Source organism: Argiope bruennichi, chromosome 1 (genome assembly GCF_947563725.1).
Source record: "Argiope bruennichi chromosome 1, qqArgBrue1.1, whole genome shotgun sequence".
Taxonomy (NCBI): Eukaryota; Metazoa; Arthropoda; class Arachnida; order Araneae; family Araneidae; genus Argiope; species Argiope bruennichi.
The window spans coordinates 91194531-91266619 of NC_079151.1; the positions used below are offsets into that span (position 1 = coordinate 91194531).

The 72089-nt window shown below is 28.3% G+C and overlaps 2 protein-coding genes across 2 annotated transcripts; both read left to right on the forward strand.

The window, feature by feature from the left end:
* Window positions 1-12336: 12336 nt before the first annotated feature.
* On the forward strand, window positions 12337-20721 carry LOC129977713 (uncharacterized). Its single transcript, XM_056090580.1, has 6 exons — window positions 12337-12483; window positions 13568-13614; window positions 16605-16721; window positions 17215-17262; window positions 18890-18943; window positions 20505-20721. The coding sequence occupies exons 1-6, from the start codon at window positions 12357-12359 to the stop codon at window positions 20607-20609; spliced, it is 498 nt and encodes a 165-aa protein (XP_055946555.1). The 5' UTR covers window positions 12337-12356; the 3' UTR covers window positions 20610-20721.
* Window positions 20722-28819: 8098 nt separating this feature from the next.
* Window positions 28820-40549, forward strand: LOC129980988 (uncharacterized). The gene is made up of 6 exons (XM_056091557.1): window positions 28820-28959; window positions 30441-30487; window positions 32312-32428; window positions 34085-34132; window positions 36322-36375; window positions 40404-40549. The coding sequence occupies exons 1-6, from the start codon at window positions 28833-28835 to the stop codon at window positions 40503-40505; spliced, it is 495 nt and encodes a 164-aa protein (XP_055947532.1). The 5' UTR covers window positions 28820-28832; the 3' UTR covers window positions 40506-40549.
* Window positions 40550-72089: the final 31540 nt, after the last annotated feature.

The window sequence follows — 72089 nt, forward strand, 5'->3', positions numbered from 1 at the left end:
AAGCATTTCTCTAAGAAAAGTGCTGGTTCCTGTTTTCTAATCTTTTGTAGAAGATTCAGTTTTTATCCTCTTTGCAATAGTTTTTATCCTCCTTGTTTCAAACAATATAATAATATTCGTACCATTTATCGTTTCAGATCTTGGCTTCGGCTTCCTGTTCAATTAATCATCAGTATTTACATTATATCTTATCGTCACGTGTTTATTTCTTGAATTCCTCTAACCATCCCGAGACGTTGTGTTACTGAATGTTTCATGATACCACCTTCACAACAATGAAGCCGAAAGTTACCTCTGGAATGTTGGATCATTTGTCATTGATGAAGCTCATTTGTCCTTGACAATTGTAATCTATGACGAATATATTATTTTCTGCCATCTACTTAAGAAATATGCTTGTGAAGTTTTTCATTTCATTAGATTTATGAACATAAACCCCTTCATCAAACCAAAATTCTTTATATTCAGTCGTCTTAACAATCGCTCTAAGAATTTATCAACTCTAACGGAAAATTCTTTGACGAATATACCATTTTCATTAATGAATTCTGCTTTTGTTATTATTATCTGTAGTATATCCGATTATAATAGACATTTAGCCTGGCAATCGGAAATTTATAAATGCTGGTTTCTGAATGGTATGTTTGGATGATATGTCTATCTTTAAGGAGTGGTATTTGATATTGGATTTATTATTATTCTAAATTATTTGTTAATATCGAATGAAGCTTCTTTTATTTTTCACCAATTGAACAAAATATTTTCCAGACCTTTTTTACGTTTCTCTTAATAAGTTATTTTCTCTTCCTTTGGTATGTTTTCAAATTTATTCTTCTAATATTTTAAATCATAACTCCTCAATCTGACTTAACCCGTTCATTCTTCAGGTTCACGCCTTATAAAGTGTGCATTGAATGGCCTTAATTCATGTTTTATAGAAGACATGATTCAAATAAAATCATAAAAAATTAAATTCTAGATAATACGTTTAAAATGTCCCAATGATTTCTATGAATAACAAGCTTTTGCACTGGCTCATACTATATGTATTCAGGGAGTAACACACAAATGCAAGTATTAATATAAAAATAACAAATCAGATTGAATTGTACATGGTCCTGTATATAATTATTTATGTCTTTAGCTCTATACAGGATTATAATAACAAAATTGATTGTTCAAATTTGTAAATTTACAAGAATATTGAACTCAATTCGAATCGGAAACATTATGGTTCCGTGAATGTAATGAATAGTTTAACGGTCGATAAATTCATCGGTATATGGTTATCAAATATCAATTAAAATATTCGATCGAAAATAATTATAAATTAATTAATTATTACATTTAATAATATGAATTAAATTATTTAATAGCTGAAAAGAATTTAAATTATGAATCATTCAATTACTGCATTTGAAAGCATAGATTAAATTTACTATATAGCTTAAAAAGAATTACCGTAATTTCCAATAATATTACATAAATTTTTTTAATAAAAGGGCATAGATGAAATGAGAAACTCTCCCTCTTTATACTTACAAATGATTTAAAAACATATTTAAACATCATATGTGATACATAGCAAGTAAAATCTATTACTAAACATTAATAGAAGATACTGTAATGAAGCAAAGAATGTTTTTTTACTTTTTTGTTACAACTTGTTCCTTAAGGGTCATTTCATGATGTGATTATTTCAAATTTATATTTGACTAAAACAAATTTAATATATAATAATTAATTATTCAAAAGTTGCTGAGTTTTGCTTTCAAAGTTTGAAAGCGTTTTTCTTACTATAGTACCATATACAATATTTGTATTACTATCAGAAAAACTAAACATCCTATTTTTATCTCTGCCCTATAGTACTTTTCATTATTTTTTATGTATCAAATGTCTGTGAAAACTATCACAGATGTGTTTAATACAAAATAATTTAATGGCACCAATGCGCAAATTTTCGGATTAAAGTGAAAATCAATTCCAATGCAATTAAAAGGATTTCTAGGGAAATAAAATTGAGTCTATCCCTTCAGTTATTTTTTGTCCCATTTAGCATCCTATGATTACACAACAAAAAATTATGTAGTCTTTCTGATCGTTTCATTGCATCATATCTTTAATGTTTTACACCAGCGATTCTCAACCTGTAAGGCGCGCCCCCCTAGGAGGCTCAAGCACGCTAGAAGGGTGGCGCGAGAATATCCAAGAGAAAATATTATTAAAAAAAATTGATTAACTGGCTGAAAGGAAAGCACACATACACATAGAAAACCAAATACATTTCGACATTTTTAATAACTTATTAAAGTAAAACAACTTACTAAATCAAAACATATTAAATTAAAACAAATTTAATAATTGTTAGTGACTTCCTGGGCAAAGTTTTTGCATTATTTTATTTAACTATTATTATTATTTATTAACTATTAATCATTATTTTTTATTAACTATTTTTAGAAAATTAGATATAAACATTGATTGATATGTCTTACTATTTTTAGCCCAACATTTGACTCATTATTGCATATGACACATTATGACATATTTTTCAATATTTCATTTTATATTTAGATGACACTGAAGAAATATACCAAATTTTGGATGGCTTTTCAGACCCGGTAATATATAGTCTATCTTATGAACTTCAAATTATTTATTTATTGAATAATTAGGTTGATAAACGAGATATATGTTCACTGATTTTCACTTCTGTAGATAATTCGGTTTAGCTACATCAACGCATATAGTCTGTTTTTATGTCAAATTGGTGTAAAATTATATGAAAATCAAAGAATGACAGTAATTCACCATCTGATTTCGCATCCTTTTACCTTTGATTAAGGGGTGGGTATATATAGTCATCTCTCACTGATACAAATACAAAAATACAAAGATATAGATTAAGCATTAACCCTTTCTAGGACGTCGGGAAGTATGAGTCCTACTAAATTCATTAATCTTTGAATGAAGTTTGGTTGGTTGACATAGTTCTAACACATTTTTCAATAAGTCAGAAACTTAGATGCCTCAGTTCCTTATCTGACAAAATATGGTATGTCTTAATTTGTTATTTAAATATGAATTAACAAAATTAATTAATTAATCTAGTTAGATTAATCTTAAAGTTAAATGAATCACTTTTTTCAAGCCAATCTAAGTCTTTAAATACAGGGTGGTTATAATTAAAGTTCCACTTTAAAATAGTCATAAAAACAAAACTACTGGACCAAATGTTATTAAACTTGGTAATAGTTTAAATAAGGCCATGCAATTTTTTTCCCGCCAAAAAAAAAGTTTGAAAACTCACCACCAGGAGGGAAATGGTGCTGTATGTAATATTGTTAAGCATAATACGATATGAAGACATCGGTTTAAAATGTGCTTAATCGTGTTACAAAACTTGATCAATGTGGCATCCACCATTTTCTGAAAGCTAGTTAAATTGCATTACTGCATTCTCAACAATAGCTGTTAGCATATCAGGAGGAATGTTACACACATGTCAGTGTATCGCATCATTCAGTTCCGCCAGACTGTTTAGAGTATCAACGTCATCTGTGTAAACAGAGATAACAAACATTGAACATGGTCTGCAACACATTTCAGAAACGATAAAATACATTTTAAACCGGTGTCTTCATATCTTATTTTGTTTAACAATATCCATACAGCGCCATTTCACTCCTGGTATAGCGTTTATGAACTTTGTTTTGGCAGAAAAGAAATTCCCATGATCTTCTTTAAATTATTATCAAGTTTGATAACATTTGGTCCAGTTGGTTTCCTTTTATGACTAATTCAAATTGGAATTTTGATTATAATTACCCTGCATTTTAATTTACTATGACTAGAAAAAAATGGCCTTTTAAACAGTCAACATTTTAAAATAAACGTCGAGAAACAATCTGAGAGAAAGGTGTTATGGAAAGTATATCTTAGTGGTCGCCAAGAATCACTCTCAGGTTGGTCATTCTCTTTTCCTACGATTCGTACTGTCACTTTACCACAGCAGCCTTTATTTATTTTGTCAAATGACAGAACCTTAGAAGGATGGTCATAAATGTTAAGTACATTAAGAAATAATTTGTTGTAGAGCTTTTAAAAGTTTATCAGTAAGCTACAAATAATGAACCGTTTAAACGTTATATCAATACTTATCTTGATGAATTATTCATTATGTGCTAAATTTAGGGGAGTGGGAATTTTCAAGAAAATTCTAATCATTCTTTTTCTGAGATAGAGCTAGAGAAATAATGATTATCATAATAAATTATTCCTTGTGTGCAAAATTTAGGTACATAGAGATACTCGAAGAAATTCCAATCCATATGTTTTTGCACAACAGTAAACTCGATCCAAAGAATTGGATGTTTGGCGATAAAAGAGGATTTCTTAAAAAGAAAAGAAAATTAATTTATAATTTATTTTCCGCTGTCTGAGAAATTCGGTTTATTCTCAGACTGTATTAATCTATTCGTTTGTTTCACTGTCAATATATAAATTTCTGCTATTAATTTGCACACTCGACATTGAATAGTTGTAAAGCTTTAAGTTTTCCATTGACTCTGTAGTTCATTTTTTTTTTATGTTTCGAAACATACAAACGCCTTACTAAATAGGGATGAGCACCTGATTTACCAATAAAAATGGCATCTCTCAGATCCCCACCAACTTCGGCTCTTACTTCGAATTCGAAATTTAATTCCAAATATTCCTTGTTTGTAAAATGTCTATGCAAGTTGGTTTTCTTATTTCCTTTCTAAGTTTAGTTTAGTTATATTAACATCCCGTTTTAAAGCAACGATTGGGCTATTTTGGGACTGATCTCGTAATTTTGAACCACGGTCAGATGACGAGGGTGACACCTGAGTTGGAAACCCCTTCTGCAAACTTCCACAAGACATCAATTGGAGGACATTTAGCCCCGGCGTATTTAACGTGCTCCAGACCCGCTTATGCGACGGTTTCAAACCTAACAACCTTCGGTTCCGAAAGCGAGACCTTACTACCATGCCACAACGGCCCACTTCCTTTCTGAAAGTGATGTACAGAATTGCGGTAAAATGCCGTAATTTGGATAACTAGAATTTTAATTATTTTAAAGCTTCTAGAATTTAAATTTATTTTGAAGATGGTAATATAAATTCTTGATATATTACTGCCTCAAATATAAGCGAAAAAAATATATCAGAAATACAACCTAATTTAATTTATTAGCTTGACTTTCATATATTCCTAATTCTGTTTATGTAAAATGTGATTACTGGCATTTTCGGTCAGTGAAATTATAATTAATTTTATCTTTCAATTTTCTTACATTTTATTCAGAAAATTTACCAATTATATGCATAAAATTTAGTCAAGGAATTGATAGAAATATTAAAAATATAAAAAAAAGGTTTTTATCCATTTTAATATTTTTTTCAAGAATGCCGTAATTTTTAAATTTTTTTATGTCTAGGTAATTTAGAATAAATTTATTATTAAAGTACTTACAATAAAAGGTCAATATCTTTTACGACAATGCATTTTACTTTTACATTAGGACATCGGTAACTCCTTCATATATTAAAACAATGCAGGGTATCTTTCCCACACATATATTTCTTCTACAACCTCTATTTCCTCTTCTAGTAAACCTAGAACCACACAAATATTGTACAATATTGTGTGGCATTGATCAATATTCGCAATATTGTTTAATATTGTGAAACATTTTTAATACCATTTAGTATTGTACAATATTATGTGACATTGATCAATATTCGCAATATTGTTTAATATTGTGGAATTGTTTTTAATATCATATAATTTTGTACAATATTGCATGACATTGATCAATATTCGCAATATTTCTTAATACTGTGGAAATATTATTAGTGTCGTATATTGTACAATATTGTGCAAAAGTCTGTGCTACCTGGGAAATAGTGATATTCTTTTATCTGTTTCTTGTCTTTTAGTAGTTTATCTGAGAGTCAATGATTTATAAACTAATTTCCATTTCCATGGCGATGGATACGCACCTCTAATTGTTGCATTTGGATTGTACAACGGAAATGTCGACGTGTTGAGAGGAAACAAAAGCGGCATTTGTTTGATCTGCTAGTTTATTAAGTTAGTCATATTTCACTCATTCAAGCTTTCCTTCTTCGTAGTACCGTGCAATGCAATTTTGTGTCCTAATTTTCGTACAATATCATTAGAAGTAAAATTTTGACTGTTCAAGATTTCAGTTATTTCTTTTATATACTCTGCATGGAATTATATGCTGTCAGCAATTATATCTTCCAATGTAATCTTCAATCCAACTAAATTACTCACATGAGGGTAAAGAATCGACATTTCTGCAAGGGAGCATAACATTAGAATTCTGCTGATTTTCAAAGATGTGAAAATTGATGGAACTGTATTGGAAATTTTACCTTCTTTGAGATTGAAAGCATCTATGCCCTTAGGGGTGTTAGCAGAGAGTAAACAAGAGTTAAAAATAGTTTTATCGATGACAATTTGTTCTTATTCTTCTTACTGCAACAAGGGCGATGTTTCTATTTCAACGCGGATAATATATTCATCAGCATGTTGTATTACTGAGCATGTGTAATCATTAGGAAGCTAGCACAAGTAGCAAAATGGAACGCTCTTTGTTGAAATGATTGCATGGAAATATCCCTCGAGTCAATAATATTGAAAATTAATTAAAAATTATTTGTCTTGAATTACGTTTCATATCTCCTGCAGTTTTGAAACTTTTATAATTTATTCGTTATATTAACCAAAACCAATTGTTGCATTATCATCTTATTGATTCTTGACATAAGATGTACAAATATTAACTGGCGGTTCATTGCTTTTGATGTATTACTGGATGAATGGTACACATTGCTTTAGAGAAAAATATATGTCATCAATATTACCAAATAGCAGTTATGTTGATAGTTGACACATTTCCATTGCACTAAAAAAGTATAAAATGCTTCTTTCTTTGTCTATTTAAAGCACTACTACTTTTTAATAAAGCATCAATTTAAAGCAATCTTGTGAATTGTAAGATAGTAAATAAAAAATGGACATTATTCTACGGAAAAATTGCTCTGTATCAACTTCAATGGCATCTTTTCCAAATATTAAAGATATGATAAGAGAGATAAAGATAGTGTCTATACTATAGAGTTTGAGCTTGAGAAAGACACATTTTACAGTAATAGTTTCGTTTCTTTCCTTTCTTTCTTTATTTTTGAAAAGACTTCTACATTCATTCACTGTAGTCGGCATTCATGTAGTCGGCATCATTAAAAAAAAACATCATCTACGTTACCGAAAAGTTATTCGAAACGTTGTTTCGCATTTCTTGTATATCTTATTTCTTCATTCATGCTTATCGCTTTTATATCGACCGTATGCAGTTGAAGTTTTTTCTCACAAAAAGGTGTATAAAAGAGACAGAACCCTATATTAAGAAATCTGTTATACAAACCTCTTCCTTGGTATAAGGTCACCAATTTTTTAAAGATTTTTTTTGTTATCGTTACAATATCATATAAAAGCCAAGCCATACCTGCTCTTGCTTAAACGGCTAATTTTGATGAAACCGTATTGAATAATTTACGAATACCTTGGTTATTCTTTTCAAATATATCTGTAACTTAGAAGAATAATTAGAAAGATTTGGTATAAAATAAATGTCTTGTCGCATCAAATATTTGAAGCATTTATCTTAGATAAATCAAGTAAAAGTTCCAATAACTCAAATAGCCAAATAAGACTGTTTGAATAAGTTGTAATACAAAGATTACATGTTGAAAATATTGAGGCATTGTTGAAATGTTTTTCCTTATTTGTTTTATCTACTTTTTAGAAAACTGTTTCCCTTGCTTCTTCAGTATGATTTTCTCATGCAATCGATAACTATGTATTAATATTAAAATTGTTTGATTAATACTGTAGTCATTTGCTTTTTAAATGTCCAGTTCTTTTGTCGTTATTAATAAAATAAGTCTCCGGGAAGCACAATATCCCTAGATAGCCCTTCCAAAAGCGTTTCTAAACGTACATGGCAGATTAATGTTTCAAGTTTTGTAATTTCCTATAACTCAGAAATTCTAGTATTCTGTCTTATAAATCCGCTCTTTCCGAGGCACATCATCAGCAGCTGATAAACTCAAAATCTTATGAAATCATTCGAAATGCTTTCATCTCCATAAGTACATAATCTGCGTAGCTGTATTAATTGTAATGTCTGGAAATTATTATTCCCTGTGAAATTATTATTTCTTATATAATAGCAATGTATATAATTAAGAAGATAATACAATAAAGTAAAAACAATTGCATTATTTTAATTTAATCAGAGAAAATAAATTTAAAAAATTATTGCATTTTTAAATGAAAGAACATGATCTTGAGATGCAATCTACATGTTTTTTTCACACTTCCGATATTCACAAATTCCTGATTTATGACTATGTTCCAAATCTTTCGTTTGAAAAACTTTATCTGTTACTTAGAGCATTAAAATATTTTAATTTTAAACTTTTTTGCATGTTTTCACTTCTGAAATGAAAAACACAAAATTTTTGAAAATACAAATTGCGGAGTCTCATTGGCCTTTAATAGCATCGCTCATAAAAAAAAACATAAAAAGTATGGTAGTGTTGCATTGTCTAATTTACAGATGGTATTGCAGCCTACACGCATTATCACGTTAGAAAGTGTCTGCCATATAATCGAAATAATTAAGGGAACTGAAATTTTTATCTGATTAATCGTGTTTCATATAAGTATAAGTATTTTATAGTTACAGAATCAATCTTGTTTAATAAACATAATTACATCTAAATTGTTATCCTTATTTTTCATGAGCACATTTAGATACTTTAGCCTTCTATAAGATTAATAGAACTCTATCTTCATTATACGTAACCCCTGGATTCGTTTGCCTGTATGCCATGCGTGCATCTATTTATCTTATTTTACCTCTTTTAAATAACAATTAAGCTGATTACAATTGTTATAATGCTATGCATGAATCGCATAGAATAAATAAAATCTCAAGCGTTCTATGTGAATTCACAATTGAATCAAAACGACAAAACATTCCCAAAATTGAAGACTTCATCTAATTTCCTTGTAAAGAAAATAAATCAATGAGGGGTTAAACTCTAATTTTAAATATCACAGGTATTTAATTTCAGAGGTTTATGAGCAAAAAGAAAATAAAAACAGTCAACTTTCTAAAGCCATTCTGCTTGAAAGTCTATCATAAAAATAAATTTAATATATTAATTTATGGAAGATCCATTAACAGATCTAATAGTATTAGATTGGACATATTAGATATTTGACTGAAATAACAGCTATCCAATTCTTCTATCAGATGCTAATGTTGGTATTAAGTAATTATAACATTAATTAACATGGAACAAGGAAATATATCTGTAATAATTTCGGTGAGGAAAAACCATATAAATTTATTACCAATCGAATGCAATTTTTCAAACTATTTCAAAAGATGTTGAGAATTGCACTGCTTTTATTCAGTAACAATACGCAGTGATACTCTTGAAAATGTTCTAAACATTTTAAGCTACAAACTATCTAATGTCGAGGAACATACAATGGCCTAGAGCAATCTTGATAAAGTTAGGAAAGTAAAGAAGCACTATCCGTTATTTCAAGCTGCATGGAGTCGTAAATTGAAACGTACAATCACTCGAAAAAGTAATGGGACACTTGGCGTGAATAACTGCAAAGCTATTTATAAAACTATTTACCACATTAAAAAAAATCAAAAAATATTTTAACCTTTCTTGTACAATCTGTAAGGAAAATTTTATTGGTATTTCAGAATTATAATTTGATCTAGAATTTCAAATATAATTCAAAGGCAAATTGGAGTCAAAAAAGTATTGGGACACTTTTGAAATGAGAAATTCGACCAATATATAGCACATCAATAGAATTGAATTTACTACCACATTTTTTAGACTATAATTTTAAACATAAAATTTTCGATAGATAAGATTAGTTATAGAAAAAATGGCGAGAAACAAAGAAATATCGGTTGATGTGCTAAATCGTGTAATAAGTCATTAGAAAAAGGGAAAACATGTATAGGACATATCTTGAAATTGAGGAAGTATACGATTTTTAAAGTTATTCACAAATTCTAGAAAACAAATGGTGTTCAAAACAAGCAAAAATCAGAGCGTCCAAGGACATTTAATGTACGTGAAAAGAAATGGATTGTGAAATAAGTTCACTTTAATCCAAAAATTAGAGCTGTAAAATTGACTCCGCAATGAAAAAGTAAGTTTGGAAAATTTGTAAATCCTGAAACTGCCAGAAGTGTTTTAAGAAAACATAAATATCACAGCAGAGTATTTGCTAAATGTTTGTAAAAGAACCAAAATAATTTGGAGAAAACGTTTATTATTATTATTATTATTTAAAGAATTCAAATATAACATTTTTGGATCGAATGGCAAGCAAAACGTTTGGCGAAAACCAAATATAGGTATGTCTGTCAAATATTTACGAAATATTGTTAAATATGGAGGTGACAATTAAATAATCTGGGGTTGTATGGCGAGTTCTGGTGCCTAGAACTTAGATTTTATTGGTTGGACAATGAATAAGCATGTCTATCTTAACATTCTCAAGAGAAATTTAAAATAAGTGCTAGCAATACGGGAATCTCAAGACATTTTAAATTGTACTAAGATAATCACCCGAATCATGGAGCACTCATCACTTTGCATTTGCAAGTAATTGGTCATCTAACACTGCCCTAGTGTTATTAAGATTCCTGAAGAAATTTCAGACTTTAATCCCAAACTTTAATTCTACATATGCTCAGCATGTGTAGAATTATTTGCAGAAAAACTATATGAACATCAAATTTCTAACAAGCAGGAGTTAAGAAAACATTTAGTGGAAGCGAGGGCCAAAATCTATGGATCATTTTGCAAAATATTGGTTCAACCCATGCCAAATAGGCTACAGGAGGTCATAAAAAGCAAAGGCGTCCAATAAAGATATTAACTTTTAAGTTTGCATTGTTTTTCTTTATTTATTGGGAAGTGTCCAATACTTTTTTGAGCACTTTTTTTATTTGATTTCTTTTATTTTCAATTATAACCATAATTGCATTAATATGAGACTTTTGTTTGAATTATTATGATTTGTATGTATCAAAATAATATTTGTTTCTTTGTTTTGGTTTCATTTGTATATTTAAGTGAAATATCATTGTAAAAATCTGTGAATTCGGGGGGGCGGGGTGCCCCAATACTTTTTTGACAGACTGTACATATAACATCAGTGAAATTTTTATACTTAAAAAATCAGCAGCATATCTGAATTTTGCTGACAACAAAGTAAATCAATCAACATACCTGAATGGTTCGGATCTACATATTTAGGATCTGTTTCTAAATTCAAGCTATAAAAATTTAAAAAAAAAAAACCAACCCGGGTGAGCTGATTTCAAGAAATCGGTATAGAAAACATAGAAATAGAGAATATTATATGCCTCCTTCAAAAAAAATCTTTTTTGCATATTTTTTGAAACCAGAATTAATTTTTGAAATTAGAATTCCCTGTAAACTGTAACTAACAACTGAAACAAATTACAAATAGTAAAATTTTATTTCAATAATTTTTTACATTGCATAGGGGCTTGTTAACTAATCAAACACTCATAAATTAATATTTAACTGTTAACAAAACTGATATTTTATTCTGAAGGATGTAAATGCCACGTTTTCTCATGAATATTTTTTCCATATTTTCTAATATTTATAATTCTTTTTTACCTGATATCAAGATAAAGACGAAAGCCTGGGAGCTTATACATCAAATCACTGGTATGGAATGCTATCATTCTCCAGAACAATTTGAAAAAGTCAGAGTAATCGCATGTGACTATACAGATGAAAAAAAAGTAAGATATTTTGCCTTTATTTATGTATCTAATACTAAAGGTCACCTAAAATTACAATGCTCATTTACATTACATTCCCTGAGGTTTTTAGTACTTATATTAAATAGTAATTTAATTCCTTGTAAATATTTAATTTATACGATGTGCTTTAGTTTTCCTGTTTCCGTGACTAAGAAAACTTTCCTTTGAGAGGACATAGAATTGTTCCCAAAACAATTGATAAAGAAATTATATTTTAGACAATGCTATGCGCTTTTTTACTTTCAAAGCACAATATATTTCGTTTTAGTAATGAATGACGTATGACGAACAAGGAAACCTATTGATTAAAAGTTAATTTAAAAAGCAGTGGAAAAATTGAATCTCTGCTAGAATAATATGTTGAAGAAAGAGCAAAAATTTCAAAATGAAAATAATACTTTATATCGCATCGAGTTTAAGTGTTTTTATTTTGTTTGGTGACTGCGCTGTTTTTCAAACCTTTAACGACGATGATTTGAGTAGTTGCTATATACACTTGGTCTGCGTTCTAAGTAAGTTTTTTTAGTATAAATTATATACTTTCTTTCTTATATCGCTGCTTTTTAACAGTGTATATGTATGCCTAGTTTTGGGAGTCCATGGAAAGTTGAATACACTTTTAAGGATTGCCACAAACATGTATGTAAATAGCCACTTAATATGTAGTATTAAATTTTGTATTTCTTTTTAAAATCATTAATAAACTTCAATAAAAAATAGGGCTTTGAGTTTATGTGAAATAGCTTGGGAACATCTACAAGTTACATCGCTCTGGGGCATCGCTATTTACAAGATTTTAACATTATTTGCTGTAGTAGATATTGCCATTGTAAAGGTGCAGATAAGAGAAATATCATAAGCTGGGAATCCACTTTGTGCCAATATGAAATTTCGTTACTTTCTAGCATGCAGCAGTTTCATCACAGCACTGGTAATAATTACTTTGCTCTCTAGCATAAAGGTTGCAATTTGTGAATATTTTAAATTTTCTAAACATCTGAATTGATCTGTTGCAAATTTTACTGCTAAAAATATTGATGTTAATACCTAAAATTTGGCTAACAAATATTGAGAAATAAAAGAAGTTTTAATGCAGTTTTGTTCTAGTTGTAAGAATAATTTCCTCCAACGAAATCTTAGTAGCTGGTTAATAGCAAGTGAATCCTTGAATCAGTAAATGAATAAATTAATGTTCATTCGCAGCATGAAATTACTCCCTTTGTTCATAAAACTGATGATAATATCATCTTAATTATCACTAAAGCGATGTATTCACTAAATATATTCTTTTTTTTTCACCCATATTATCAGAGGAAAATTTTGGTTTGTGAAGAACTAATTCAAATTTATCCATTTGAAGCGTAAAAATCTATTTAAATTGCTATCGAAATAATGTTTTTTTTTTTTACTCAAATCTAAATCATTTATGTGAGTACAACTGACATTCTTGGATTTTGGAACTAAAATAGAAATAATTTTCGTTGATTAATTTCGCTAAGAAAGACAATGAATTGTATTATTCAGAAAAAACAGCAATATATTATTAACATTATATTCTTTATGACTTATTTTTTCAATATTTTATTTAATATTTAGATGATACTGCCGATGTTTACCAATTTGTGGATAACTCTTCAGCCCAGGTAATACTTAGTCCACCTTTTAAACATCAAACTGTTTCATTATCTTCAGTAAGATTATTTTGAAAAATAAACCGAATCTCAATTGTAATGGATTCCAAAACTACGGACGCCATATTCTTAAGTCTCATATATATTGTTTTCATTTTGAATCGAGATAAAATGAGGATGTTGTCTGGGATCAAGAAAGAATGCCAATAATTCACCGTATGTTTTTTCACCTTTTTAATTTTTTGAGATCTCGGCATACATTTATATTACGCGTTGAAAATAAGCTGGGAAATTGGCAAGAAACACTCATACTTAAGGCTTATCTCTTTCTCTCAACTCGATCACAACAGCTTAAACAAACGGTTGTCTGTCCACGGCTACATCCTATTTTTGAAAGATATAATTTGTTGTTAGGAATCTTTTTAAGCGTTTATAACAGTATATTAGGGGTCATAGCGTTCAAGCATGGCGATTCTCATAGAGATTACAAAATAGTTTTTGTCTACACTAAAATAGAATTCTCAAAAATAAATTTCGATTAGGAATCTTTTAAAAAGTTTATAATGGTATATTAAGAGCCATAACATGTTTGTATCGCAATTCTCAAAGGTATTACAACATAGTTCTGTTCTTATCTAAAACAGAATTCCACATAGATAAATTAGGATTAGACTCGGTGCAGAAATTTGGTTATTTGATGAAAGAGGTGTTATTTTCTGAAAAGAAAATGCAATTAATTTCAAAATATTTATTGATATCAGTAAAATTTTGTGTGGTTACAGATTGTCTTAAAATATCAAAGCTTGAACATCATTCATTGTCGATTATTTTACTGTCAATTTTAAATTCAGTGGAATCGAGTTCAACACTCGCCATTAAATAGTTAAGGAGAGTCCCTAACCCATTTGCTGTTATTTCCTATAATCCCTGAACTCTCCCTGACTGGGATGCCATCTAAATCAGTAGCATAGCTGTCATCCCTTTTCTGTTCTCGATGAGTTATACTTTCACACTTAGAATGAATTTATCGTCACTTAAAACGTGAAATTTAGTTCTGAAAATCTATTGTTTGCAGAAAGACTATATGTGTTCGTTTCTTTACTTTGTTGTTACTTATGGCGCTTTACAAGGCCGCTAACGAACTGTCAAGGATTTAAGCCGAGTGTGCAGTAGCTTCTGACGGCAAAGACTCGGAACACCCGAGGGCAGAAGTCTGACTTCTAGCTCAAATGAAGCTGACACACACATTGACTTGCACAGTCCCTTTTTACAGGAGGGATCTTTCACACACCTCACAGATAGAACACAGGGAAGAGAACAACCATGCCCGAACCAGGACTCGAACCCGGGATGCCCAGATCACGGGGAAGACGCGCTATCCCTTGGTCAGGTCGTCGGCTCGTTTCTGTATTTCTTCCCTCAAAGAAATCTGTAGAACTGTAGTTCGGGCAGTTGAAGTTCCAGTTATTTTAAAATGATTCTGGATCTTGTGCCACTAAATTGCAGTAAACTAACCAACCAACTAATTATTTTAAAAGTTATTAAAAGGATTTTTAAATATTTTTCTACTTTTATAATTTTAATTTTAATAATTTTTTTTAGATTTATTCAGCTTATTTTCTGGATGGTAGCATCAATTCCAATTATTTAACTTTCACAATATAGATTTAATATATAAATAAATATTAGATCTAATAGAATTTCATTTCTATTTCACGTTTAAATAAAACTTTAAAATGATATCACTTAATAATAATATTTTAATAATATCAACTCTAGGGATGCAAAGGCAAAAAAAAAAAAAAAAAAAGTTGACAGATTTTAAAGTCATTGTGTTTGAAGAGCTATCAGAAATTTAAATTTAATTGCATTATTATACTAAAGAACTTAAAAAAACTCCAGTATTGACCAATTTGATATTGTATTGGTTACATTAATATTTGATTGAAACAAAACCTAATCAATACTCCCATTGAACAAATTAACTAAAAAAATAATACATTATTTAAAATTCTGATTAGCATGGAATCCTGAACAGAATTTTGATAATTGCAGTTATGTGAAGCAATATATGTTTAGTATCAATCTAAAATAATATTTCGGACAGTTACAAAGATATTGAGAGTTCAATGTTCTTATTAGATAACAGCATCTTCAGGAATCGTTTTATCTTAGTCGTCAGGACATTTGAGATGGTGTTGTAAATATGTAAGCCTATCAACTATGCATTGTCCAGGAATAAATGTTATGAACATTCATGTTAAATATAAGAAAGAAATTATTAATTCTTTATCTTGAATAATATTCTGTAGTAAACTGATAAATGAATGATTATTTATAAGAAAACAATTATGGCATTCAATAAATGTTTTTTTTTTCAATTTCAACTGGCAAGCATTTGCAATCACCATGAAACTTCATTGAAAACAATGATGGAATTCGATCTGCATTTTTGATACAATTATAACTGATTAGCACGTGCAATCACCATAAAGCTTTATAGAAAACAATGGTAGTATTTAATATGCATTTTTATTCAATTCTAGAGATCAGGATTCTGTCACTTCTATTCAAAATACAAAAAAAAAGTGAAATACCCGGGTGAACAGATATTAGAAAATTTGAAAATAAAAAAAAAATGCAAAAAGAGAACATTATATGCCTTATTTAAAAAAACCAAGTTTCTTTCTAGATTTTTTCAGACCAGAATTAAGGTCACGTTTCTTGTCGTTGTATGCACATGACTAATAGCAGGCACAAATTACAAATTGTAGATTTTTATATTTCAAAGACTCCTGCACATTTCCTGGAGTATATAACTTCTTTAGCTTTAATGTAAAACTGATATTTAACTGTTCACTATAGCACAGTAGGCTATTCTTGACATATTACACATAGTCTATATAACCTCGATTTTATGCTGAAAAATGCAAATGCCTAGATGTATTATGATTATATTTGATATTATTTAAAATTTATAATTATATTAATTTACTATCAAGGTAAAGACAAAAATTTGGGAATATGTATATCAAGTCCTTGGATATAAAGGACAACATTCTAGAGAACATTTCGAAAAGATGAAAGATGTTTTCTGCAACAATACAGATGAAAAAAAAGTAAGCAATTTTATCTGCATTTAAAAGTTACAAGATTTAAACAGATTTATAGACCAGCATTTACAAATTATTAGATATAAGCATGATCTGGATTCAAGTGACTAACGAAAGAAATGGTTGTAATGTGATAACTGATTTGACACCACTAATTAATTAATTTATATGAAATGAATAATTTTAGAAATAAATATGCATTATTTCTAAAATAATTTTCAAAAATTTGTAATCATAAATGATATTTTAGGCTGTAGGTTAGTAAGAAAATCTACATATCAGCTCTTAAAAATCTTATTAAAATGGTATCAATAAAATTTTCGATACCTTTCACTTAGGGGATAACTCATTTTCTATGTCTCGGATGTACGAATCTCGATGAAAATTAACATTATTTCTATTCAACAAAATACTTTCCTCTCCAGAATGTTCTGTCAGTATAAGATAATTTCTATCATTAAGGTATGATAACAATTATAACATTTTAATTTTGTTTCAGCAATTGGACTTCTACGAAATTTTCTCCTTCGGTTATGAATACGTGTTTGTAAGTATCCTTCATACCATTCATTAATTTTCATTTGAATTTATCTTAATGTATTTCAATTGATTTAAGACTAAAGGATATGTATTTCACAAAAATTCTTTCTCTTCACCCAAAGTTCTTGGTACTATCTTGAATTACTTTGATATTTTGTATTATAGAAATCCCTCGCCCCCACGCCCCACCCAAAAAAAACTCTTTGAAAAATGAACCCCACCCCCTAAAAAACAATTGTCAGGATTAACATAACTTACACCATAATTTTTGATATTTTGAACTGAAAAAATAGTAAAGTATCTTTTAATTATTTAGTAACTCAAGAGCAATCTGTATACACTTCTGAAAAAGGCCTTCCATTATATTGACTCTTGAATTATTTCGACAATCTGAATGAGATGTTAAATTATCCTGAGACGGCAGCGCCTAATATGTTTATTTTTAACCACACTATTGCGTTTGATCCTAACAAAGAGTGCAAAATATTTCTGTTCGAAGCTGGAGAATTATTTTGGTTTGAAATTAGAAATAAATTAGCATCTATTTCAATAAACTAGATATTTTAATTTTTTTTTTTTTTTTTTTTTGCTTTTGTTGCTGAAACTGGAGCATTTAATATCAAATCCTGTTTCAAAGGAAAAAATTCTAAGGACAGAAAATATACTTTCTGCACAATATGATAAAATTGTATTACTTTCTTTGTAAAACAAGTGCTTCTTTTAAAATAGGAATTTTCTTTTATAAAAAAAGGGTTTTAAGGTCTTTTTACCAACTCCAAGAAAGTTTCACAAATTCCTTAAGTCTTCACAATAATAATCTAAATAAAGACTGATATTTCTCATGTATTTATTTTCTTTATAAATTAAATGTGAATGTTTCGAATAAAAAAATGATAGAAAGATTGTATGTACGAGTCTGATGAACGTTTTGCAAATGATGACACTTAAATTCGTATTTTATTGTTACTCAAAGAAATCCGCAGGAGCTTATATTAGTAAATAAATAAACTCCCATTTCTAAATTTACTATATTTCATTATTCAGAATCAGCATAATCGTATTGAAATAAATTAAAATGAAATAAATTTATAAATGTAATTGACATGATGACAAAATATTAATAGAACTTATATAGTCGAAGCTATTTATATTTGTCCTATATGCTCACTTTTTTAAGGACCAGCTCAATATTTCCCACTTTTTCTACTAATTGTTGTGGACTCATGTTACAAACTTTTGTTTAAAAATATTGAATTATACAAGAAAATTATTGTATAATATATATACAATAATATTATATATTGTATATATTTGCTATAATTTTCATAATTCATGTACCGTTTCAAATATTTTTGTTACTGTCAATGATGGGGTCCTGATATATCCGCTAAACATTAATTTACATTTGTCTTTGCAACACAGGAAAATTAATTATTAAAAAATATTCAAATGATTTGGAGGAAGCATTCGAGATTATTTAATTAGATATAGAATTTTAAAAAATCTCTTTATTAAGATTTTAATAAATAAATTAAAACAATGTTTTTTAGACTACAAGAAACTTGTGTTCAAATTATTGTTTTGAAAGTGAATATTCATTTTTATTTAAATTTATTTCCTTTTACTCATTGTAGGAAGTTTGTCGAAACCCTTTCTCAGCATTGTGCAAGGAATTAGATGAATTAATGGTTTGTACAAATAATAAATTTTTCATTAATTTAATTCTTTTATCTATAATATTTCCCTTAAATCTAAATTAGATTTATTAAATATTTTCTCATATTCTATTCTTATTTTAATATATAATAAATATAAAAACTTTAAACATTGATGGACATTGAAATATAAGCAAAATAATAATTATTTTTTCACAACAACAACGTTTTAAAATATAAAGAGCTAGCTTTACAACTGTTTTCAAATTCAGACAATAATGAAAAAAGAATATAAAACTGCAAATTTTATTTGACTTGCTTGAATCACTGCCTGGAATTGGTAATAGATTAAGTTTTTAGCCAGATTACATATTATTTGTTTTTGGGTTTTTCAGACATAGAATTATGTTTATAATGCAGCTTGTGAGATAACTTTGGCAATATAAATGCTGCTGAAATTATCACTGGGAACAATTTTTCCACTCATATCATTGGAATGAATAAATTTTTTACTGATACCTATTCAGATGTTTTATCCTCTTTGGAAGTGTTATCTTGAAATTCAAAGCAAGAAGTTATTCGAAACCGAGCATTTACGATCGAATTCAAGATTTTTTTCAAATTTTTCGACAAAAAAAGAAGAAATCCAATAAATAGAAAATCTAAAAAAAAAGAAAGAATTCCAAAAATTATATAAAGAAGAAATATAATTTCTTTCTCCTCAATACGATCCAATTTAAAAATCACATTTATCGGTTTTCTGGAAGTAGCGCCTCTAATTCCTATAATATCATCATTCACGATAAGTTGTAGATGAGTTTGATGCTAATTTCGCATTTTGTTAAAGACTCGTAACATTATTTTATAAAATATATATATATATTTGTCAAGGCAATAAATTTTATTTCCATCGCATTTCGTTTCTTTCTGAATTAACAAAGAATGAATTAACATCATAAAATGTCCATAGTATCAATTTCATATCACTCTCAAACAATAAAATATAATGGCAATAAAGATCTTTTCTTGCCTGCCAAGCTTTCAGCATCAGGTGTTATATATACAAAGACTAAAGGGAAGAAATAAATCACCGCTGTTTCTTCACATTTATATGCACTTATAAATATCTTTCTAATATAGATTTTCTTTATAACTATTATCCAAATTATTTTATATTAGCTTTTTTTAAGTACAACTTCATCTATTATGTTATGATAATAAATGCAATAATCACAGGACTCATGTGTTCTTCTTTTAAATACATATCTCCCCGGATAATTTTTTCTATAATATTTCAAAGTAGAAAACCGTGTTAAACAGTTTCCTATTATTACCTTTTTTTATATGTTTGTAAATTCTGTAAATATTTATTTTTGTTTTATCTCCTATAAATACTCTGATATTTAATAAAAGTCCAGGAACATGCCCATCAAACGTTTCAATGACCAGAATAGTTAAAGATACGATATGAAACGGCGTTCTGTTCGATAAACTGTAGTTTACAAAATATTATTCTTATGAAAAATAATTATATTGCAAACAGCGTAATAAAAGTAGTTTTTGAATATTTAATCATTCATAATTCATATTTCAGATGAAGATAAGTGTTTGGATTAAAAAAGTTAAGGAGAGTGGAAAATGTGATGGAGCAAAACCATTAACGAAACCCAAAAGTAAACCAAAGGACCTTTTTGGCTGATGAGTATCTGGAAAACTTCAATTTATGAAGAATACAGACACAATCTTTGTCTGCTCTTATAAATGTCGTTCAAAATCTAGTAAGATGAACGAAAATAAATGTTTAAAAATGACTGACTATGTTTTTATCGACTAATCTTGTATGGTTTTATAATATTCTACAACTAAAGTAAATGACTACTAGAGAATCAATTTTCTAAACTGGAATATTTAATTATCTCCTATATTTACCTTGTTTTTCAATGAAAAAATCATTTATTTGGATAGATTTTTTTCTAATATCTTATTACAATTTGAATCAATCCCTTCATCTTATACAAGAATTTTTTTAATTATTAAAATGGACACGTTAATGCTACAGTTCCTTAAAAAGAAGCTGCTAATTTGTATTATATGCTTAAAGTTTTGATATTATGCAAAAACTTAAGTTTACAAAACACATTTTCCCATCAACGTTGACCGATTCTTTCGATACATTAAAACATCGAGAATAATTTTTGGATAGTAACAAAAATCATATTTAGTGCATGGCTGCCACATTTAAAGAGTTTACGCAATGGGAAAATTCGTTTTTATAAGATATATCTACTAAAATGTGTCTCTTGAGTTGTCTCATTATGGCAATCCAAGAAGGCAGAAAAAATTCTATCAGGAACCTTAGTGACGATCTATACACCCAATACTATGGCAACTTGACATTGTTAGTAACCGTGGTTATCCATTGTTAATATGAAAGGGCACTTTAAAGTGTATTTTAAACGGTTGCTAATAACTTAGAAGGTGAAGCCATTATTTAGTACATGTATATCTTATATTCTATAACCACTCTCTGGTACATTTTCAATGATAGGATAAAATAAACCAATTTAGTTTTTACGATTATAAATTAGACGATATTAGAAAACATTTTTTTCCACGAACCAGGAATTACAAAATTATTATATATGTTCACTAAACTCACACATAGCTAAAACTATATATATCTGAAACGATTAGAAATTGCTTATTTTTAAATCAGAATGCCTTTTCTAACTCCCTTAAAATACTAATTTGTATACTAGATTATCAAAAAAAAATCGTTTTTTATTCCATGGAATATTTCAAATATTTTATAATTAATTCATCCCTGCAATCTGGAACAATCCACTATAATCTATGGAATCTTCTAAGATGAAAATGAAATGACTGAAGAGATTATCACGGATTTAAATACGCAACATAAAAATAATCAAATGCTAGTAGTTCCATACAGGATTAAAACGTAGAGATTCCTCCTTCAATTAGAATATGCAGTTTCCAATTTAATTCATTTTTCTCTGATATTAACTATAACTGAAAAGTATAGACAACATGACCTGGTAGTATAACTTTTATCTGACGGTCGGGAATCGTAAATTATTAATAACCATCAAAACAAATTTTCATTCAATGAAATTGGTACTTATCAAACTTGTCGTATTCACCTGCCCAAAGTCAACTCCATCAATATATCAGAAGTACGAATAATGGATTTCACTCTGGTTCATTCAACAAAATTGATTTAAATTTACATATTCAATGAAAAATCATCCACTTATTATTCAAAATTATTCCATTCGAAACTCCAAACCCATCGTTTTTTATTGAAAAGAGTTAAAAGCCTCTTTTTCAAATTTCTTTCTCTGCGCTATGCCTTTTTCCCTTCATCGGCATCAGTTGTCTTTAAGTGTTTAAAAATCAAAAAGCACAAAATGAATATTAATAATTAATTTTAACTAATAACTTGAATAACTTTTTAGTAACTTTAGACATTGTAAACCAGTCAGTTATATTTGACATTAAAGGAAGAATATAAACTGGAAAGCTAGGTCTACGTTCCTAGTTTTTTTAATATTTCTTCTTTTTAATTAAAAAATATTTCAAATAAATGAAAAATGAAACATTGAATATACATTGAAAGTCTGCTTCTAGTTAAGGTGCAGTAAAATTGTCCAAAGCAATAAGAAAACTTTCCTATTTCGCTGGAAAAAAAATCCAAAAATGAAAACTGAATCGTAATCGCAATCGATATATTTCAGAGGCAAGTACTATATATAACATAGCAAATCACCTTATAAATAGCTGATAAAAGGAATGGATAATGAAATTATACAGGTTTTAGTTTCAAATTATATTTTAATGAGATTGTAACTAAAGTAAGCATACGCCTGAAAATAGCACTGAAAAAAGTTCGAAAAGTATTTTTTTGTCTTCTCTAAAAGTGTCTTATAAAAGCTCATTATGGCTTTGCCGATGCGCAGTGTATGCGCAAGTTCTCATTTACTGTCTGCCCTCAAATACTTATCGTGACCTAACGTGTAATCTTTCTGCCGTGTTAAATTTGAAGGGAAAATTGTACCAGTTAAATTTGTGTCACAAATAACCGCAAAATTTTACAATATTGGTTTTTGTTCCTCGAAAATGTAAGGAAAAATCAAATTAAAATTAAATTCTTGGAAAAAATATCACCTATTTTATAAAACGTTAATTTTCATTTTGATTTCAAGTTTAGCTCCCCCAAATTTTCCTAAAGCTTTGGACACATAAATGAGCAATTTTATTTCATCAACACCTCATATATTATATATGTAACGATGTCTCTAAATCTTAATAAAATCCTAAATAATTTCTTAATTTTCATCTTAATTTAACCCTGTTAACTTAATTCTAAAATATTCTCTCATTTCTTGATCCGATTCCAATTTTCTATTTAATTAATGCTACAGAAACTCTGTAAAAATGCTTAATTAAGCGGTTCTCATGCTCCTAGTAAAGGAATAAAAATCTGTTGATCTAAACATTCTTTTAAGAGATCTCTATAAATCCCTTACCTAAATCGACACGTGTAAAGAGTATCAGAATCTCACACCATCACACTGTATCCACCATCAAACCATCACACTGAATCAGAATCTCACACCATATAATCATGGTAATAAATATTCCGTTTGCCCTTTTCTCTTTTGTGCTGTAATGTAAATTGAAGTACATCGTCGCTTCTTGCTTGACATAAATTATGCCGTCCGGGAGGAAATAAAGCGAAAATTAAAATTAAAAATACCTTCTATCTCTGCATTGACGACTCTACTTCAAAAACGTGTTTTATATTTTATATTATATTTATATATATATTGTAAATGCCAAAATTAAGAAATAGAATTTTTGATAATTAATGTATATTAATATGACATTATGCAATATTTTGCTACAAAAAGCCAATAATTAAGATGATTACGAGTTAAAACACAATTGAAGGATTCAAAATTTTCTGTTTTTGGAATAAGAAATATTTAGATAAGATCGGGACTTATAACAATTTTTCAAAACATGCTTATAACTTTTTAAGTACTTTCGCTACCTTGATTATCATTTTTGATAGTTTAACTATTTATTCGTAATATGCATAAGAAGTATTGAATAACATTTTTCTTTTTATTTTAGCACCAGAAATATTTTTCAAGAAACTTGATGACTGTAACAAATTGTCCAGGTTATATCCCAAATTATCATAGATATCTGACAGTTTGTTACAATTCAAATAAAAGTATTTAAAATTATTTTTTCATTGTTGTTTTTTTACGTAAAATGTACAAAAACTTGTATTAATTATTAACACATAGGATAGTGATAATATTTGTTATCAAGGGATTTACAATAAATCATTTAAAAATTAACTAACAAAAATGTCAGACTTCAGCAGAAATTCATTTAACATAAGAAAATGATGATAGATTGATGCCTGTTGCACACATTATTTACTATATTATAATGTATCGTCAATGTTGTTGAACATATCTCCGTAAGCGTGGGCAAAATCACTTTTTCAGAATTTCCACTTTAGTTGAAAATCCACTTTTCCACATTTTTTTTTTTTTTTTCAATTTCGGACTTTCTCTTAAACCATTCTTTTTCGTAATCGTTTTTTTTTTCAATGGTTTACCATATCATCCTTATTTCCCATGTCTTCTTTTTTCAGGTATATCAGTTACGAAGAGATTTATTATTATTATTATTAATTGAACCTTTGTTAGATTCTTTGAGAAATGAATATTCGAAACAGATCTGATCTTTCAAGATCATATGCAAATCAAAATAAAATCTCGAAGTTTATAATTTGTTACTAGTTTCTCCGAGATTTTGTTATGAATTGCCCTTCCCATATTTTCGAAGACTTTTGTTGATTAATTAGAAAAATATCTTATTGCCACATGTTTATTTCTTGACTTCCTTTGCTTCTTTAACCATCCCAAGACGTTGTGTTATTGAATGTTTCATGATACCACCTTCACAACAATGAAACCGAAAGTTACCTCTGGATTGTTTTATCCTTTGTCATTGATAAAGCTCATTTATCCTTGACGATTGTCGTCTATGACGAATATATTATTTTCTGTCAACTACTTACGAAATACGCCTTTGAAGTTTTTCATTTCATTAAATTCATGAACATCAAACCAAATCCTTTATATTCAGTCGTCTTCACAATCGTTCTAAGAATGTATCAAGTCTAATGAAAAATTCTTTGATGAATATACCATTTTCATTAATGAATTCTGCTTAGTCATTATTATTTGTAATATATCCGATTATAATAGACATTTATCCTGGCAATCGGAAATTTATAAATGCTGGTTTCTGAATGGTATGTTTGGATGATATGTCTAGCTTTAAGGAGTTTTATTTGATATTGGGTTTATTATTATTCTAAATTATTTGTTAATATAAAATGAAGCTTGTTTTATTTTTCACTAATTGAACGAAATATTTTTCCAGATTATCTTTACGTTTCTCTTAATAAGTTACTTTCTCTTCCTTTTGTATGTTTTCAAATGTATTCTTCTAATATTCTAAATCATAACTCATCAATCTGACTAAACCCGTTCATTCTTCAGGTTCACGCCTTATAAAGTTTGCTATGAATGGCCTTAATTCATGTTTTATAGAAGAAATAATTAAAATAAAATCATGAAAAATTAAATTCTAGATAATACATTTAAAATGTCCCAATGATTTATATAAATAACAAGCTTTTGCACGGGCACATGCAATATGCATTCAGTGAATAACACACAAATGCAAGGATATATATAAAATAACTAATCAGATTGAATTGTACATGGTCCTGTAGATATTTATTTAGGTCTTTAGCTCTATACAGGATTATAATAACAAAATTGATTGTTAAATTTTGTAAATTTATAAGAATATTTAATTCAATTCGAATAGGAAACATTACGGTTCCGTGAATGTAATGAATAGCTAAACGGCCAAGAAATTTGTCGCCTTATGGTTATCAATTATCAATTAAAATATTTGATCAAAAATTATTATAAATTAATTAATTATTACATTTAATAATATAAATTAAATTTTTTAATAGCTGAAAAGAATTTAAACTATGAATCATTCAATTAATGCATTTGAAAGCAGAGATTAAATTTACAATATAGATTAAAAAGAATTACGGTAAATTCCAATAATATTCTTTTTCCATAAAATATTTTTTTTGAAATGCATAGTTGAAATGTAAAAATCTCTTTGATAAATGATTTAAAAACATATTTAATGTGATACATAGCAAATAAAATTTATTACTAAACATTAATAGCAGATACTGTAATGAAGCAAAGAATGCTTTTTTTTAGTTTTTTTGTGACAACTTGTTCTTTAAGGGTAATTTTATGATGTGATTATTTCAAATTTATATTTGATAAACACTAATTTAATATATAATAATTAATAATGCAAAGGTTGCTGAGTTTTGCTTTCAAATATTAAAAGGGTTTTTCTTACTATAGTACCAGATACAATATTTTTATTACTATCAGATAAACTAAATATCCTATTTTTATCTCTGCCTTATAGTACTTTTCATTATTTTTTATGCATCAAATGTCTGTGAAAACCATCACATATATGTTTAATACAAAATAATTTAACGGCATCAATTCGCAAATTTTCGGATTAAAGTGAAAATCAATTCCAATGCAATTAAAAGGGTATTTAGGGAAAATAAAATTGAGCCTATCCCTCCAGTTATTTGCTGTCCTATTTAGCATCGTATGATTATACAACAAAGAATTATGTTGTCTTTCTGATCGTTTCATTGCTTCATATCTTTAATGTTTTATGCTAATCCACTTTCTTTTTGGTTAAATTTAGCTATTTTGTTTTATTTTCTTATATACATAGTTTAGATAAAGTATAAAAAAATCTGAATTCGAGATTTTGACGAATCTCCAAATTTTAGACTTCCTTGAGTTTGAAAAAAAAGTTTTTAAAAAATGCCCTCTTTCTGTGACAAAAATAGATAAAACATGTTTTGAGTTAGAAATGTTGAACTTTGGTATATAGGAGTCACATCAAATTTACAAATTGCTGCCAAATTTTAAGTAAAATCCGTTCAGAGAAAATATGTGTGTTTGGCTGTTCGAATATAACTTAACTTGATAAATACAAATCAAACAGAGCTAAATCAACAAAATTTGAAATTCAGATTTTATATGTATAGTGTAGGCACTTGTCAAATTTTGAGTTAGACCAAACGAATATTCTACCATCAGTCGATCTCTATTTTCAGAAGAAAATACAAAATTGACGAGAAAATACAAACATTGCAATTTTGCATATTTTCAATACAAAATTGCTATTTTTTTTGTAATGCAAAATTTGCAATACAAAAAGGACAGTTTTGTGCCACATTTTTGTTTCAAATTGTTAACAGAACAGAACGCCGTCTCATTCCCCCGTATCCGTGACCATTCTGGTGACTAAACGGTTTGGTGGACATTTTATTTAATTAACAAAATATTTATAGTAGGAAAACGAAACAAAAATAACTATTTACAGAATTTATAATTATACAAAAAATTATATTAAGATGAGACCGTTTACATAATTTTTCAGCTTAGAAACATAATTTGTAGTAATAAATTTAGAAATATAATGCTGACAGATAAAATGTGTAAAAATATACATATAATCTGTGCCCACTTATTTTTTTATGATATAGTAGATCATAATGCAGTTTAAAAAAATCAGATGGAAAATAATTTGAGAAATGGAAATGAAGAGAATCTCTTTGATTGAAATGTGTGACAGGAGACTGCGGTGCTTGTTTTTTCCCTTGGTCTTTTTTGTCTAAAACATAAATTCGGTTTTTGGATACTATTAACGCATGCCAAGGAATAACCACTCGGAATATGACTCGACAAGTGATGACTAGATAGATTCAGTATAAATTCTAAATTCACGCAAAAAGTTTATATTTCGTAATCATTGTACTCCAGTGCCATGTAAAGCTTCATCTGGCGTCATAAGTCTTTCAGACAGTACGCGGACAAATTTTAGGGAAACCACTCCCGTTGATTTCCACATAATATTTCGAAGTGTAGCAATCATATAAAATCGGATAAAACGAGATATTCGTTCATAGGTTAGATAATTTACAAATATATTATAAATATGAAACTAGATATATGATATGAGAAAGAATGTTCCACTGATCCAGAGAATCACGTGAAGTGTTTTATTTTCTATTCCTTTGGCAACCATGTGACAACTTCATATTTGTTAATACATCCATTCAAATGTATATAGATATATAGTATAGAAAAATGTGTGTACAAGCTCCATTCAAACCGTCCGTGGGAACTATGTAACTCTTTTATACTCAAATGCAATGCAAACAGCCTGTATAAGTTGTTCATCTCTGAGTAAATTTAATAGAAGGAATATGAATGTGAATTCATCAATTTAGAAATTTTTGTATGTATATTTTATAATCTGTCATTTTAAACAAAAAATATCTGTAACCTACTGAAAAAAATGGCCATGCAGATCATGCAAAAATGCAATTACATGATTACATATGGAGTTCAATGGAAATGCTGAATAATAATTTAATTTTCTGTGAATATTTACATTTATCGGAAGAGTTTTACTTTTCCTGCTTTCGTGACAGAGAATTGTTTTTTCTTTGTGTGACTTTTTAAAGAATGCCAACAGAGAAATTATTATTTAATCAATGTCATACCCCCCTTTATGTCAAAAAACACTATATTTCCTTTGAGGTTACAATGGACCTATCGATAAGCCAATCATGTAAAAGGAAACCACTATTGGTTGAAAGTTAATTTAAAATGCACAGAAAAAATTCCATTGCTGTCAGAAGTATAAGTAAAAGAATAAAAGTAAAGAATTTAAAATGAAAATAATCATTTTTATTGCATCGATTTTAAATGTTTTAATTTTATTTGGAGATTGCAATCTTTTTTCAAGTTTTGACGAAGAATTTGTGAGTAAATGTTTCTTACACCTGGTATGCAAATTAAGTAAGTTTTATTTTATATTCCCTTTAAAATAAATATTCTCTTTCTTGCATTATCATAATGTAACAATCATGTAACAGTATATTCGAATGCTTATATTTACCAATTTTGAAAATTTGAATTCAATGTCAAAATTTACAGCCTACTTATTCTATATTGTAAACATATATTTAGTATTTACTCACAACATTTAATTAAAATTTGTATCATTTTTAATCATAAAAAACAGGGGAAAATTAGACTTTTTGCAGTTATGAAAAATAGCTTAGGAACATCTTTAATTTTTCAACAAGCTACACGATTTTAAAATTTTTTGATAATATTTCTATTAGATTCTGTGATTCAAAGCAGCAGATATTAAAAAGGATTTAAGTAAGGAATCCACTAAGTTGAAATAAGTTATTTTTATTCCTTAGCATATGACAGCTACATCACGTAGCTTTAAATATCTGAATTGAAATGTGATAATTCTTATTGTAAAAATAAGTTATAAATATTTAAAATTCGGCTTACAAATACTGAAATGTAAGAAGTTTTAATATAGTTTTTGTGATAATCAATTAAACACTATAAATTTTTCATTATTTATTTATTTGAAATAAATAATTTCATACCGGGAAATATCGGCAGCCAGTCATTAACATGTGAATCATTCAGGCAAAACATGAGTAAAATAAACTTAATTTAAACAACAGATAATTCTTTTGTTCAAAAACTTCAGAATCATTTCTTCTTAGTAAAAAATATTATAAAATAATTCGTAAAAATAAAAATAATTCGTAAAAATAAAAATAATTCGTAAAAATAAAAATAATTCTTGAATAAATAAAATTCTTAATAAAAAATTCTTATAAATAGAAATAATTCTTGAATAAATAAAATTTTTAATAAAAATTCTAATAAATTAAAATAATTCTTGAATAAAATTCTTAATAAAAATTTTAATAAATTAAAATAATTCTTGAATAAAAATCTTAATAAAAATCTTAATAAACATTCTAATAAATAAAAATAAGTCTTGAATAAATAAAATTCTTATAAGTAAAATGGTGGATTCTTCATGCAAATTCTTGTTTTATTATGTTTACTTCATGTAAATATTTAATGAATGAAAATTATCTATTCATTTCGAGCATGTGATCAAAAATCACTTATTGAAAATTAATTAAAATTATTATTTTTGAATTTTGTTGAAATTGACATTAAGATATGTTATATTATCTAATATCATTTAACCATATGTTTTATTATTTTTATACAACTGAAAATGTTGTTATTTCTATGTAAAAAATATGTATTTTTCGTTGAATAAAATTCTCTAATCACAGGAATTGAACTATTTTTCTTATCAAAATCAGCACTATTTTTAGAAAATTAGATATAAATATTGATTGATATGTCTTACTATTTTTAGCCCAACATTTGACTCATTATTGCATATGACACATTATGACATATTTTTCAATATTTCATTTTATATTTAGATGACACTGAAGAAATATACCAAATTTTGGATGGCTTTTCAGACCCGGTAATATATAGTCTATCTTATGAACTTCAAATTATTTATTTATTGAATAGGTTGATAAACGAAATATATGTTCACTGATTTTCCCCTCTGTAGATAATTCGGTTTAGCTACATCGCATATAGTCTGTTTTTATGTCAAATTGGTGCAAAATTATGAGAAATCAAAGAATGACAGTATTTCATCATCTGATTTCACATCCTTTCACCTTTGATTAAGGTGTACGCACACACTTGAATATTTTTTTTTAAATTTTAACTTTAAAAGTCCAGTTTTTTCACAGTAGGTCATTAATATATGTTTAAACTCATTTCAGTGAGAAAAAACCATATTACACTAATTATTAATTAATTAAATAATATTTAATGAGCTAATTAGCCTATTTTTGAAACATGATATCTTAAATTCTGATTTACACAGACACATAATTCTAGTTGGAAATTATGCCTAATATTAGTCTTCATGTTGTCTGCCTCAATCAAGTTATAAAAATGTATAGTTTTTTAAAAATAATTTTTTCAACAACAATGAATAGAAAAAACAAGATTTTTTTTGTCATTTTAACTTTTAAACAGCTATTAAAAATTTATTTCTATAAATATAACTTTGATTGAGGCAAAAAACATCCGCTATTTCATACAGATTATTTTGATATATAAATAACTGTATTTGGTTCATTTCTTGTTGAGTTATGATTGTTTGAATGAAGCAACATAGTGGAAAAATACCATTCTTCATAAAATGAGTTTTAAAAACACCGTAACTAGAGTTTTTAATGAAAGCTACTCAAGAAAAATAATTATAACTCGAGAAATATTTAGAATATTGACAACATTTTGGTATCGTTTGAAAGCTAAAGAATCATAGAACATTATTAAGCAATAAAAAAAAAAATTCGATATTTTGAACGATTTTCGAAGTTTCAAGTGTGTACATACACCTTAAGGGGTGGGTATATATATAGTCATCTCTCACTGATACAAAGACAAAAACACAAAGATATAGATTAAACATTAACCTTTCCTAGGACATCGGGAAGTATGAGTCCCACTAAATTCATTACTCTTTGCATGAAGTTTGGTTGGTTGGCATAGTTCTGACACAATTTTCAATGTCAGAAACTTAGATGCCTCCGTTCTTTATCCCACAAATAATGGTATGTCTTAATTTGTTATTTAAATATGAATTAACAAAATTAATTAATTAATAAAATTATATTTATCTAAATGTTAAATGAATCACTTTTTTAAGCCAATCTAAGTTTTTAAATACAGGGTGATTATAATTAAAGTTACTGGACCAAAAAACAAAACTACTGGACCAAATGTTATCAAACTTGGTAATGGTTTAAAGAAGGCATTAATATGTTGCTGACAACGAAGCAAATCAGTCTACATATCTGAATGATACGGATCTACACATTAGGATCTGTTTCTCAACTCAAGCTATAAAAATTCTTTAAAAAAACCTGGGAGAGCTTATTTCAGAAAATTGGTATAGAAACGTAGAAATAGAGAATATTATATGCCTCCTTCAAAAAAAAAGTTTTTTTATTTTTTCATATTTTTTAAACCAGAATTAATTTTTGAAATCAGAATTCCCTGTAAACTGTAACCAACAGCTGAAACAAATTACAAATAGTAAATTTTTATTTCAATCATTTTTCATAATGCATAGGGGCTTGTAAACTAATCAAACACTCATAAATTAATATGTAATTGTTAACAAAACTGATATTTTATTCTGAAGAATGTAAATGTCATGTCTTATCCTGAATATTTTTTGAGATTTTCTAATATTTATAATTCTTTTTTACCTGATATCCAGATAAAGACGAAAGCCTGGGAGCTTATACATCAAATCACTGGTATGGAATGCTATCATTCTCCAGAACAATTTGAAAAAGTGAGAGTAATCGCATGTGACTATACAGATGAAAAAAAAGTAAAATATTTTGCCTTTATTTATGTACCTAATACTAAAGGTCACCTAATACTAATTTTTTTTTTACAAAATAGCATTTACACATTAATAGATGGCAATATTATCTAGATAAAAATAAATAATGAATGAATGAATGATTTTCATTCATTTGTCAAAATAAAATGAACTAATTCTTTGTATGAAACGAATCGTTTATAAAATAACACCTAAGAGCTGAATATATTTCAGTACATTTGACAAATAACTAATATTTTGGACCTAAAGTGTTAAGAAAATCCATGAAATAGCTCTTGATATTATTTTTAAAAGGATATCAGTGCAGATTTCGAAAACCTTTGTAATTATTTAAACGTTTTACTGAAGGAATTATTTTCTAAATCTCTTATTAAGCACTCAGTACATTTCATTATTTTTTTATAAATATTAATGCAATGATATCAGTGAATATTACAATTCTATCAGCGCAAATTTCAAAAATCTTTGATCTTACTAAATTAATTATTTTCTAATAGTCTCATTTCCCCCCCCCCAAATATTCAAGAGTGGAACGATGCGTTATTACTGTGTGACAATCAATCACATATTATCGGCTTAATAACAATCAAGAACGTTTCAAATCAATGCAAAATATTGATGATTATTGTAACTTATTTTTTCAGTAATTTTCATTGCGAATGTCTTTTTCAGATGTACAGAGTAAATGATATCATTAATTAAAAGGGCTTTCATAAACAACTCAGGGGAATATGCAAAAATCATGGGAAAATATGAATATCTTCATATCAATCAGCAAATATTTTACACTTCATTTGTGTGCCATCGTAGCTGAACTATCTCAGTTAACTATGTCGTGTTCTTGAAAAAGCCGAAAATTAAGGGAAGAGCTAATATGAAGAGCAAATATTATTCTATAGGTCTTTTCATATTTATGTATGATTTGTAAACCTATATATTTATATTTTGTCGTTTGTTTATGTGAATGTATCTCTTACCTTCTAGTGTATGGAATATAAAAGAGCAATTATTGTAATTATCAAAAAATTCGAACTTTAAATTTTAGCACTTTAACCTACGATTTACGTTCTAAACGTCTGAACCGAAAACGTAAACAAGATTACGTTGACTTGGAGCCATTCCACGGTTCGGCAATTCAGTCGAAAGATGTAAGCGCGCGACTTACGGAATGTAAATACTGTGTATGAGACACAACTGGTTTAATTTTGTTGGATATATCGTAGGTAATTATAAAATAATGTAATAAAAAAAGTTTAGTGAAATAAATAAGGCAGGTGATAAAGTTAGTAGCTTTCTATATAGTTATAAAACAAAATGAGGAATTTAAATAAAAAGTACTCATAAAATATAAAAATATAAGAAAACATCTATTAAAAATGTTTATTAAATTCTTCAAAAGCAAGTGTAAATAAGATATTTCGACGTGTGCGTTGAAAGTTATTTAAAAAAATTAACTGAAATAAATAATTTTTAAACAATTGTAATAAATATTTTGAGACCGGATTCTTTTTCATTCCGAATACTAAAATGGGCATAATTTCTGTTTAGTAAATAATTTATTCCTTAGAATTTTCTCTCAGTTTAAGATACTTTCTTTCGATATGGTTTACTCTCCATGACCATAAATTTATAATTTTTCAGAAATCGTGTTTCTATGAATTTTTCTCCGCAGGCTGTGAGTATGTTATGGTAAGTATTTTAACAGTCTTTTGAATTTCTCTTAGTTCATTTGAATTTTTGATAATCACAATGATTCCTTCTATTCTCAAAAAAATCATTATATTGAATTGTGTTAACATGATTATCTTGATTTTTCATTAACTTGAGATTATCTCGATTTCCCTAAACTTGAGATTATCTTGATTTCCATAAACTTGAGATTATCTTGATTTCCATAAACTTTAAATTATCGTGATTTTTGTTAACTTGAGATTGCCTTGATTTTTGTTAACTTGATATTATCTTGATTTTTCATCAACTCGAGAATATCTTGTATTACATTAAATTGAGATTACCCTGGATTATATTCAATTGAGATTACCCTGGATTATATTCAATTGAGATTACCCTGAATTACATTAACTTGAGATTATCTTAACGATTTTACTTGAGATTCTTTTGCGTTATGTTATACTTTGTAGTTTTAAACTGAAATATTTAGTAAAAAAATAATAATAATAACTTATGAATTTCCAGTGGTATTTTCAGATAAATACACTTCTTTTGATTGGTACAAGTTATTTGACTATTCTGAAAAAAAGATATCAGCTTATTCTGAGGTGTCAGGTGCTATAATTTTTTTATATACAAAGTTATTCTTTTTATCTTAGCAAAAGGAGCAAATTACTTCTATTGGATATTACAAAATCATTAGAAGTTCAAATTTTGAAATTTAGCTAGTATCTATTTTAATGAATTAGTAAAGTTTTGTTGAAATTACAGCTTGTAATTATTATTTTTGTTGTTAAAATTTTGGCTTTTTTATGTCAAATCTCATTAATAAGAAAATTCTTTTTTTAAAAAAAATGAAAAAAAAAATCTTTTTATATATTAATGAAGATATTTCATTTTTTTAAACAAAGACTTTTTTTTAATTTCTCATATATATAGTATGGAGAAAGTATACTGATCTTCAAAAAATTCGAACTCGAGAATTTGACGAATCTCCACGTTTTAGATCTCTCTAAATTCGAAAAATACTTTTTTAGAAAATATCCGTCAGTCTGTCTGTGACAAAGATAGCCCAAAAACGCTTAAAGCTAAAAGGATAAAATTTGGAGATATACCAAATTTAGAGATTTCACTCAAATTTTGTACAAAATCCTTTCAGAAGAAATCTGTCTGTCCGGCTGTTCAAATATAATTTAACACTATATTTATAAAACGAAAAAAGTTATATAGATAAAATTCGACACACAGATTTATCATATATAGTGTGGATATCTAACAAATTTTAAGCCAGATCTAACGAGGAGTTGGTCCTCTGTTGTGCTGTACATTCAGACACATTTAAACGCGATATTATTTAATATTATTTTCCGCTTGGAAGGGATTAATCGCCAAAAAATTTGCCAGGACACGATACATTCCATAAAAAGGCTAAATTCAAGCCTAAGGTTAATATTTTGTAATTATTTTATGCCAATACCACTCAAGGTATTCTCTGGAATATCTTGAATGAAGGGAATGCGGGAAAGCGTTCGAGAAACCACTGCATCTAGTTAGAAATGGTCATTCATTTAAAAAATGTTATGTATGAAGAATTATTTTCTGGTTGCGTAAAATCGTGTGTTTTCAGGAAAGGCACCTTTAGAGATAAACTTAAAAAGCAAAATTTCATCTAAATATAAAATTTTATCCAAATCGTCAGACACGTTTCCGAATTTATAGTTATATTTACGACCCGTTTTAAAACAACATTAGAGCAATTTTGGGACAGACCTCGTAATTTTAATCCGCGGTCAGATGACAAGGATGACACCTGAGCTGGCCCAACCCCTCTTCAAACTTCCACACCACACCACCTGGAGGACGTTTCGCCCTGATGTATTTAACTTGCACCAGAGCCACTTACACTACGGCTCTTCGGTGGAATTGGTTCTCTACCCTGAAACCCTTTGGTTCCAAGCCGAGACCTTACCACCAAGCCCACCACAGCACAATCCGTTTCCGAGATACATGAAATAAATAAATTTATATATAAACAAGAATTGCTTTTTAAAAAATTATAAGATTAATTATCTCATTGCATGACTTATACATTTAAATAAATAAATTTTATTCACTTTATTTAGATTATAACTAATTTCTGTTTAAATTAATGTTTTAAATGTCAGTATTCAATTTAATTTGTATTTATTTGCTTTTATTCATTCTAGGAATCTTGCATAAATCCTTTTGCAGCACTATGCCGGGAATTAGATGATACAATGGTTTGTATATAGAGTAAATGTTTAATTAATTCAATTTTTTATTTATAATATTTTTCTTAAATCATTCAGAGGTATTAGATGATTTCTTATTTTTTATTTTCATCTTAATGTATTAGAAATAAAAATTAAACAATATTAAATATCTTGAAGATTTAAAATATAATCAAATATATATGTATCCTTTGCAAAAATCAATATTTGCATTACCCTACAAAAACAAACTTCCATCAATATACCAAACCATACCAATATATTAAGTTTTTACTCTCTTTCCAAAATATTTATGTTGTTTTTGAAATAATTTATTATTTATAGTTCGACATAAAATGACAATTCAGAACACTGGGATTCAAAACATAAATATATAAGTGATTTAAATCTTGTACAAAAATTCTTAATAAAAGTGAAAATATAGTGGGAAACCAAAGTAACAGATTCAAACACAATATTAACAAAAAATAAATAAAAAAACACATTTAAGAAAAATATGGAACAGTAGAAGTACCAATGCACAATCAAACATATAAACTATTGCAAATGGAATTTCGCAGAAAACTGAAAATCAAAACTTAAATGTATTGAATAACTTATGTTACACTGAAGTATGCTATTGTACTCGAGTGAATTCTTTACTTAAATTAAGATACGATACGCTTTATTGAACAGCTAATAAAAGGGATTATTTATTTATTTGCAAAACAAACTATTATAGTTAAAAGGGTATTTATATTTCATTGTTTAATTATTTTGAAACCTTGGAGATTGCAATGTGATTTTAAATTTTAACAATGTTTTAATACTGGAAGTTCCAAGTTAAATATAAATATCTTAATGAGAATAGTCTTACCTTATAGCGCTTTATTTTTTCGTTCAAAATATGTGATGTTGCTTTGGAAGGTCATGTTAAAATCTTTACACACGATCATTCTTTTTCTAATTATGTACTAATCATCTGTGGGCATAAATAGAATCTCGGAATACATAAATATATTTAATATTTCATTAAAGTAATACTTTATTTACACAAAGTACGATAACAAACATAAAAACAAATTTTATTGAATTGCAAAGTTCCAAACGATTTTCGATATGCATTGACAATGATTAAATTTTGACGGAAAGATTGCCAAGTAGCGAATAGAAACTCTTTACAGATTGGAAAAAAAAAGTTAAAGCGCGACAATAAATAAATACTGCAGTTTCGGTGGTTCAAAACACATAAACAATGAAAGAGATATCAAGGTTTCTATAGAGTTTTATGCACTTCATCATTTCTTATGTTACATATCTTCATTTGGCATATTTGGTCATCAATATAAAAAAATATATAGTAAGATGGCTATTTTGTTAATGTGGAACGCCAGAATTGTCGGAAAAACTATGTTTTTTACATCTTGAAAATATTGTATTTAATATATTTAAATATATGATGATTAGATGATATAGAGTATTAATAAATTTTGAGTTTTTTAGAGTAAATATGAAACCAATAAAGATAAATGATGATAAGATTACTAAATCGTTGCTTATCTAAACATCTGCTCCACACTTCTCCATTTTCACACTAACCCATGACTATTTAAAAATGAATGTCGAAGATATTTCATGTTTTGATAGAATTATGGAATAATAGCATCAGATTTTTGAAAATAGTAAGAAGACATATAATGTAATTCTTTTAAAACGCATAATTATATTTCAAATGCGTCATCAGAAAATTGACAGATAACTTGACCAATGTAATATCTCATATGATGATCAATAATCCACAGATATTTTAAGCACACAGTAATTAAAAAAGCTTCAAAGTAAAACCAGTTACCTCGTGGGTTCAGTTAGAGGAATAGCAAAAGATTCCGATCTACCATAAGATAATACAAAAATGTATTATCTGTTACTATTACGAACTATTCAGACTTCTCAAGTGCGAGCATTCTCCTTTAATTTGTGAATAGTCTTGAAAATCGTTCATCAAACAAAGTATTATTTATTTTGAAAAAAAAAATATGAAAAATACTATACAAAAAAAAAATCCTTTTCTGTCCACAGATAAACTTTATTATCACTGCTTTTGTAATTATTTACGAATAAAGTAAAAAAATTTCAGTTTAATTTTGAACGATTTGAATGACATTGATTCTTGTTCCTTTAATTGAAGGTTTATAGACTACTTTTTAGAGGCGAATCTTTCATATTTAATTCCTTCATCTCTTCGAACTAGTCATAGTTGATATTAAAGTTTAACAGTGTAAAGAAAAAAAAAAGAAACAAAATTTTAAATTTTATCAAAGTCTCATTGTTCTAGAAGATGTAGCTGTAGTTTCTAAAAAAATATTTAATCCATTGCACACATAGCTATACTATGATAATTAATAATTGCGCTCCAAAGCAAAATAACTCTTTAATGAAGCTCGCTGTCAGACACCAGAAAACCTCGTCTCTTAAAGTTTTGTTTTAATTTTTTTCTTATATGTTTTTTTATAAATATTTCTTCATTCACCGAAACATCTGGATATCTATTGTTACGGATTTTCCACCGCCGAATGGTTCTTTTTATAGTGGCTGTATGGTGTGAGAACACAATCAGCAGGCCTCGGTAGGAAAACAACGACACTAATGCAAAGACGACAAGTACACAGAAGACAAATATTTACAGCCGAGACGAACACAGGGCAGCACACAGCAGACGACAGTAGTCCACAAATAGTAATCGTCCACAACACACGAAGCGGCCAGACAGAATCTAGCAGGAGAGGAGATTCTTGGAGCTTCACTCTACGGTCTCTCCAAACGGCTGAACTTCTCACTGTCTCTTCTCGCTTTAGCTGCCAACTCACTACTTCTCACAACTGACTATTTCACTCAATGTACAACGCTGCCTCCACAATAGACAACAGGATTCGGCACACAGCAGTTCAGTACTCGCTTCACATAACGCTTGTAATTCGCCGTTGTTTCGCTATTCTCTGGAAGGCTCGTTACTAGTCGGCGACTCCGACTACCCCTCCTGCCTTATATAGTTCCCGGGAGGCCGAGCTAGAAGCTTCTACACCAATCAGGCGTATCTCAGATCCTACTGGACGGATCGACAAAATTCTGAAAATTTCAAGCATTATCCATTTTGTCGCCAAATTCGCTGTCAATTTGCCAAATGGTCGCCAAGCTCTGGGATTACTGACTTGGCATGACATCATCCAATATAGATGACTGTAAAACGGTCTTTCTTATGATGACACTATTCGTTCTAGAAAGCAAAATTGCACGTTTGTAACACTATTAATTGTGATTATCTGGCATTAGGGGATACTTAACTTTGCTGCTAAAAAATTCTAATTTATTCCTTTCACTAATAATAATAATAAAATCCCATTTGTTGTGTTTTAAAATCATTATTTTATTTTCTTAATCATTCTGTGAATTTCTTATCCATTCATATTCGATTGTGTTATCCTAATTGAAAGCTGGGAATTGTTGAAAACCAAGAATTTATATTAGAATTCCTTTACTGAAAATTAGAATTCCTTTACTGAAAAAAAAAAGGAACGGAAATATTTATATATTATATATATATATATATATATGTAAAAAAACATTACCATTCTCTTTAACACGAACAATTTTAAAATAATATATCAGATACTATTTATCAGTTTTTTTTTTCATTTTTTTTTTCATATGAAGTATTCTGAATGATTGGAATATTTTCATCTGTGAGAAATATACGTCATTGTAATATTAATCTCATTTTTGGTAATTATTTTATTAGATTGTTTAATAAAAGGATAAGTTCATTAGAACAACAAAGCGTTTTTTTGTACCACATAATTCCCTTTATTAATTATTAAAGTATAGCTCTCATATCAAGAAATGTCGAAATTTTTTCTCTCACAGTTGATTCCAATAACATGGGTAATGCTTTTTTATGCATCCAAATTAGCAAAATTTGATTTGTACAAAAATTATTTTAATACGCATAGTGTTATAAATTTGGGTGTTAAATATTTAATAATTCATAATTCATATTGCAGATGAAAATAAGTAGCTTCATAAAAGAAGTCGAGGAAGATGGAAGATGTGAGGAATTTAAGACTACAAGAAACAAACCTAAGCAAAAAAGCATTTTTGGTTGACGATTATCTTGAAAATTCCTGAAAATGAAGAATACAGACATTTTTTTTACTGCACTTCTACTAATGCAGCAATTAATTATAGCAATTAAAATAAATGATGAAATATGATTGATTATTTTTACAACTATTTTCACATAATTTTATCATCACCTACTGTTAAGAAAAAAATGATTAATAGAGCATTTATTTTATAAACTGCCAAATTCGGCAATCTTTTAAGTCTCATTTGTTCAAAATGAATGCATACACACATACACACACACACACACACACACAAACACACACACACATACACACACACACACACATAAACACACACACAAACAAACAAACACACACACACACACATACACACACACACACACGAAATTTGGAATCATGGTGGCTCTACACAGGTATATAAATGGACAAATAGATCAACAATGAAACCAGTGTATCTATTCTGTTCAAACTAAGGAATATCTCTCAGAACCACGACGTCCACCTTCAATGGATTCCATCACACATAAAAATTAGTAGTAATGATATCGCTTATAGGTTGGCCAAAGAGGGTAGTGAGAATGAAACGGTCACTGGCTCTTCCCTTACTTATTAAGAACTATACTCAAATGAACGATCTAAACTCAATTTAATATGATATAATCCACCTGCGTATCATTGCTATACGGGAAACTCCCCTGGCACTTTGCTGGAAATCAAATGTGACCGTGGCTCCAAAACTACTCTGGCTTAACTGAAAAGGGGCCACCTTAAGTGTCTTTCCTTAAAAAGTGGTAGAAAAACCCATCCCAATTGTAAAAAATGCCGTGACCATCCAGCTTCACCGGATGACATTCTGGGATGCATCGGACATTCTAAGGGAGACTTAACTTCCGATGCCCTTATTATCATAGATATTTTGGCGGTCAACAAACTACTTGGGCTGATCTGACATGTGAGATCTTTTAAAGATAAGCAGCAACGACACAAATAAATTTGTTCATAGTCAATAAAATGTGTGATTTCATGATATTTACTATAACAAACATTTAACTATGATTATATATTAACCAAAAATACTAATTTAAAATGAATAATTAAGTGTTCGATATATTTTATTAAATCATCACATTGTTTCTTTCTCATTCATTGCTCATAAACGATTTTTTTTTACTAAATGAGAATTTGCCTTCAGTTTTCATACAGCAAGGAGAATTACTCGAAGTAAATATATATATATATATATATATATATATAATGGTGTGATCAGACAATGAAAGAGTGAAAAAAAGCAAGAGAGGGGGGCACTTCTACCAGTTTTTATTAGCCACTTTTTTTAAAATGCTCATTATTTCTTTTTATTATCAGTGCATTCGCATTTAAAGTATTAAAAAATCTTCTTTATAAGAAGATTAGTTCTTAGAGATTAGCTAATTTTTTTCAAAGATGCTAAAGAGTGCCGAATTATTATAAATGCACATTGAAGCAGACCCCACGATTTATCAGTAGGCTTATCATTAAAAAAATATAATTTAATATCTTGTTTATGTCGGGTGAATTTTAAGCCTAATTTACGCTTTTAAGGAGGAACTATTTTTTTTTTCTAAAAAACATTCGGCGTTCTAATGAAATTGCCATTAAATGAATTAAATTTTAGAAATTACTGGGTTTAATTTTAAATCATTAAATAGAATGATATTTTGAACAATTCAAGATTAACATAACAGTATGTTCAAATCAATTTATTCTCCAATAAATGTTTCATTAATACTTCTTGCCATTTATGGTCATAATGGGAAATAAAAAAATGCAAGTTCTATTTTAATGTTATTTCTAACAACATACGCTTTTAATGCAGCTTACTATGAAAACGTGTTCTTACATATTAAAACTTTGAAAAGGCCCCGGAGGCCTGGTGGTGAAATCTCGGCTTCGGAACTGTAGGGTTTCAGGTTCAAGACTCGATTTCAGCTAAGAATCGTCGTGTAAGCGAGTCTGGTGCACATTAAATCCATCAGAGTCAAACGTCCTCCTGATGGTGTGGAAGTTCGGAGAGAGAGGGGTGTGTCAGTTCAGCTGTCGCCCTCGCCACTTGAACGCTGTTCAAAATTACGAGGTTTGTTTCAAAATAGCCCTTGTGTTGCTTTAAAACAGGAGGGTAATTTAACAACAATTTCGAAATGCAGTTCCTTTCGGGAAAAATACTTTTATTAATTGGATTAAATTTAATGCATTTAAAAAATGACATTTATAATCTTTTTTAAAGTATTATCGTCATTAAGTAATACTTTATCTCTAGAAAGATTATTAGTGTACATTATTTTTTTAATTGTTACGAGTTCACAATTAGAAAGCGTTTTTAAACTTCAAATATATAACAAATTGGCTGTGTAAGATCTTCGCTTTTTATAAACTCCCGAACGGACCTTATGGAAATTATCAGAAAATTCTATTGATCTCGATTTCTACCTGAGATTAAAATATAATTCTTTCATTTTCCTTAGCCTTCAATGTTATCACCAAATTGTCAAATATTTTCCAAGTGTGTCAACATTAAAAAGCCACATAAATCTCTTTTCTCTTCATGCTATTTATTTACAAATAAACGTTATTATATTAATGTCACGTTTTAAAGAAACACTAAGGCTATTTTCGGACAAAAATTGTAATTTTGAACCGCGGTCAGATGACGGAAATGACATCTGAGCTAGCGCCCCCTCTTCTACACCGTAGCTTCTACACCGTACAAGGGAGGATTTGGCCCCGACGGATTTAACGAGCATCAGACATTCTTGCACGATGGTTCTTCGGTAGAATCGAGTCTCCAACGTGAAAATCATTCAGTTCTGAAGCCAAGACTTTACTACCAGGTCTCTGCGGCCCACTTATTTACTAAAAGAAACCAATAAAAGAAGGTAAAGTTGGCCACTATCCTATGTATATAAAGCAAAGTGGACACTCAATAGGGATAGTACTGTTCTCTGGTGGGAACTCGGACATTTCATAGGTGGCGGTAATTGGTTGAAAGACAATTAGATGCCATTAAATGTGTCAAAAAGGTTGACGATGGTGTGCATCTTTTATTTAAGGAAATTTAAATAAAAAATACTTAGCTATTAAAGGTACATATTAATTTAAATTATCAGATAAAAATTACTGAAATACGATTCAAATTAAATTTCTGTATATTCCGATATCAAATGAAATCACTACCTCGAAATAATGACACAGTGCAAAACATTCAATTCTATGCTTCGCATGATAATATAATAAAGTGCGCGGATCATTCGAATTTAAAAAATGAAAGGAAGTGATTTCATTACTCCACCATTCACAGACATCTTATTATTTTTAAAATATTTAAGTTTATTTTTAAATTTTTATTCAGCAGATTTTTTTCATTTAGTTTATTTTCAATTTTATTTCAACATTGTGATTTTTAATAGACAGATGAGTACTTTAAGTATAGATAATATACAAGAATAGTAAAATTTTACGAATGGTTGACGGTTATTAAAGAGGTAGTATTGTAATTTTTTTTTCTCTTTTAGACGGCAATGATAAAAGAAAAAAAGTTCTGGAAACCAGTGTTTTAGAACACAAATATTGCCAAGCTGTCGCATTGAACGAATCACATATAATGTTGTGGACTTTAATGAATAGATAAGAATTTTCCACCAGAAAAGTTCTCTCATTGACCATCGGGGGGGGGCACCTCGAAATGAGGAGGAGATGCTTCTGGCATGGTGGTTGGATCTCGCCACCCTGGAGGGTACACTAATAGGTGGGGGATCTGACTCCTCCCATCGATGACGGGACGTACTTCCTTCGGGGAGGGTTGTACCGTGGCCGGTGATGGCCCTTAGGACTCAACCACAGTTCCCGCCAATTGCTGTTGCGGCGGTCCGGTCATTCAGTTTTATGGTTTAAATCCGTGTGCCTTAGGGCGGGTCGGAGAGTTAGAAGGTTGACTTACTCGTTACAGAAAAAAGCATTCTATTCACTTTTTGCAGAATATAAAAATAAACATATCATGCAATGCTATTATCAAGCAAAACAATAATTTGACAGCAAAATGAATAACAATCAAGAAGTCCAGTCAAAATATCATGAAAAGAACCATATCTAGAAAATACGTTACAGCAATTTCTTGAAAATGCCATGAAAAGAATCATACGCAGAAAATACGTTACATTAATTGTATTGGTTTAAATTTTTGACTTGGCTACATACAATGTTTTCTACTTTACAACTTACACTTACAGGATATATTACCGGATTAAAGATTGGGGATGGGGGGATGGTAAAAATTTAGAAACTGCTTTTTCATGTATTAAAAAAATGTTTAGCTGGGTGGTCAGGTTAAAATAACAAAGCTGCAGATATGGAAAGTACATATAAAAGGAGCTTTCGGACGTTATTATGGTTTAATTAGGCTCAGAATAATTTTTTTAAAGTACTAATTTAAAAAAAATAGAATTGAATTTGCATTCTATACATTACTTCAAATTTTTTTCCCTTCCTTCTTCTTAAAAATTGATCATTATGTTACCATTTTAAATTGTAGAAAAACGGTCCACAGATTTTGACTGTACAAGCATTTTTCGACTACCTCGTTTTTCCGATGATTATTTCAAAACAATAATGCGGGTATTGATCTGGAATTTTTTATCAGCTATTTTCTTCTAATGAGAATATATTTATATGTAATTTCAAAATATTTGCTAAAATATAAATAAAATTATGTTTGCACCAATGAAAAATTAATGAAAACAAAAGGAAAAGATTCAAATCTGCACTTTAAAAATATTCCTAATCTAATTAAGGCATCATAATTCTCAATACATCACTTTATAGGTCCAGTACACACCGGGCTCGATTATCCGGCTTCCTTACTATTCGGTCTAGTTGTATTTTATTGTAATTAAATGAGAAAGGCAAGACTTGCATTAGTAAAGGCATTGGACTCAGGCGTCTACTACGAGGATCTTATGTGTTGTGTGCAAAATACCAGTTGTGACAGGAAAAGAGCAGCGTTTTTCTCGTTGTTTCGTCATTGTGTAAATCACCTCAATTGTTGCCGCTCTTTCTGATTAAAACAGTACAGTATTCGTACATTGTTCTTGGGATATGGTTATGTTTTTTCGCCTCCATAGTGAAAATTTCAAAATGGATAATCGAAATAACTTGTAGTGACTTTGGAGGCGGAATTATGAGCTATACAGCGTCTAAACCCTGGTGTAATACAAAAATCAGTAACTTCTTCTATGATTCACCTGACCGGGTTCACATTTTACGTGGCTTGAGATAAATGGAGGGCTTGGTACTCAATAAATGGTGAGAAAATACGTATTATAACAGTGAATTTTGGTATAAAAAATTTGTCTTCTGATATTGATGGACAATAAATGAGTTCACAGAACTCTGACCTATCCGGCTCTTTATTCCTGGCCTGCTCTTCCGCCACATTAGGCCGGATACTCGGGAGTGTATTGTACTTTTAATATTCGAAACTTTGTGATGTACATCTTTCATTTCAAATTAATATTTTTTTTATTTAAATAAAACCCGGTAATTCAACTTCCAATCTATACCAACCACTTAACTGGTAACGTGTGAGGACTTTCAGGCCGGTTTTGGATAGTCATCATAGCAATTTAATCCCAAAATCAGGAATTTTTACCCAATTGAAAAACATTTTTCCAGAAAAAATGCAATTCGACTGCTTCAAAAAGACGACCACTAATTCCAACAGTATTTTTGTGGAGAATTTCTCACTTAAACTATTTCTTCTAGTATGAAAGAAACAAACAAAAGACCTATCAAACTTTTGTGAAGAGAACTCGATTTAATACATATATAGTACACTCTCGAGTATCCGGTTCACGATTATACGACTTCAGGACTATCTGGCGTAGTTTTCTTTCATCTAAATTAAATCAGGATGTGAAGATGCTGCTATGTCAACATTGTTTATGTTTCCTGTATTTAAGTTAGACATTACAGAATTTATGTTAAAACGTGAGCAGTTTCTATACTTTAACTTAACTTTTCTCTAATAGATTTTTGAAATGTGCAGTGCAGTAGATAAACATATATAAATGTGCATAGCCTTCTATTTTAACTCGACACATTACCGACTACTGCTTCTGTGATTTGCCGGGCAGCGGCTGCGTTCCCATTATACGTGGCTTGAGATAAATGGAGGGTTTAGTACTGAATAAGAAGTGAGAAAATATATTTTTTAACAGTCAGTTTTGGCATAAAAACGCTGTCTTCTGGTATTGGTGAGCAAAGAAATGAGCTCAAAAGAGCCCTATCTGGTGTTTTTGTTATCCGATATGCCCATCTGCCACTTTAGGTCAGATACTCAGGAATCTACTGTAATTTTAACTTGAAATTTCACTTCGTCATTTCACTGTAGTCCTGACTTAGCAGTTCTAAACGAAATGGACTATTTATAATTCTAATGGTGTTGAAGCAGTTTATAAAGAAATTCAAAAATTTTAAAAAATGGTTTTCATCTTAGAAATGTTATATTTAATCGCTTTAAATTCTTTATTATATTATTACATGAACTTATTTATGAATCGATTGTATTATTGAAATAATGAAGTCTCATTCTTTTAGAAGAAATAAATTGGTATTGGAATATATTTCAGTTTTGCATCGACTTATAATGTTTTTGACAGATTGTTTAACAATTTTAAAAACTGGGTTGCTAATATAACGCACAGTAACGGTGATTTAAGATCAAAGAATCAAATATAAAACATTGCATGTGCTCCATTTAAGCTTTAGAAATATCATTCTATTAGAATTCTAAAATCCAAATATAAACAATACGATTACATCTATTATCCTCCTCCAAAGTATGGTTGCACTTTCAAGTTTAATTTCCAACGATTACATTATGAACGCAATTGAACTCTTCATGGAAAAAAAGCCCGATTCTAGAATTCATAAAATAATTGAATCTGATTGAGATTTTTCCTTCAAAACTCATTTAATTCATTATTGCCCTTTTTATAATAACATTTGAAGCTCGTTTAAATAGAGTAATTTAGTAATATCATTTAATACATGCATTATTGTAGTGATACTTGAATGCATAGCCTATAGACATGGTATTTTATTAAATGAATATTTCTAACAGATTGGAAATTCGTAAACCATGATGGTTTCGTCATGATTTATATATGGGCAGAAGAAAGAGAAAGCGTCTGTCTACTTCGGGACACAAGAAGAAGTTTGAGGAATTTTTTCCCCTTAGTGCTTTTAGTTTGATATTTTTATTGGTATTTCTTTAACATGTACTTATTTTAGCATTAATATTAGGGTTCTTTGAAAGGAATGTCGTAAGTTTTAGGAACTATATCCCTTCACCCGGAACATGAGAATTGCAACAATCATTATTTTTAGAGCGCATATTAGAAAGAAATAATAGAATAAAGAAGTGGGATTTGGATCAGGTAATAAAAGAAAATTTTAGAATAAAGTAGTATGAACTATTTTAAGATACAAAAACAGGAAATTAATTTGGATATAAACTAGATTAATATATATATATATATATATGAATGAAATGTATAATAATTTCAATAGCTAATGGAAGCTAAGAATAATCTCATTACGGTTTAGGGACATCCTTCACGAATATAATGCAAATTCCTCGTGTGTTGCAAGTTACTTTCGTATCTTAAACCATTTATTTGGGAATTACTATATCGAATAGAATATTAAACCACAACGCATTTATTACATAATACCTTAATAATTGCGTCATCAGAGTACAGAATATATTTTCTCACAAACTAATAAGTTCGAATTAAATCTTTATAAGAAGCTATGATTCGATAAAAAAATAGATGTAAGTTTCCAATACATCAAATATACCACAATTCTTAATAAAATTAGTATTACAGGGCATTTCTGAAATGGAAAGAGTCATTTAATTAGATAATACTAACAAAATTAAAAGAAAAAACATTTTGATTTTTATTAAAAAATATGAGATATCTTTAGAAGTGACAAACAAAAATTCATTATTCTTAAAATTTTACCAGTTATGATTAATCAAATCGGATGATTAACATATTAATAAAATAAGAAATAGATGATATAGAATATGACAGCTTATTGAAAAACAATAATAATAATAAATTTCAGAGTTGGATACTATTTACCTTGTCACCTACACATTTATTTAATATCTTAATTAAAAGATACGCACTATTTAACACATTTATTTTTATTCCAATCTCTATAATTCCATAAAAGACACTCGGGATATTGAAGTTTTACCTTGGGAATGTTGAATTTTAAATGTAGTAATAACTTCAAATTTAAATAATAAAAATTCAAAACTTCAATGCCCGTGTCTAACACATTATTATAATATATTTTTTTCTTAGGACAATTCTGAAGAATAACTATCTATAATTTAATATAGATTAAGTATATTGCGAACGATTTGCATGTAAAGTAGTTATGTTAAAGTAGTTATATTAAAAAAAATGTTCAAAACATTAATGAAAGAGAAAGCAGCATCTTATTCTAAATGTTTCAAGGAAATCAAAGTTCGGAACTGGTTAATTTATCACAGTGAATCGAAAAAATTATTCTGCCATCCAAACAGGATGTGCTTTATATTTTTAGTGGAAGTTTCATCAAGTTGATGGCTCTATTCCGTGCGCTTTTGTGCTAAATCACACTGAGGTGGATCATTGTTGGCATTATATTCAAGTGATTCTAGTTATAAGTGTAGCGATGGCTATGGTTTGAAAAATGGCCATGAATGGAATCGCATTTTTTATAGTGTAAATAAGGGTAAGTCTTTCCTTCGACATATTATTGTCATGGATAACACATATTAAGGTCAAAAATGAGTTATTCTCTTCTTTTAAAATTTGTTATTCTTTACCTATGAGTTAGTTTCTCTTGATTCTCTTATTACATTTACTAATGAGAGATATTCCAAATTTATCTTAACAGTGTGAGATCGAAAAAGCCTGTGACCATTTGAGATTAAAGAACCTAGTGTCAGTGTGATATTGAAGCAGCCAGTTACAGTTAGAGATAGAAGAAAATATTTTTATGGATACACTAACATATTACTCAGGTATAATCCTAAAACAAGTCTTTTTAAAATGTAGGAAGAAGAAGAATTGTCAGAATTTTTTCAGACTCTTATATATGTGATAATACTTGTCTACAAATATAGCGGGATTATACTCGTGTTGAACTTGTAGAGTTCTTGAAATGTATATGTGAAATCATGCATCGTTAAAAATTTATGGATTTAGATAATATTTCAAAAATTTTGAAAGAGCAAGAATAGTAATAGATACATGAGCTTAAATATATTGTGTACAGAATTAAAATAAACTAACTCAAATTGACTTCTTCTGTGCTGTATAACTCTTTTCAAATAATTGTGGCCCATAAAATGTGCAAAGGTTTTAACCAAATAAAAGCAGATGCCGAATAAAGGCAGATGAAATTGGAAAGTCCATCCATCCTTCTAACCTATAATGAACTTTCTCCTTCTCCTTCTTCGTTAATGTTCTTTGACTTTGATGCTATTATTTCGATATGGTTGCACAAGTAAGTTCTTGAAATAATGTAATATCTGAAATACAGTAAATCTAGTAATTAATTTGCTTTAGAGATTGACTCATAATGTAGACAAACATTTCAGAAGATATAAAAAAGAATGAAGCATGTTGTTTCTTTCTTATTTCTCTTTACAATTTTAAATAAAAAGCAAGATAAAAATATGGCATAGCGACATTTTGAACATACTTTCACGCAAGGTTATTCACCCATCAGATATCAGCAATCATATCGGATTAAACCAGTTTCCATTAGCATAGAAATGAAAGTTCAACAAGTTCAAGTATTAAACGTTCGCCATTACATCATTATGAATCAAATTTATCAAGCATTTTATCTACAACATGCATGTATGTTAGCATCAGAATTTCAAGATATATTTTTAAAATGGCGATACAAAATAAAGGATGTATATTTGATGCCTTATGAAACTTATTTAAATCGCATACTAAATTAGGGAGCATTTACTCAAACTTTCTTCAATAGAAGAGTGAGAAAAGAAGAGCCGTCTCTAAACAAAACCAGAAGGAGTAATCTCACTGAAATTTTCTCTTATAATCTGTAATAAAAGCCTTATATCTCCCACATTAAAAATATGAGTACTCAAAGTCAATTTTTAAGTATATAAAAGAAAACTGATTAATGTATGGTATTGCCAATCAATAATCAGGAAATATCGATTTTCGTTGTGAATCTGGAATTTTTACGGAATTTAGTGTACATGTTCTTTGATAATTATTTGCTGACAAGTGGCAATGCAAAATAACCAGAAAATATAATATAAATTTTGGAAGCCTTTTGTGTGACTTATTTAAACAAAATCTGTTACATGACTTAAGTTGTAAAAACAAATTACATACCAAATTAGATTTTTTTAAGTCATTGGATTTTTGAATGATCACAATTACATGTTTGTGAAAATATAAACTAAGACACGGCGAATCTCTTAACAGATTTTGTTAAAAGGCTGGTTAAAATTTGTTACTACTACACATTGATTTGATAAAGCTGTGAACCAAATTTTTTCCGTCCTGGTCTCTTCTGCCAGTAGTTATCTTGTTATCTTATACACAGCTGGATAGACAGACTTCCTCGGAATAGATTTCAATCAAAATATGGTAGAAATTTACAAATCTGGTGTATGATCATACACCAAATCTTATTCGTCTAATGCAAATTATTGTTGAAATTCCGTGCTCATAGCCAGGCGCACATGATCGCGGAAATGTATTTTTTGGACTCAGGGAGATCAGAAACATGGATTCGTCGAAATAGTTTGAATGGAAGATTTATTAGAATAGTTTGATTCATTAGAAGATTGTTAGAATAGTTTGATTCGTTAGAAGATTGTTAGAATGGAACATGGATATTCGATAGAAGATTGTTAGAATGGAACAGGGATATTCGTTAGAAGATTGTTAGAATGGAACAGGGAGATTCGTAAGAATAGTTTGAAGATTCTAATAATTTCGGTTTGAATAATTCGTTCGCGGGGAAGTAATAAAAATAATACCAATGAGATGCATGTGGAGTATTATTTTCTTTTTAGGGTTTTTTTTTCTCGTTCTCTCTATTCATAATTCTATCTGAGTGATAGAAACGGATTAGAATTTTTGTAGAGCTGTCTTAATTTAACGCATCAATCAAACCCTCTTTCCTAATATGACAAATATTCCAGTAATTTCATTGTTTCTTAAAACGGAATATAGCATGTTTCGATAACGTGGATCATACAGTATTGCCTATCGATTGTTTTTGAAAATAACTCAAGGACTTCTAAAAGGGATAAAAATTATCATGAGTATAGGAAAAACAAAACATATGCATTAAAAGTAAATGTTTGCAAAGACTTAAAGTATCATTCAATGTCTTTATTGAAAACCATCTGAAATCATATTATGTATATTTGCATGCTACTTTTTGTTCATGATAAAAAAAAACTTTTGAATAGAATGGCTTATTGTGTTTTACATAATAACGAATCCATTGTTAAATTCTTTCTATAAATTTAATCACGGAAGAGCAATGCAAATAGGAACATTGTACTTGGATGTAATAAACATTAAAATTTCCGGCCTTATCTTGAATTGATTTGAATCCCTTAAAAATATGAATTAGTTACATTCTCCTTATAAAGGGAAATCTAAGTTCTATTATTTTCTTAAATAAATCTGGTATAAAAAAACTTTAGGCAAATGGACAATCGGATCTTGAATAACGCCGTTTAAAAAATCCTATATAATAAAATAGGACAGTTAAAAAATTTTGGCGAAAGAATTCAGGCATTGATCGTTGATGGAAATGACGCTACGTAACAAATCAAGTAATAAAAAATCCACCAGTCAAGACCTTTTGGCGAAATAATTTAGGCATTTTCCGTTGAAGGAAATGACTTAGGAATATCTAGATAACACGGGAGCAAAAATTGTACCTAAGAGAAGCAAATGTGATTAATTAAAATAAAAAAAATAATAAGGATAACCTCCAAAAACATGCTAACATCCTCATTAAGCATGCACTGGTTTTAAGTCAAAGGCTAGATTTGTTAATTTCGAAACTAAAACATCACATCTTCATATGAAATAACATATGTTTAATTAGCAGTTTCTAGAAGGGAGAAAACCCTATCAAATCTTTTGTTTTCATAAACAGTACACTTCCGAGTATCCGGGTCACGATTATCCGGCCTTTTGCTTGCTATCTTGATATTATATATGTACATTTTGCATCCAATTTTAAATGAAATCAATCAATGTGAGCAGGTACTATTTGAAAATACGCATTCGTTTCTTTTCACTATAATCTATACTTATAATAAAGCTCAATGTGTGTGTGTGTGTGTGTGTTGGCGCTCTACAGGCCAGGTCATTTGACATACAGCTATCAAATTTGGTACATGTATACCTTAGAGGTCGGGAATGTGCACCTGGGGTCCCTTTTTTTGAAATTTTAATTAGAATTTTAATTATTAGTTAAAAACTAACTTTCCCGCCAAAAAAATCTTCCATTTTCCCCACCGCCAACTTTTCCGCCAAAAAAATCTTAAATTTTAAACACCGCCAAACGAGAAAGGCTTCAGTTTTTTTTCTCCCAACAGTAATGAGGCTAGGGTTAAAAATTTTCGGCGGATTATTTCAATCGGTTCTGTTTATTTTCTTAATGTTTGATGCATTTAAAATTAAACATTGTTAATGAATCAATCTTTCAGATTCATTCTGAAGTACTTTTGAATTAAAATAAAACAGAATAAAGGAAATTAAAAATTTCTAATCCGCATAGCGTTACCCCAACTGGCGTAGAAAAAATCACGTATTTGCGTTACGTAACCGGCGAAGAAAATTCACGCATGCGCATTCTGTTCTGATTGTTGCCATGACAACGTTGGATGATTTAAATTATTTTTGGGTTAGTTGCATGCTTTTGTAAGTAAATTGTATTTATGTTAGTTATATATTTTTTGTATATGCTTATAGTTTTAAGTACATCGTTTTTTAAGTAGTTTTTTTAAAACCTGTTTTCAACCGTTTATTTTAAACGATTCGTTTTATTTTCTTAGTGTTTGATGCATTTAAATTTAAGCATTGTTAATGAATCGATCTGCTCATAATGAATCTAAGAAAATTTTGTTGACCAACTCTTGAGATAGTACATAAATTAAAAAAGATATTCTTTAGTGCCCATAAAGTTTAAACGCTGAGTGACTCTATTTTCAGTAATCAGATTATAAAAAAATGCTTTGTTTCAGTAAAAAATATTATTATATTAATTGAAGATAAATTCTTTCCACTTTAATTTAAAGCATAAATTATACCGTCTTCAACCGTTTATTTTAAACGATTCGTTTTATTTTCTTATTGTTTGATGCATTTAAATTTAAACATTGTTAATGAATCGATCTGCTCATAATGAATCTAAGAAAATTTGGTTGACCAACTCTTGAGATATTACATAAATTTAAAAAGATAATCTTTAGTGCCCATAAAGTTTAAACGCTGAGTGACTCTATTTTCATTAATCAGATTATAAAAAAATGCTTTGTTTCAGTAAAAAATATTATTATATTAATTGAAGATAAATTCTTTCCACTTTAATTTAAAGCATAAATTCTACGGGTGCTAACAGAAAATGAGAGAGATACATATTACGTTATGACTGAAGGCCTTTATAATATTATGAATGAATTATATTACAATCAAAATTTGAAGTTATAAAATAATTTGATGAAAAAGCTATTAAAGTAGGAATTGCATAAAATATTTAATTATTAAAATTTTAACGAACATTAAGATTGGCGAACCGGCTGGTCGCCAAAGGCGGCTAGTACAATATAAATGCAAAATTTAATATATAGAGAAAATGAACGAGATAGATATGGGTAGTGTGTCCGTTTATTAAAATTAATGAGTGGATACTCTGCTTAACAACCATTAAAGTAACATATTCATCTTTACTTAATTTTATGCCTTTAAACAGAATAGTAAGAGATAACTAAATAAATTAAAAAGCAATATATTTTATATTAGAAGTACACTTATGTAATAAAAAATTCAGTTCATCCAACTGCAATGCTTTTGATGTTTTGAAAAGAATGCAATAAAAGGTTTTCACAGTTCGCTAATTTTGATACATTAAAATTAGATGGTTTGACAGTAAAATATTTTATGTTAATGAGATATCAATATAAAATGAAGCAGAGCATTTCAGTGTTGCTGATTAGAGAAATAAGACGATACGAAACTAAAAACAATAACACGAAATTAAAAACCATGTATTTTAAGAAAAAAAAATCGAAATACTAACTACCCTAATTACTGCAACTTTTGAGCAATCATCTGCCTCTCCGGGATTAACAATTGCTTAATATTTCAATTAAATATTTCATATAAATTAGATTTAAAGGTTCCCCTGAAAAATATTTTTAAACTTCCAGTTTTTGATAGACATATAATTCATATTAATTTAAAGTGCCTTACATCGTATTCTGTGTTTTGTTTTGCAATTTTAAAATTTTATGTCAGTATATTCGTATATTAAATTGCATCTTAGGAATGAGAAGTAATAATTTCAAATGAGTTAATTTTTAAATAATTTCACTATTGCTTGATTTTGAAAACTTAATTATAAAAACAAAAGAAAATTGATATTTTTTTAATTATCTAAGTTTAAACTGAACTCTGCTCGATACTTCGTAAAACAAAATGTATCTTATATTGAAATTTATAAAATGGAAAAAAAAGTCATGATGGAATATTAGTAGCAACAAAGAAATCGAATTGGGTTTCAATTAAAAAAATGCAATATATTGTAAAATAAGTATAAAAGATTTCTTTAAAATTTATTAAAAGTAGAAAAAATATGCAAAAACAAGATTGGTATCATTGAAAAGATAATGTTATAAGTTTTTAAGATGATGTAAACATTTTTTTCGCTGCAATATTTTCATAAGTTATTACAGAACAACGTCAGAAGTTCAATTAATTCTTAGTTACATTTACCAAAAAAAAAAAAAAAAAAAAAAGAGCTTCGCATCGTTTAATGTATGTATGTGTCAAGTTTAATACCTTAGGTTAAGCGCTGTAGGAAATACAGCAGCAACACACACATATCTACATTCATTTTTATTATTAAAGACAACGGTAGAGGTAAATATGTTTTAACGATCGCAAGTATATTCATTATTTTTCATATTATTTTTGTCATTTTATAAAGTATTTTTCAAGTCCTTTCTAATAAAGATTCTCTTAAATTTTCTTTCAAACGACAGCGACAAAATATTGCGTCGCATCAAAATAAAATACTGCTACAGTTCACAAAATAATTATTTAAAGTTATTTTAAGTTATTTAAGGAACGGTGTGGGAAAAAATAAACACTAGATACAAAGTCTCCTAATTCTGAATTTTGAGCGATGAGCTAATAATGTTGATTCAGGGGGGTGACGCCAAGTCGTTTCAGTCGACTTAATTAATCGACATTTGCATCTACGCTTGCTCAAACTTACGGGGCAGAAAAGAATACGGCTTAATTACGATTCAAGGTTCCAGACGGCTTCACTGTTGCTACATTTGAAATGCTAAATAGGCTTATTGAGACCGATTCGTCACGGATTCATTTACGTAATTTAATCCGTTTGATTGAAGAAAATTAGTTTCTTGAAATGCGTGAGTTTTATGAAAGTTGTCAAAGACGACAATTTAACATGTGCGAATTGCTTTGGAGATAATAAAATATTGATAGACTTCAAACTAAAAAAGAAGAAAGAATTTTAAGCGCATTTTTCTACACGAATATTAATAATGGAAAATACTTTTAAAGTTAGTTTCTTGTTGTTGAGCAATTTTTATTGACATAAAATTTAGTTTTGGTATAAAAACACTCCATTTAGAAGCCATATTAGGGCTATTTTCTATGGACTTCTTAATTTTAAATTGAAATGAATTTCTTCGGATAGCAAACCTTCTTCTTTCATTCAAAGTGTCTCATTTATACTGGGAATTTTAAATGTAATATTTTGAAATTCCAATATTCTTAACTATATTTTTTATATCCATGGCAATGTAAAATTACATACTAGAATTTTGATTCACTTAAAATGGAAAAAAATGAGTAATGTATGCATGAATCAACGCAAAATTCTTTTGGTATAAAACTCTATTTAAATGAATATGTTTTTTGAAACACTTTCGGAGTAAACACTTTCTAGCATGAGTTCAATGATTCTGTTTGAAGGAATATAAATTAAAATATATAAAAACAGCAAATAATGACGGTTTTTAAACACAAATGAAATTATGTCTTTTATATTATAAAGTAGAGAGCCTTAGTGTGTGTCTTTCATTAAAATATTCATAAATTATGCCCAATGCTGACGAAATATAAACATGTATTTTCATGTAATTACGAAAAGAAAAAAAAACAGATTGCAGTCAACTTTTTAAATTCCAAAATATATATTTTCGGCGTTTTTTTGAACACCTTCTGAAAAATTCTCTACCTGAATCTTCTTGGCAACTTAAAATTATAATAATGTTAATTCTAAGTGATTAAAATGTTCATGCGATTTGCATGACAATTTTAGAAAATGTTATGAATTGCTACAATATCTTTAATTGTTCTAAAGATAATCAAACAACGTTCATCCTTTTGCGAAGTATTTTATTCATCTGATTCACAGTCAGACATATTAATACAAAAAAAGTAGAAATACTGTTATGACATAAGATAAATAAAAAAGAAACGAAAGAATAATAAATTTGCATGACCTATCAAAATAGAAACGCATGCTATGACCGCAACTGCCAATTGCCCCAACAGCTGGAACATTCCCCTTTGCATTTCCTTTATAAAATAGACAAATATATCCAAAATTGTCTTCAATCTCAACTACATTCCAAAACCGAGATGGAAGTTTAATGGCTAATACCATATTGCAAAGAAACATATTTCAGAATAGCATATAAATATGGCCGTTGCAATCAACGAATCTACTGCGCAAGGAGTATATATACTCCCGCGGCATTTAAGGGGTTAATAGTGTTGCATAGTTTTGCCTGACAACAATGAGTAAACGTTTACATGAATGTGAGCATCATTCTTTTTACATTTTAAAATATGTATCATTCATCCTGAAAGTCAGGATTTTTTTTTTATATAAAGCATTCGATAAATTAGATTATATTGCAGTTTATTAATAATATATTTATTTTTTAAGATTTATTATATTTATATTTATTATATGTATATTTATTATATATACATTTATTATATATATATTTATTATAAATATATTTATTATATTTATATTTTTAATATTTATATTAATTATTTTTTTTAAAATAAATATTTTATTTATTTTCTAGCATCAATCCAGGATCAAATGTTTGATAAGAATACTGAATTCGTTTCATTTTAATCGAGTATTTCATAGACAATTTTTAACAGCGGTTTTCCACAAAATAATTTTAAATCTTAGACTGAGATCTTTAATTTAATAATTTTCTCGTTTAGTAAGTAATAATTTTCTTTGTATTTGTCATGTTCATTGCCTTTTTGAACGTTCCTATTGAATACAAACTAACAATAAAATCGCCCTTCGCATATTGCATTCAGCGGCGTATTAGCGAAATTAAATCATAATGGAAAAAATTGATGCAAAAAAAGAACAAATGAAATTTTATATGAACCAAGCTTTCAACAAAAGAAAGTATTGTTTGAAAATTATGCGCAATATATTTTTGAAAATTTTCTAAAATTATGGAATATTATTTGATTTAATTATAAACATAATTTTTTGATTTTAGAATGGTTCACACATCATTTTTAATGAGAATATTTCAAAACATTATGGAGGAAAAAACCAAAATTCGATTTAATTTTAAAATTTAAAAAAAATGTAAATGAAACGTTTTTAAAATAAATCGAAGATAGACATTCCCATTTTCAAAATTATAATTGTGTCGAGTTTGGTAACTGTTTGTCCTATAGAGCAACAATGCACTCCCTGAATTTTATTACTAGTAGATGTGCATTCAGTAAGAAAACATAAGGATATGAAGAATTGATAAAACATTTTTTTTATCCTACTAATATACATAAAACTATGTTTTTATAGAATTTTATTACAATAAAAGTTTTATTACTTTTCGAAGTACGTTCTATTGGAATTGTCAATGATAATGGAAATTTCAAAGTCATGAATGTTATTACCTCAAAGAATGATAAAAATATGAAGTCGATTCCAAATGCAGTTTTTAAAACAAGTAAATATTTCCCCGAACCACAAATTTATTAGATTTGATATTGTAACAAATTTACAATGTTTTGGCGAAATAAATTGAATACAAATTTTAATCAAATGCAAACTATTAAAAAAATAATGTCACGACCATGTGTGAGGTTACAATGAAAAATAAAGGAATTAACGTGTTTTAAAAAAAACCAATATATTATTAAAAGCATTATGAAGTCTAAAGCTTTTATTGATTAAATTCCTTGCTAAGAAAAAGTTAAGTTGCTAAGAAAAGTTTTTTATGTTCCTTTTTGTATTCTATGAAAACAAAATTTTTATATTTGCTTTCAGAATTTATAAATAAAAAACTAAATTTAAAAAAAAGGAAATCGCTTAAATTTTAATCTTATGAATGCGATCACTATTATACTTTTTAATTTGGTTCATTATTCGAGATTATTTTGCTTTTATCATTTTTTTTTCGAAAACTAAGATTTCTCTATTTAAGAAATTATCTTTTGTTTGTACTTTATCAAAAGATTATAGATATTTTTTTAAATGTCTTTTATAAAACCTAAAATCGTATAACCGTGTGACATTTTTTGCGGCAATGTTTTCATTTAAAAAAAAAAAAAGTATTTTTTGTTTGTGCAAGATGATCGCTACTTTTATTATTTATTACTTTGTTTTATTATTTCTATTATTTTAACTATCACTATTTTTATTCTTTGAAAATTATTAGTCCTCAATGTTAATGAGATTGAATCGTCGATCCGATAACAGAAATCCCGAAATAGCATATTAAAATATGTAGAGGAGTTTGAGGAAAGGTAATTTTAAGTGGCTGAATCTCTAGAGAAAAATAAGCCGAAAAACAAATGGCTTAACTTCAAAAGTAACAGATTATAATGCGTTTTTTTTTTAAATTATATATTTCTGATTTCACAATTTTCATCAATTTTGGAAACATTTTGCTTTTATTTTAGCTTTTTCAATGAAACATGATTTTTATTAGAGAAAAAAAAAACATTTAAAGGATTAAAATTCCTTTTTATGTTTCCTAAATAAAAAAAAAAAGTTATCTAATTATTTAATATAGATGGTTTAGAAACTTGATTAATGTTTCTTTTTATATTGTGGAATGATAGATTTTGGAAAGTTAGTTAGGCAGATAATAAAATGCGTATTCTTAGCAGAAAGGGACATTATTCGGTTACTCCAAAAGATTATAACCACTGGGTATAATCTTTTGATGATCCCCTCGCAATGTGATGTACATTTCGAAGAAATAATTAATGCTCGTGTGTATGCCTCCGCTTATATAGTCTTTATGAGGATGTATGAAATTTTCGAGAATGATCTATTCGCAAATACCAGTTCTATATTCGTAACATTTTTTGAGTTTTCTAGAACATTCATTTTGTTGCCAAAGTCATCAAAAACATACATTCAGTGGCCATTGACCTCGCATCCATTAGGATCATCTCTAAATCTTTCTTTCTTGCTTTGGGACTAACTGAGCAAGTAAAGTCTCATCGTATTCAAGTATCGTCCCTGTCATCTAGCCATGATTGAAAATCAAAATAACCCTTTTTTTCTAAATGGGCAATTAGTATTAATTAATTAATTAATGCGATCATTAATTGATTTACTAATGTAATCAACCAATTAATTAATATAATTAATTAATTAATTATCTGATGTAATTACTTAATTACTTTATGCAATCAATAATTTAACTACGTTTCAAAACTACAAATTTTTTACAAACGGATTTATGCAAAACTGTCGTTGTGAATATTGATATTGTTTCTTTTGAACTAAAATTTAATATATTCTGAGAAGTGAAATTAATAATGATTTTTCTTATATCTATTTCTTTTCTTCTGTTGTGAAATTTTATAAACAATTTCTTTATGGATATTATTTTTTTCAGAGTTATTCAATAGTGCGCGGGTTGTTCTGATGGTGTATCTTTAATTATATTTCCTTTTCGTCATTGCTGCTATTATCCTTTTTGCTGTAGATATATTCTGATCATTCAAAAATGTACTTAAAACCGGTAATGATATGATGACGTTTAATTTGGGCTCATACTCTCAACATAAAATGCGAAATGAATATCTGTTGTATCTCTGAATATATTTAGAAACCGATATATTCACAGAAATACATATAAGAGTATTAAAATTATTAAATATTAATAGTGAAGTATGATAATGCGATGTACAATCATGTCTTTCATGATGCCATTAATAAGGAACTTATTAAGCATCAAACTGCAATAGGCATAATAGCTATATTATTTTTAAAGCATTACACGTATTTTGTTCAAGGTGCATTTAAGTTTTCTAATAGAGTCAAATCCTATGACATCAGGGAGCCATTAGAAACGGAGGTATCTGGGTTAATTATCATTTGATGGTGCATTGTCTTCCACTATATTATTAATATTACTTCATGTAAATTGCGCCAATAATAAAAATAATCTCATTTTCTTTAAATCTTCACAATGGAAGAAGATCAAGCGACTAAATATTTGATGAAGCAATTAAATATACAGAATATCATTTCAACAAAGAGTAACATTGTTGAAAATTAGAGCCGAAATTATTTTTTAAAAATTATAAAAATTAAGAGAAAATTGCAGGGCAAGGAAATTGATATCATTAAAATGACAATACATTAAAAATTAACGCATAAATTATTATTGAGCGTAGATAATTTCTGAAGTTATTGTGAAGAAACTCCAAACTCTCTGAAGAAATATAATTATTTAAAATTAAAATTTGAGAATAATCGTTCCGAGTAGCATATTCTATTAAATTTCCAAAGTATATTTATATAAAATTTAATAAATAGCTCTAAATCAACAAAGCGCCAACAGACAGACAGACATGCACACACATCCCCATCATCCTTAATTACTATTGTTGAGCTCATGGAACAAGTATCAAGTTAAATATTAGTATAAATGGTCTTATAATAAATATCTAAATAGTGAGAATTTTAGCTTTAATTTCGAAATGATATAAAAAAAATTTTGTTGACCATAATTTCCATAATCCTCGGAAATGCTTTAATTCAATAATAAATTGCTATTCTAAAATGTGCAGTCATTTACTTTTCCCAAAATATTAAAGAAAATAAATATATTTTAGTGAATATTTAAATATTTTGAAGAAATAATTGATAATACTAATTTACATGTAACCCCATCAAACAATTAATTATTAAAATGAAAAATTCTAAATTAATGTATATATATTATTTAAGATAATTTATATTTCCTTAAAATTATTAATCATTAAGCGTATCGGATACTATTTATAAACAGCATAGCAGTTTAATATTTTCGCATATGAAATAGACAAAAAAAAAACAATGTGATGGTTAAAAAAATGTGAATTTGATATTTTGATGAATCTCGAAATCCCAAAAGCCGAAAGACGCATTTTCGGAATTATGTTTATCTATAAATATGATAAAACAAACCCGCTTTGAGCTAGCTGGATGAAATGTGGTATACAGACTGTAACCACATCTATAGATATCTATCTCTGAATGAAATCTAAATAGAGAAAGTCTCTTCATCTGGTTGTTCGAATAAAAGTGAACACAATATTTTAAATAGCTAAATAAATAAAATTTGGTATACAAGTTTAGCATCAAAAATATGAATTCTTATAAAAACTGAAACACAATCAGACAAGAAGTTAACTGCCTTTACTTTAAATGCATATAAATGCAATGCTTTAAATAGAGACAGTTTGGTATGTAATCATGTGCGAACAAAGTCAGTTCTTGATAAAAAATTTGATTGTTATCGATCAGAAAATAGGCATCCAAGATAAAAATTCAATAACGCCTTTTTTTAAAGCATACGTTAGAATGCTTTGGGGCTATTACTACATCTGGTTGTCTTTTTTTTTAATGTCAGCTGTTCCGTGAGGGAAAAGAACGCAACTATATTAATTAAAAAGTTTTCTATAAAGATGAAGAGAAGGGAAGTAGAAAAAGTCTGTATCTTCAGGTGAAATAAATATTTATTTAACTCAAAACTCATTCTGGTATACATTATTTACATTAAAGAATAATTTCATATGTTTAGTTGAAAAAATATAATGTTTGGGTCATTAAACGAATACATTATATAAAAATATTCACTTATCGCGTAAAGGCCAACTATTTTTCTTGAAATATCAAAGAGGAAAAGAAAAAAAAAATAATAAGCAAAGCAAGTGTTTGCATGTAAGTGTAAATAAAGTATAACATCTAATTTAGCTTCTTCAAAGAGTATACATTTTAAAATTTCTGGATCTCTCCTGCAATGTTATGGGTTTTTTTTTTATTCCAAAATTAACTACATTTCCTCAAAATCACGTTATGGCCTCTTTTATGCGATACATTTTTTTTCTAAGAAAGAGCAATTTACCCAACGTCTATTTCAAGAAAAAAAGAGTATTTGAATACTTAACCGCTTGTGCAATTAATAGACATTGTTAACAATTAGGTAATTTTGTGAGATTGTTATGACTTTACATTTTAAAGAACTTTTAAAAGATGTATTTTTTTCTCTTTCTACATTTAAAAAGTTTTTTTCTTAATGTTATTTTCTTGATAAGGTATTAGCACAAAAATGGACATTCAGCGAGCTCCTCATACCACTGAGCATTTTAATCAAAATTATCTTTTATTTAAAATATAAATAATCTAATATCTAGGTAGGCATGCACATGCTATGACATATCTCCAAATCATGCTTTGAATGGTATCTACAAGGCTACATCTTGTAGCTACTGGTAATTTCCATATGGTGATAATGTGTTATATCCACGAATATTGCAATGCATACTTTATCTTCATTCTGTGTAACGATAATGCCTTACGAACTGCTAATGAGTATGCCAGTTGCTTGCCATCGTACCATCCTACCAACCATAATCGACCCGAGTTGGTAGAACGATAGACCAAAAAAATCCTAGAAACTGCTACCAGACACACTATTTCAACGATATTGGTGGAAGAATCGTGGCTCACTTACGTCTGTCTCTTTAAATCACGTATTGTTATACAGTAGACTCCCGATTATCCGCGGGCGAGGTATCCGCGCCTGCCGCACAATTTTTTTTTTTTTTTTTTTTTTTTGTACAAGCGTGAAGCAAAGAAAATAAAAATGTTCACAAAACTGAGTGAAACGTTAAATTTGCTAACATCGTGCTTATTTATGGCAAAACTATCCCAGGCTTTCTCGGAACCTTCCACTCAAGCAAACCCAAGAAGCAAACACAAATGACTGATTTCCTCAAAAAGGTGTAGTTTTACAGTTATGCTTTTGTAATTACATAATACATTACAGTATTGAAACAGTACATATGTATTAATTTTTCTGTGTATCCTTGACGCCTCTCGTAAATACAAAGCACTTTTCTGTTTTCATTAACAAAATGCATTTTAGGATAATTTTGAGTGATATACCAAATTATTAAGCGTTAGTTAAACATTTCCTGCTGTTAATTTTACGTTTTATTGTACATAAAACGTTTATTGTAAAACGTTATTATACGTTTTATTGTACATTTCTCTTTTGCTATACCTGTTTTTTAGCTTTTTTCGGATTATCCGCGATTTTTGTTATCCGCGGCGGCCGCGCCACCCGATTCCGCGGATAATCGGGAGTGTACTGTGTCGGGACTGTACCCTTAACAATAATGCATTGTTTACAGTTTCAGCCCGAAGACGCTTCTACACATTTCCTCTATGCGTCTGGTTGGATATTGAATAACGTTAGAAAGAGCGCTGGGGTCTGATTTTATGCTCATGTATATCGCCAGATCTGAAACCTTTGGTTTTTTTCCCTGTAGAACCATCTGAAGGAATTGCTTTACTGAGATTTATTTATTACAGAAAGCTATTTAGATGCTCCTATTTATGTTCATTGCATCATATATGTAGACATCATGCCTTTGCGATGTATGCAATCAGATATATTATGGGGCCCGCACGTCTGCCTCTACATGCAATGAAGGCCTTTTGCACATCTTTGTCTGCAAACATATGCGAATGTCGATGAACGGATGTTTCTTACAACGAATCTGACATCATACTTTTCTCTAATAATTTGTCTCGAATATTGCGAAGCGCAGATGTGCATCTCTGTAAGCATTTATTTAAAAACTCCAAGCGAAATATCTGGCAATAGAGAGTGTATGTATGATATAAAACATGCTGCTATAAAAACAAAATAGCAGTTATTTGAAGTTGAATCGTATATTCTATTATTATTTCACAGTATACTTTCATCATTTCAGAAGAATTAGAGTTAAATGTTGTACAAATTTTAAAATCGAAACAAATGTATATTTTTTAACTTTTGGATATTTGCTTAGTTTAAATACATTCTCAAATAATCTTTCGTATTTTAATCCCATTTTATACAGATTATCACCCATATGAGAGCTAATGAGTTTTATTTGGAAAACAAACACTAAGTTTAATAATGTATAATTATCAAGAATATATAATTATCGTGAGTATGAATAAGTTTAATCTTTAATTTTACGCTTTCAATTTCATGTATTTTAAGTTAAGCAAATATTTTGATCCTTTAATCAAATAAAATTTAGGTGAATGCCTGAATTTAATTAATAGCAAGACTAATAAAGATTCGTTAAGTAAAAGGCTTACATAAATAACAAGAATATCATATCATATTTGTTAGAATACTTTTACTTGAGAGAGATTGATGCGAATACCGAATTAAAATTATTTCCTTCGGATTCCGAAAATGTGTTCTTCAAGATCATTTCTATCATTTACGAATATTTATTTACGCCATTAAATTGCACGCTCCATGCACATATAAAAGATTATTATCTCTGGATTCTAAGGAGACTTGTTTCGCAGAATTCAATAGTATCATCAGCGCCTGCCATCAGAATATTAAATTGCGAATCGATTCAGAAATATTAATTTAATGGAGCGCATTTTCCAAGAAATGTTTCAAATTTTTCTTTCAACAAACAAATTAAAGAGATGCATGTGGTTTGTACTTCGTTTAAAGTTTTGCTGATCTTTCTCAAACAAAAAGTAAATGACCCATTTTTAAAACATGAAGCAACCATCAATGTAAAAATAATATGAAAGGTTATCTTTGCCGTTCTTTATATATAGAAATAAACATTAGGAGTGATGAAAATTTTATTAAAAAATTAGTCTGTATCTTTTTTTTTGAAATCGGCAAAACTTTTGTAAACATTTTAAAATGATTTTTTTTAATAAAGTTTAAAAATATCTGACGGAAAACAGTCAGATGTTTTACGGTGTGGACTTCGGAAAATTATGTTGCTCAAAAATGATTTCAGCATATTAAGAATTATTAGACAAAGGCATTGTAAACTTTATCTTTTAGTCTAACATTTTAAATTTGTTTATATTTGATAATATAAAATATCAATGAGATTATTTTCAATGCACACTGCCATTGAAATATTTAGTATCTGTTATGCTTTATTTTGATTTGCTTCTGAATATTTGCAAAATATTTTGAGTTGTAAAGTATTAAATAAAAATGTTTCAGTTGACTTTTTTGAATTAAAGTCTGAACAATACTAAGCTGAGAATTCTGAAGACGGATTTCAAAAATAATACTTCAATAACAATATATGTGTAGAGATAATTAGATATTTGATTGAAAAAAGTATTTGTGCTTCAGAATAACAAATAATTGACAAGGTTTCAGAAAACCTATGTTCAGATATAAAAAGTTGCGTATGAAACTACAAACAAAACCCAAAACAATATATTTGAAAACATACTATATAGTAAATCTTTTTAGAGGCAAAACTTTTGAATATACTAAACTAATAGATGGCGCTGAGATCATTAAATTTTTTCATAGGTGACGAAGCACGTTTTCAGCTTTGGACCCGGGAAAAATATAACTGTGGACAGGAATGAAATTAATTTTTCTTTTATAGAATGTTTACATTCAGTTGATATGTTTTTGTTTGCTTTATACTTGATTTTATTCTTAATAATGATATTTAGATTTATTGTTTAGTAGTTGTTGATTGATTTGATTTTGCTGTGGTTTTACTTGGTTGGAATTTTAAAATTATTCTGGAAAAATGATGCTTGCACAAGTATCGTGATTCTAAAAAAATAATTTAATATATTACTCAATAAATAGCTCATTAAAAACTATGAGATGTATTCCAAAACAGTAAATGTGAAAATTATTAGGAACCATTCAATATTAGTCCATGTGTTGCACTTGAACATGACATTGTGTGCGAGTGAGAGAGAAAGAGTGTGTGAGTATGCGTGTGTGTAAACTAAGCCAAAATTAAATTTAGTTCTTCCGACACCTCTCATATGCCGATAAAAATCTTCAAACTGAATAAGTCATTCTAAAAACGGTAAATTTTCCGGCTTTTAAAGACTAATAAGAAATTGAAAACATTAAATTACGTTTCTCTCAGCAGTTTTCGAAGTTTAACCAGAATACATTTCTTATAGTTGCATAACATTCTTATAGTTAACCAGAATACATTTCCTATAGTTATTTCGCTATAGCACATTACTAATTGTTAAGATATTTAATTTTAAAAGGAACTATTTTAAAACTGATTATAGGAAGAACATTAAAAGTAGAATTATGTAATATATATATTATTAAATCTTAATTTTTGAACTAATGTCAGGATAGATTTTCTTATTCACTTTTAAAACTGAAATTTATTTCCTTATTATTACAGAATAAAATTCATTAAAAAATGATACGCAGGGATTAGGAAAAAATAATGATATCGCAATTCCTTTTCGAAGATTAAAAAAAGTCTAATCGACGTCATACAACAGAAAAAAAGTCTTAACTTTTTCTCAATCAAATAAAAACCAGGAGTTTCCTTTCTGAAAAAAAATAAAAGAATCACTAAGGAACTTTTTTTGAATGAGTATGCTTGACCCTTCAATTGGAATGAAATAAATATATCTAGAACAAAGAAAGGATTTAATAAAAGGAGAAAAATCTTTACAAATTATAAGAAATTAGTAAAAAAAAATATTGTGTTCTAAAATCCATTTTCTGTGTACTGAGTTTTTTAAGTCATCTTTGCGAGAACAATGATTCCTTTTGCATAAAACAACATTGAGGAAGATAAATATTTTGTAAAACAAAAGAAACGGAAACAAATGTACTTTTTTTCTCATTTTTTTTTCTTACTGACACACAAGAAAACTACAACATGAATAATGAATTCACGTTGATGAAGGAAAAAAACATTTTGCTTGTGATATGATTTTATTAATGAAACAAAGAAAAAAAATATTGCTTTTTCTTAAGTAGAGAGCAAGTTGGAAACAAACAAGTTGTTAATGAAATCGAAGCTCGAATAATTGCTTTAAAAATATTTTAAAAAGAAAAAAAAAAATTAAATTTTTGGAACATTCCGATGAAAATATTTAATCTTTTTTGTTTCCTAAAGTGGTTTTTAAAATCGAAAAGAAAGCAAAAGGTTTTGTAAATCACTAATAGTGTAAATTATCCAAATACAATTTGAATCTTTTTATTTTTTAAATCAGAAACAAGCTTCACTGTTGTCTTCTTTTTCTACATTTAAAATTGAAATTCACCTCTGTAACTGATGTCATGAAATCTATGTAAAATCGCATTTGTTAAATGTGCATTCTTCGCACATTTCCATAAAATTTCAACAAATTAAAATAAGGATGTGTAGAAATTTTGCTAAAATATTTATTAAAAACATTTTTAAGGCAACAAGAAAATAATTTATAATAAAAACATTTTTAAAGCTTGTTATTCTTAAAGAAAAGTGGAATTTATTTAAATGATTCATACACTTTTGAAAGAAATTATAAAAAAACCATGTATGTTTGTGGAAAACCAAAAATGAAATACATCTTATAACTTTAAACAAGCGATTATTGTAAATGCATAAAAAATTATTTATTTGGTGTATCTCAGAAACGGCTCTAACGATTTTCATCAAATTTTATATTTAGATAATGTTTTGATTTTTAATTTTACCCATGTAGGTGTCTTTCCTGAAAAGAATGCGATTTTACACATAAAAAATAATTTCATTAACTATTATAATAAGTCATTCAATTTCCGCTACAAAGTGTGGGCAATGTAGCATAGTGTTCCGAACAGTATGACTGACGCGTGTGTTGCAGATACTCGCTTTAAGTCGAACTTTCTGTTTTTTTTTTGTTTTTTTTTTACTTATGAAATTATATTTCATATTTTTGCTTTTTCAGTTTCTCTATGTATTTGTCTTTCCTGAAAAAAAACCGCGATTTTTGACAAAAAATCAACATTTTTATTATATAATTATATTATTTATTATAGTAGCCGCCTTTGGCGACCAGCCGGTTCGCCAATCTTAATGTTCATTAAAATTTTAATAATTAAATATTTTATGCAATTCAAACTTTAATAGATTCTTCAGCAAAATATTTTAAACCTTCAAATTTTGATAGTAATATAATTCACTCATAATATTATAAAGGCCTTCAGTCATAACGTGATATATATCTCTTTAATTTTCTGTTACCCCTCGTAGAATTTAGGCTTTAAATTAAAGTGTAAATGATTAATCTGCAATTAATATAACAATATTTTTTACTGAAACAAAGCATTTTTTTAATAATATGATTACTGATAATAGATCACTGAGCGTTTAAACTTTATGGGCACTAAAGAATATCTTTCTTAATTTATGTAATATCTCAAGAATTTGTCAACAAAATTTTCTCAGATTCATCATGAACAGATCGATTCATTAACAATGTTTCATTTTAAATGCATCAAACACTAAGAAAATAAAATGAATCGTTTAAAATAATCGGTCTAAAACAGGTTTAAAAAAACTACTTAAAAAACGATGTACTTAAAACTATAAGCATATACAAAATATATATATAACTAACATAAATACAATTTAATTAAAAAAAGCATGCAACTAACCTAAAAATAATTTAAATCATTGAAAACAGGTTTAAAAAAATACTTAAAAAACGATGTACTTAAAACTATAAGCATATACAAAAAATATATAACTAACATAAATACAATTTACTTACAAAAGCATGCAACTAACCTAAAAATAATTTAAATCATCCGTTCATAACGGTTGTCATGGCAACAATCAGAACACAGTGCGCATGCGTGAATTTTCTTCGCCCGTTACATTAACGCAAATGCGTGAATTTTTCTACGCCAGTTGGGGTAACGCTATGCAGATTATACATTTTTAATTTCCATTATTCTGTGTTATTTTAATTCAAAAGTACTCCAGAATGAATCTGAAACATGGATTAATTAAAAATGTTTAATTTTAAATGCATCAAACATTAAGAAAATAAACAGAATCGTTTGAAATAGTCCGCCGAAAAATATTAACCCTAGCCTCATTACTGTTGGGAGAAAATAAAACGGAAGCCTTATTCATTTGGCGGTGGAGAAAATGGAAGATTTTTTTGGCGGAAAAGTTGGCGGTTGGGAAAATGGAAGATTTTTTTGGCGGGAAAGTTAGTTTTTAATTAATAATTAAAATTCTAATTAAAAATTCTAAAAAAGGAACCCCAGGTGCACATTCCCGACCTCCAAGGTATACATGTACCAAATTTGGTAGCTGTAGGTCAAACGGTCTGGCCTGTAGAGCGCCAACACACACACACACACACACACACACACACACACACACACACACACACACACACACACACACACACACACACACACACGCACACACACATTGAGCTTTATTATAAGTATATAGATAATTACAACATTTTTATTATATAATTTATTATATAAAATATCCATTTTCTACCTGCTCACATGCCGCAAATGCCATGTAGTAACATTTCGGACAGAATTTGACCATGGTAAAACAGAGTTAAGTTCAAAAGTATACTATAGATAAATTGTAAAGTGAACAATGTATTATGGCAGATTGTTTCGAATAACATGTTAAAACTAAGTACATTTATAATTTCTTTATTTAAATGGCCTTCATTCATATGTAGATAAGATTGAAAAATATTCATTTGTAATCAGTATGTGATTCGTATATTCTAAATATTTTCTTCGAAAGAAGCAACAGGATTTTAGAAAAAAAATATGCCTAGCTAAACTCAGTCTCCCTTGTACTTGAAGCTTAACTATAAAATATTCAAATCCGCAGAATGGAATAAAAATTCAGAAAATTTATCGCTTAACTAATAATTAAGCTATAATATCAAAATAGTCACTGCCTATAACAAAAAAAAACTTTAAAAAGTGGGTAAAATAAATTTTAAAAATTTATTTCCATAATCTAAGAATACTAAATCTTTTAAAAATTTAATTCTTACTATTTGTCTGGTTTAACATTCATTTAACATTAATTCACAGTTTTCTGACAAGCTCGAAAAAATTCAGGTAATCTTTTCTGACTAATCTTCTTATAAATATTGAGTTTCCTTTCTAATCCTCTCAGTGCGGTTGCACAAGAAACGGTAAAAAAGAATGACTTCTCTTTAATATTCAAAAATAGAGGCGAAAAAAAAGGCTTATAAAAATATTCAAACCTTCCAGCATTTCTTAATGCTTTCTTTGTCGTCGTTAATCACGGCATAAGATCCTTTACATATTTAAAATATTTTTTGTTGTAGGGATTCTCAATTGCGCAGTCAAAATTAAATGCAAATCTCAATTTGGGGAAAAAATCGTCGTTCGAGAATTAGATATAAATATGAAAGATCCTATTTGATGGTTTTGCAAAGAATGTCAAGAAATTATTAATTTTCTAGTTTCCGCTGATTCTGAGAAAGCAATTCCGTGAGTGTTTTTAATATATATAGATTATTGATCATAATATCGCATTGTGTTGTTTTAACAAAGATTTATTTATTTATGCATTTTTATATACTTTTGAAATGTAATCATTACAAATTTAAAATTACGATTATATTTAAACTTTTCAATGCCAGCAAAATATTTTTGAATATTTTCTAACGTTTCCCCTTTTTTCTCATATGGTAATTTGCATCCCGCCAGATGTAACGTAACTCGGTTCCCCACATATAGTTAAGTGCCTACGGACTGCCAGATGGAGATCCTCTTTATTATAATAGTCATTGTGTCTGGTCATTTGCTGAATTCAGATAAAGTGCCACAGAAGTACATTTCTTCATTTCAAACAGATCTATCATATATACAAGGGTGAAAAACGTCAAAACGTCCAGATGTTA

Bases quoted from the DNA above. Each gene is read 5' to 3' on its own strand.
- LOC129977713 (XM_056090580.1), top strand. From the start codon at position 12,357: ATGAAAATAATACTTTATATCGCATCGAGTTTAAGTGTTTTTATTTTG. The intron at 16,722-17,214 runs GTAAGCAATTTT...ATTTTGTTTCAG, and splicing joins ACAATACAGATGAAAAAAAA to CAATTGGACTTCTACGAAAT. The intron at 18,944-20,504 runs GTTTGTACAAAT...TTCATATTTCAG, and splicing joins AGGAATTAGATGAATTAATG to ATGAAGATAAGTGTTTGGAT.
- LOC129980988 (XM_056091557.1), top strand. From the start codon at position 28,833: ATGAAAATAATCATTTTTATTGCATCGATTTTAAATGTTTTAATTTTA. The intron at 30,488-32,311 runs GTAATATATAGT...CCTGATATCCAG, and splicing joins TGGATGGCTTTTCAGACCCG to ATAAAGACGAAAGCCTGGGA. The intron at 34,133-36,321 runs GTAAGTATTTTA...TATTCATTCTAG, and splicing joins CAGGCTGTGAGTATGTTATG to GAATCTTGCATAAATCCTTT.